The 72,089-nt window shown below is 28.9% G+C and overlaps 3 protein-coding genes across 4 annotated transcripts; 1 reads left to right on the top strand and 2 right to left on the bottom strand.

Annotated features, from left to right (window-relative positions):
* Positions 1-12,346: 12,346 nt before the first annotated feature.
* On the bottom strand, positions 12,347-14,032 carry LOC113862720 (abrin-a-like). Its single transcript, XM_027495869.1, has one exon. The coding sequence runs from the start codon at positions 14,027-14,029 to the stop codon at positions 12,347-12,349; it is 1,683 nt and encodes a 560-aa protein (XP_027351670.1). The 5' UTR covers positions 14,030-14,032.
* Positions 14,033-31,714: 17,682 nt separating this feature from the next.
* Positions 31,715-40,817, top strand: LOC113861233 (ubiquitin carboxyl-terminal hydrolase 5). 2 transcript variants are annotated; one of them, XM_027493921.1, is made up of 13 exons: positions 31,715-32,061; positions 33,088-33,342; positions 33,547-33,691; positions 33,817-33,876; positions 33,971-34,066; positions 34,163-34,570; positions 35,503-35,643; positions 35,737-35,907; positions 37,936-38,193; positions 38,290-38,438; positions 38,813-39,388; positions 39,907-40,180; positions 40,303-40,817. In XM_027493921.1, the coding sequence occupies exons 1-13, from the start codon at positions 31,925-31,927 to the stop codon at positions 40,444-40,446; spliced, it is 2,814 nt and encodes a 937-aa protein (XP_027349722.1). In that variant the 5' UTR covers positions 31,715-31,924; the 3' UTR covers positions 40,447-40,817. The 2 variants fall into 2 exon arrangements, with proteins under 2 accessions (XP_027349722.1, XP_027349721.1); XM_027493920.1 differs by having other exon boundaries at positions 31,790-32,061; positions 35,503-35,907; positions 40,303-40,666.
* A 2,241-nt stretch (positions 40,818-43,058) lies between these two features.
* Positions 43,059-45,584, bottom strand: LOC113862683 (cytochrome P450 94B3-like). The gene has a single exon (XM_027495806.1). The coding sequence runs from the start codon at positions 45,464-45,466 to the stop codon at positions 43,958-43,960; it is 1,509 nt and encodes a 502-aa protein (XP_027351607.1). The 5' UTR covers positions 45,467-45,584; the 3' UTR covers positions 43,059-43,957.
* Between the last annotated feature and the right edge of the window lie 26,505 nt (positions 45,585-72,089).

The raw sequence follows: 72,089 nt of genomic DNA on the forward strand, positions 1-72,089 counted from the left end.
GAGGGAGCTACGTAGTATAATTTTGGGTATTTTGAATATTATGAACTAAATGTAATATTGTGTTGTTTTATTAGATATTTGTTGTAAGAAACTCTGTTTTATTTTGAATGAGAAAAGAATTTCATACTTATATTCTCTATACTTTATTTATTTTAAATAAGTTTGTGATGTAGAAACAATGTTCTCAGTTCCTTATAAAAGGTGTCGTGACAGTGGAAGATAGAGACGACTAAAAAGTCTTGAGAAAATGAGGGTAGTGAATGCTCCCCTTGAATTGTGCAAAACAAATGAGAGTAGGAGCACCACAGGCCTCACACTCATTTCCTGACTAATACTTCTGCCTATGTTTTTGCTAAAAGGAGTCAGGTCGGCACACATTGTATCCATGTAGCTAGGGCTATCCAACAACCATCTATGTTAAGGAAGACCTCAAGGGATCCCAGGGCCAGTGAAAGAAAGAGAAATGAAAGTTTTAAGTAACAAGGAACCTAATTAGAATAAGTTAGATAATTAATAATCTTGTTATATGATGATTGGATGATTTCTTTATTTGTATCATTGAATTATTTGTGAATGTATGCTTAGTAATAAAAATAGAGACTCATCTTTATATAAATATTTTAGGGAACCAGGATGGCAATACTCATCGAGAGGATTAGACTAGTAGATAGTTATGTAATTAATAGACTTAATTATGTATTTAATGAGTATCAGAGATTATGTTATTTTAGAATTGTTGTACATGTTAATGATGTACCTAGTGATATTATTGTGATGGAAATGGAACTAGCCTATAGTATTCCTTTTGATTTCCCCGTAAGTAGAATACATCACATTATCTGCGTATACATATTTCCTGGAACCGTGGGGACTCCAGCAGCCTTAACCTACCTGTTTACGTACCATGATCATGATCATGATCACATTGGAAAACCATCTCGATTGGCGTTTAAGCAGATTAATGGTACCTAGGTTACTGTAAACCCTAGTAATTTGTATCTCGGATAAGATGATGATCTCGATTCTGACGATATCACGATGATAGAGGGATAGCATGGGCTGACTAGTGTCTCTTTGGTTATGATGGATAGACTGCTCGTTAGGACTTATTGTATTTTGTATCTTATAAATGTTGTAAAAGAGTCCTAATGCATCTTAATGTATATTTTGCAAATGTCAACAGCTTGTATGTTATGAGAATAATGTATGTTTATGTTATTTTAATACTTTCTCTTAAAAGTTGTTTAATTATTATTACTTTGTCATTTAAATTCTTATAAGTTTGAGCGAAATATTTCATAATTCTACTTGTTATATTCAACTGGTAAATAAATTTAACTAAATTTTCCTATTATTTTTGAAATTTTATTCTTATTGTTTTGAATGAAATAAGGATGTTACATAGTGTGGTCAACAGTTAGCCTTTTGATATATTTTGAAGTTATAGAGTGACATGCAACTGATCGTGTAATGCATTAATTTGAATATACTTAGCCTATTCCTCTTCAACCCCAACAACCTTTGTTTTGCAATTTTTTCATTATTTAGCAGGAACAAATGTTAACCATCAAGCCATCTTCAACAAAGTTAGGTTTTATTTTTTTCTTTTATCATGTTTTTTTTTTTTTTTTTGCAGAATATGTGTTTAGAATGTGAAGAATTTTTTGTTTATATTGTTAAAATACTATATTAATATTGCAGACTTTCATATATTTTTTTTATATTTTTAGTATAATTTCTTATGAACAGAACTTGCTTACATGAATATCAAAGGAAATTAGCAAGTAGGTATTAATATTTGATTTTAAAATATAATACTAGCATGTGTTGCGAAAAAGGAAAATCTCCTTTCAAAATGCATCACAATAATCATAAATATCATTTTACCTTCTACTTTTAAATATTAATTTTAATTTTAATTTACATATTATCTTACAACAAATAATTAACTCTTTCTCTAGTTTACATGGGAGAAAATCATGGAACGAGGCAATTAGGAATTCAGAAAGATAAGAATTCAACCAACTTTTAGTTTTTTAGAAAGTTTTTTATGGATACTTTTGTGAAATTTTGATCAAGATAAAAATTTTATTGTTTATTTTATGTAATTTCATGTATTATATTTTTTGCTCAGTTCTTTTATAGGCTATAAATATTTTTTTTTGAATAGGTAAATTTTCTATTTTAAGTAATCTTGTCTTTCAATTTATAATTCTTTATTTTTAAAAAAAATTTCTATGTAAAATAAGAGATTGAGAAATTTAATATAAATATTTACATTACTCAAAATAAAAGAATGCATATATAAAGATATAAAAATCTATCTAATCGAAAATAGATATTTACATCACATATAAATAATTGTTTTATAAGAGTAACATAAACACATATTCACTAATAAAGTAAATCATAAAAATTATTCTTTTCATATTTTTAATAAAAAATAATTTACTATTTTATATCATTTAACTAGGTTAATACAATTTCATTATTACATGGTTAATATGAGATTAATTTTTTAAAAATAATTTATTTATATATGACACACATACATATTTTTTACACAAATATTGTTTTAAAATAAAATTATATTAATATTTAAACCATCAAGTGAATGATAAATAATAAACATATAAATATTTTATAAATTTTACAGTTACTTACTATTACAATAAACTTATTATTTATTGATAATATTTAAATTTTTCATATTTAATTTAAAATAATATTTTCTATGTAATATGTACGTTACAAATATAACTATAACCTATTGAATTTGAATAATATTATTCTTACCATTTATTTAGATTTTTCAAAGAAATTTTTGAAAAGATATAAAATATAAAAATATTTTTAATTCTTATTTTTATTTGTTTTACAGAGTTTATTATATATTTTTATTATAATTTACCGGTTAAATATTTTTTTTTTTTTGGGATAGAAAAGTATAATTTGTTGATATACACATATATTCTTTTTATTACAAGATTTTATTTTCACCATTTATCTTTTGTTCAAATTTTCTTTTAAAAATTATATACATTATAAATATTTAATTCATTAAAATCTTTTTTCAAATAAAAATAATAGTATTAATATATATATATATATATATATTATTTTTTCAATTAAATTCATTATTTTTCTCTCAATTTCAGATTTAAAAATTAAAAAGAAAAGAATGTGTTATATGTCCACTTATTGTAATCGTTTAATACTTGAGCTTTTCTGCCTAACTCTACTATCATTCTCAATGTTTGTGTCATTCAAATTTATTGCAATAATTATGAATCATCAGAGCTAATTGTCAGAGCTACCACAAGAGGTCACCTAGAGATCTCATGCGAGAACACCCATTGTGCAAATCCATCTCATCATCACTTAGTTCTGTGTTGTCGTCGTTCAATCAGATCTCATGCAATAAAAGGTCATTACTAACAAATGACTTGTGTGTTTAATTCTTCTTATAGTTTCTAAGTACTTTAGTTTAGAAAGTTGTTATATTAAGATAGACTTAGCACTTATGATATTTTAATTTTTGTTTCCTATTTATGCGTGGACTTTGTTAGACAACTACATATTGAATTTTTGTATATTATGTTACTTATGTAAAATATATTTTTTTATAAGTATTTTTTTCTTGGATAAGTGTAGATAATAAGTACGAGTATTGGTATGCAAGTACCCAGAGGGTATGTCGAGGTGTCAATTTGAGCCTAGGCCCACAAGTCCCCTCATATAACCCACTCTATAGTTACAACTTTTTTAAGCTCTATATATAGTGGGCTTACTCTAACCCTAAGCCCTAATATATAAATAAAATGTAGGCTAGGGTTAGGGTAAAAGGTGGATTGTCCCACACTTTTTAAAAAGTAATTAATAAATATTATACTATTTTTTTAATAAAAGATACTTGTGTTTGTTTATCATTTTTAATAATAATTTTATTTAAAATTAATAAAAAAATATATTTTAGCAATAAAAAATTCTATCAATTTAAGATCAACCAAAATTTAAACTTGTAAATATTTATTAATTTTTTCTAAGTTTACAAGTTACTTTTCTTCATCAATGAATTTTGGAATATTAAATATTATATGTTTATGATTTTTATAATGAGAATATTGTATTTATATTTTTTAAATCATTAAATTTTAATTAAATAAATTATTTCAAGCATTTTCATAATATAGGACTTAATAAATTTAATTAACATTATTTTTTTATTGTCAATTTTTTATTTCTATTTTGACTTTAAAAATATTGATTGAACATGTGATCATCTTAAAATAATTTTATAAAAATAAATAAATAAAAATATTTTTTTATAGAATAATTAATAAATACTTTTTAATGAAAGACACATGTGTTTATTTATTATTTTTATTAAATTATTTTATTTAAAATTAATTTTAAATATAAAATGTATTTTAAAAAGTATTTTTTTATCGATTCTCTCTAATCAAATTATTTCTATAAAAATAAATTATATCAAATTAAGATAAGTAAGTCAAATTTTAAATTTTCAAACATTTATTAACTTTTGCTAAGTTTATAAATTACTTTTCTGTATTCATTAATTTAATAATATTAAGTATCATATGTGTATGATTTTCATGATGACAATATTATATTTATATTTTTTAACACATTAAATTTTATTTAAATGAATTATTTTGAATATTTTGATAATTTGATAACAAATGACTTAATAAATTTAACTAATATTATTTTTTGTGATTAGTTTTGTGTCTCTATTATAACTTTAAAAATATTTATTAAACATGTGATGTTCTTAAGATAATTTTATAAAAATAAAAAAAAATATAATAATATAAAAATTATTAAAACATGAAATATTTTATGATTAATACTCAAATAAAATTATAAAATAACATGTTAAAAAATTTTATATTTATAATATATATATTTTTAAAATTAGTTAGTCCATGGGTTAGCCCTAACCCATTTAATTCTATGGGCATTTTCTATTGTAGACTTTTTGGTCCAATGGACCTTTTGACCTTGACCCACACAGGTTAAGCCTAAATTAATTAGGGCTGACCAATTTGACACTTATGGGTACAAATATGAGGGGATAGGGTTAAGTATGTGTATTTTTTTAAAACACAGGTATAGGAATAGGTACAATAGTATCCTACCCCTACCCCTACCTATTGTCATTCCTACTTATAGACCCATTAAATTAACTACGTGGTTTGTAGAAAGTAGATTAAACTATGTATTTAAGGAATGACAGTGAGTTTGTCACTCTAAATTTGTAGTAGCAAGTGAGAATGATATTATTTTTACCTTAGAGATAACTGTATGGTATAACATTCCTTTTTATTACCCTATTACCAATAGGATTCATCTCACGCCCTCAGCCTCTACATATATAAAGGAATAATTTCAAACATCAAGCATTGTAAATTTTGTGTATACCTTCCATGATCATGACCTCCTTATAGGACCAATCAGTTTCACTATAGAGCAAATAACTGGTATAGAGGTTACTGTAAATGGCAGAGATTTTTATTATGAGGACTTGACATCGAAAGAGTTCAAAGAGATAGAGGATTGGTTTGGGGATGATGACTAGGATCATATATTTTGATTTTGTAATAATGGAAATATTAAACTTTTGTATCAAAATGAAAGGCAACATATGTATATTTTCTTACTGTTCAAATGTAAATTTATGTAGCAAGTTATAATATATTGGTAAATAATTATCTTATTTTGTTTGAATATCTTTGCAATTTCACAAATTGAATAATAAAGGTGAAAGTTTAAATTTTTTTTTTATCAATTTTCATGCTATAAGTATAAAGAAATTTATTTTATTTTTCATTTTTGTTATAAATTATTACAAAAATTGAACAATAAATTAAGGGCATCACACAATGTACTCTTACGATCATCTACATCTCTAACAAAATCACTATCTGAATAAGCTATTAGTTGCTTACAGTCTCATTTGTCGTAGAGAATCGCTAAATCAGTCGTTTTCTTCAAATATCTTAGCAATCTTTTTGCTGCCAACTTGTGTTGCTCTTTAGGACACAACATGAACATATGTGCATCAACCTTCGGTCCCTTTGATATAACATATTTTAAGTTTACATTTAATATTTTATTTTGATTAATAAACACTTTTCATATACTTTATTTTCATAGTTTTTACCATTTTCTACTATTTGAATAAATTGGGCCTATTACAAATAAATGCTTTAATTTCAAATTTTCTGTTTTTCTAACTTCTGACTACTCTTTTGGCTATAAATTTTTTTAAAGATATCATTTGTGTCTGATTTTAGTTGCATTGGATTCTACACATCTAGGGCTTCAAAATGCATATATGGATTGTTGGATTTGGAGTTATTTTCTATTTTTTATGATTTTTTGAAGTTGAGACAGATTTGCTGAACATTGTTGCTGGATTATATTTGGACCCTTGTTATTTAATAATTGTATTTGAACTTTTAGATATTATTGAGGCTTGGATTTTGGCCACTTAATTTACTCTAATCAAAACCTATAAAAAAAAAACTAATAAAGTTCTGAATTAGAGGGAGTGATTAGACACTTTGAGCTTTCGAGACTTGACTGAAATTAGAATAATTGTTTTTACTTTCTCTCAAACTCTCTCGTTCTTTTCTCATTCTTGTGTGGGTTAAACATTTTGATGGAAGGTTAAACCTTCATTCAATTCGCAGAATCCAAACGTTGTAGTTTTAACTTAAGTTTTGAGCTAATTACTCCAAGTTTGTTCTCTTTTTTTCTCTAACCTCAGAATTATTTATTGCAATCGTGATTGACTTTTCTGTTGTTAGATTTCAAATTAGGATTCGATTGATGCTCTAATTTGATAATTAATGCGAATTAGGTAAATAATTATTTGATTTATTTTGTAACTTTATTCAATTAGGTTACTCGATTTAATTAATAATTGAATTGGGTGATTATTCAAACATGGATTTAAATCTTTAGATACTATGATAGTCGGAGTTACACGCAATTGATATTTTATAAATTGATGTTTCTTAATTCATTTTTTTTACTCACTTTAATTTTGTTTGTAATTTAATTTGATTAATTGCAATTTTTAAAACCCCAAAAACCTTATTTGCATTTAAAAAAAACTAAAATTGAATTTGACTAAGAATGTGTCTCCATGAATCGACCTAGATTTGACTCTATACTACAAAATTTTTAAAAAACTTAGTTTTTTTAATAGTGACTCTGCAATTGTCTATCAAATTGGCGCCTTTGCGAGGGATACGTTGTCAATTTTGAGTCGTTTTAGGGTTTGGTATTGCGTTGTCACAATTTGATATTCTTATTTATTCATTTTATAGGGTGTGTTTAATTTCAATTTTCATCAGTTTATTTTTGTTTCGTTAAATTTTGTTGTTTTAGTGAATTTTGAATTTTGAATTTTAGATTCAAATTTTATTTTCTTTTAATATTGGATTAATAACCATATTGTTGCAAAATTGTGTGATTTGTAGAGACTTTGCATAGATCTTGTAGAGATAAGGAGCAGCAGATAAAGATCCCTCACATTTTGTTTAGATTCAATTTTTAAAAAAAAAAATTTAAATTTTCAATTATTTTTAAATTTGAATTTTAAATTATAGGTAAGATTCGATTAGATTTGATTTAGTTTGTTTTGAGTTTAAAGATAGGATTAACTTTTTTTTAGATAGATTAGTTTAAATTTAAATTTTGAAAAAAAAAAACTTTATCTAACCAATTTTTAAATTTAAATTTCAAATTTGTTATTTATTTAATTTTTTAAAAAAATAAAATTTAATTAATATTCTCAAAAAAAAAACTAAAATAATTTTAATTTCTATTTTTTTATCACATTTTTTATTATAATTTATTTGGTTGATTTTTATTTTTATTTTTATTTTTTTCCTTGTACATTTTTATTATTATTTGATTTGTATAAGGTTTGTTTGTTCCCTCACATACCACTAATCATGGATAACATGAGTGAGGTCCTATACCTGGGTCTGAATAAACTTTAGATTTAGAGGAGTTGTGTAGTGATAGCAATTTGGATGAACGTCATGTTTGTTTATCACGAGAACTTCAACTAGAGCTTATCTTATTTATATAAGTCCCTTCATCTAGTAGACTACCTACTGATTAAGGATGACTTTATGGAATGAATTTTAACTCTAGTGACCTTTTATCTTTAAGTTTACAAACTACCTAAGGTAAGAATGCATATCGTAAATCATTAGGTTAGAATTCTAGGAACCGTGATAGAATATTATGGGAGTATATTCTTTTATTATCTCTCTACATTTTTTATTATTATTTTGTGAGTTGCAGAATTCATTGATACTATATTATCCATTTTACGTGCAGTGCTGCTCAAAACCACAAATTTCATCGTTTAGATCACTTTTTTAAATTTATTTTTATTTTTTGATTTAGGACAAAAAAATTGCAATATATATATATATATATATAATTTTTTTTAAAAAATCTTAAAAATAAAAAATAGCTCAATTAGGTTGACTTTGACTTTGTTGATCTTGTTGACTTTGACCGATCTGCTTCTTGGTGCATGACAAGAACCAATTCTGGTCAATTACTCGCATTTAATTCTGAGATTGAACGCACTTGGAACAAGTTGAATAGACTTAAGTTGGAAGGTAGTATGCATAGTCATTATAGTGATACCCTTGATAGTGTTAGTGTGCACTCTAATTGTGATCATTCTAATAGTATATATGTGCATTGTGATATTATGGCTAATAATCAACACGAAAGAACCCTTAAAGAATTGGCTGCACTAGATGTCACATACAAACCATTAGGCATCCAATATCCTAATGTAGATGCTTTATTTGAGTTAAAATCTGTTCTAATCCATTTGTTACCTAAGTTTAATGGTAGTGCAGGTGAGGATCCTCATAAGCATCTAAAGGAGTTTCACATAGTCTGCTCAACAATAAAGTCTTAAGGAGTTTCAAAAGAGTCCAGCATGCCTACACTGATCCTTGGTAGACCTTTCCTGAAAATAGCAAGGACAAAGATTGATGTGCACTCAGGAATTCTATCCATGGAGTTTGGAGACGATATTGTGCAGTTCAACATCTTTGAGGCCATGAAGCATCCATTAGAGCTGCATAGTGCATTTCATATAGATATTATTGATGTTTTAACTGAGTAGTTTTGTACTGATTTTTCTGATATTCTAGTTGTACATGCGCTGTAGGAGATTTGTGTAAAATTTGTGCTGAAATATATGCATATTTAACAACTGATGATGTTTCATGTGATGCAGCAGCAGGTTTGGAAAGCTCTAGCTTGATGCATGCTGCAGAATTGAACTTCTCCACCAGGACACTTCCTTCTATTATGCAGCCACCTGCACTTGAACTGAAGCCTCTGCCCAAGCACTTGAAGTATGCATTTTTTTAGGCTGATAACATGCTGCCAGTGATCATTTTAGCAGATTTGGATGTTGCACAAGAAGAGAAGTTATTGCAAACTTTAGCAACCCACAATCAAGCAATTGGGTGGACTTTGGAAGACATTCCAGGAATTAGCCCATCCACTTGTATGCACAGAATTCTCTTGGATGAAGATACAAAACCTATTAGACAGCCCCAAAGAATGTTGAATCTCACCCTCCTAGAGGTAGTGAAGAAAAAAGTTGGTAAACTTTTAGCTGCTGGAATGATATACCCGATCTCCGATAGTGAGTGGGTGAGTCTGATCCATGTTGTGCCTAAGAAGAATAGGTGGCGAGTCTGTATTGATTATAGGAAGCTGAATCACGCCACTCACAAGGACCATTTTCCCTGCCTTTTATTGATCAGGTCTTGGAACGAATAGCAGGAAAATCTCATTACTGCTTTCTGAACGAATTTTCTGGTTACTTTTAAATACACATAGCCCTAGAGAATCAGCATAAAACTAACTTCACTTGTCCTTTTGGTACTTTTGCTTACGAACGGATGTCATTCAAACTATGTAATGTACCCGACACTTTTCAGAGGTATATGATAAGCATATTTGCGGACTTCTTAGAGACCTCACTTGAAGTATTCATGGACGACTTTACTATTTATGGGTCTTCATTTGATGCATGTTTAGATAGCTTGTCTAAAGTATTAGATAGGTGCATACAGTTCAATTTGGTTTTAAATTATGAGAAATGTCATTTTATGGTGACTGAAGGGACTGTACTAGGGCATGTAGTGTCAAGTAAGGGTATTGAGACTGATAGAGCTAAGATTGATGTAATTGTTTCTTTGTCTTACCTTACTTCTATGAAAGAAGTGCGCTCTTTTCTTGACCATGCAAGTTTCTATAAGCGTTTCATCAAGGATTTTAGCATAATCGCGCCCTCATTATCTACCCTTTTGTAGAAAGATGTCGATTTCATCTTTGATCAAACCTGTAAGGACGCTTTTCATGAGCTGAAGAGGCATTTCAAACTTTGCAGTTAGTGCTGTCCTTGGTCAAAAAGTGAAGAAGCAACCTCATATCACAGCCTATGCTTCTCGGACATTGGATAAAGCACAAGCAAACTGCACCACTACAGAAAAAGAACTTTTAGCCATTGTTTTTGCTTTAGATAAATTTTGTTCATATTTACTTGTTTTTAAAGTAATTATTTTCTCTAATCATGCAGCTCTGAGGTACTTGCTTAAAAAGTCAAATTCTAAATTGAGACTAATTCTCTAGATGTTTCTTCTGCAAGAGTTTGACATTGAGATCAAAGATAGATGTGATGCCAAAAACCTAGTAGCAGACCATTTGAGCAAAATTCAGCAACCACTGGAGGATTTTCCCATTAGAGACACCTTTCCAGATGAGCAGCTTTATCACATTGGAGGGCATGATCCTTTGTATGCAGACTTAGTGAATTATTTGGCTGCCAAGGAGATTCCTACATACTTTTCCAAAGCTCAAACTGACAAGTTGAAGAGTGATTCCAAATACTACATTTGGGATTATCCATACTTATGGAAGATGTGCAATGACAAGATTATTAGACGATGTGTGCCTGAACCTGAGTTCCAGTCTGTGCTTAGATTTTGCCATTCCTTGGCTTGTGGTGGATACTTTGGACCTCAACGTACAGCCCAGAAGATTTTAGATTCTGGACTATATTGGCCTACAATGTTCCGGGATGCATACAACTTTTGTAAGACATGCGGGCGATGTCAAAGGATTGGAAACATTTACCTCTCTTTTTCTGTGAGGTGTTTGATGTATGGGGCATAGATTTTATGGGTCCCTTTCCTGTTTCATTTGGCTATACCTATATTTTGTTAGCAGTGGACTATATCTCCAAGTGGGTGGAGGCAAAGGCCACTCATACTGATGATACTCGTGTTGTTGTAAATTTTGTAAAGTCACATATTTTCTGCAGGTTTAGATTTCTCAGAGCATTAATCAGTGACCAGGGATCACACTTTTGTAATCGCACAATGGCTGCCTTACTTTGAAAGTTTGGGGTTATGCATAAAGTTTCTACACCATACCACCCTCACACTAACGAACAAGCAGAGATATCCCATCAGAAAATAAAGCAAATCCTAGAGAAGACTGTCCAACTCAACATAAAGGATTGGAGTCTACGCTTGGAGGAAGCTCTGTGGACTTACAAAATTGCCTACAAAACACCCATAAGAATGTCTCCTTATCGGATTGTTTTTGGTAAGGCATGTCATCTACCAATAGAAGTGGAGCATAAGACATTCTGGGCGATCAAGCAATGTAACCTAGATATAGAGACAGTTGGCTCGCATACGAAGCTTTAATTACAAGAGCTGGAAGAGATTCCTAGAGAAGCATATGAGAACTCCAACATCTATAAAGAGCGCACCAAGGCTTTTCATGATAAGTTAATAAGGCGTAAAGAGTTTCACATTGGTGACAAAGTCCTTTTATATAATTATAGACTTAAGTTGATGCCCAGTAAATTGAGATCTAGGTGAGATGTGTGTAAGACCTCATAGAATGTGAGAGACAACGTTTGACTGTTACAGTACACGAGGATATGCGTATACAAGAAAGTGATATATTACATTACATAATTGATGTGCATGAGTTATGGTATTATTAATCTGTTACTTTATGTTTTAGTGGTAAAAAGAAAATCCATCCTTACTAATATTTTCATAAAATAAAGATAAAAACTACCCTCCTGCTTAGGTTATTGCTAAAACATAAATTTACCAGTTAAGCATGTTAGAAACATTTCAAGGCTGCATAAGATTATGACAGTTTTGGCACAACGATAGGTATAGTCATTTATTTAAACATTACAGAGGCAGATAGCATTAGCTCCTAAGGCGTGAAGCCCTTAAAACAAAGTAAGCCATATCTGGTTAGGGTTACCAGTGTAGGACCAAAGTATTATCTGTTTAAGACTTGGATCAGAGCGTTTCACATCCATCACCATGTCGTCATATAAACTATAAATGGTACCATCATTTTTAAACACCCATCGTTGGCTAGCCCATGCATTCCGACAACCCATCATGACAATGGTAGCTTCTCGTTTGTGTGCTTCAGAAGTTAAACAATTGTTTGTATTTTGCACTGGACGTATAGAACCATCTGGGTAAAGTGCCCATTGCTGCTCTTTCTTCTTGCTGTCACAGTCAGCCAGCCACATGTTACTTCCGTGAGCTTCCATGCAGAGATCCGAATACCCAACGATTGAAGTTACGAAAGGGCTTGTGTCATTGCCTGTACGCCAGCCCTGTCGCATTCGATAATCATTCTTTTGCACGGTGAGTTTCCCTCCCATGGCACTAGATTCAGCACTCAAGACCAAGCCTGACTTTGGATTGATAATGGTTCCATTGTCCCATATTTCCCAATAAGTGGCCTCTGTTACTGCCGAGGTGCAATCATATATCATGACATAATTCCCTGGAGCATAACCATAAGTGGTTAAACACTTCCCCTTGGATCTTATCGTCTTGTCAGATTTCAAGGTCCACAGCTGGTTCTCTTCAAGCTGGTCTTTGCATTTCCACAATATGATAGGATTGCCATTGTTATAGGCATTGTTCGAGACATCCACGCACATCCCATCTCGACCACCAATGCGCACGGTTGGTTCAATAGGAACGCACGTGTCTGATTTTTCCACAATTGATCTTATTAACAGAGGTGATTGGTTTGCATTTGGCGGATTGCAGACAAAAAGCATCAATGCTAGAACTGCAACTGTTGGGTGTGACAAGGAATTTACAATAACAGGTTCGTCGCGAATATTTCTTAAAGTGACGTCACTTGGAAAAGTATCTTGCGTTGCTTGTTGAACACCTCCTGACAGTCTACCCCAATTGTTCTCCAAACTTATCATGGCAGGATCAGGTTGAAATGCCGTACCCGTTCGGATGCTGACACCAACCCGGTTTGATATGTATCTAAATCGAGCTGCTTCTGAAACCATTTGGATTATCACGATCAGGCTACGAGCTTTTTCTTCATTGTCACTGCCCCCACTTCGTAGAAACGATATCGCATGTGTCAAGGCCTGTAACCCCAGGGGTATTTGCTGTCTAGACTGATGAGCCCATCTCTCAAGATCACCGTAAGTACCATTAAAAGGAAGTGAGTACTGGTCCGTGCCAGTGAAAAGGTAGTCAGATGCAGATGTTGGGGCATCACGGAGGAAATAGGACTGAGTTCCAGCTCGGTATGCTACAACATATGCATTAGTCACATCGATACCTACTTCGATAGATTCCGTGTCCGAGTTTGAGAGTTCGACTGTAATATATCGATCTCTTTCTTCCACTGTTGATGGATCTCGAAGCACAGCTATGCCATGTATCAGCCCACCTGTTAGTCTGTCTCGAAGCGCATCCATGAACTGCTTGTAGCTTTTTGAAGTGGCACCTTCAGTAGTAAATTTAATGGGGTCCCCATTTGTTGCTACTGGAGGATCGGCTCTTGCGGCACATCTCAGTGCAGAGAATGAACAAGCGCATGCAATACACAAAATCAGTAGCTTCAAAATTTCGTCCATTTGAAACTGCAAGAAGTTGCACCAAATTTTAGCAATATAAGATGTAATCAAAACTAAAATCAGTAATTCAAATTTAAAATCATCGTACTCCTAAAATCGTTAAGCTTACATACCTGGACCTAAACGTAGAGCGAACCTTGTTGATCACACTTCTAATCAAATAATTAAGGATGTTGTGCAATGATTGGTGTGGTTTGAAAGTAGCGGAGTCATTGTGCCTTTTATTAAGTGTGTGAATTTGTGTTGATCTTTGTAATAATAAGAATAATTAGGTTGCTCTTCGCTCACGTAAATGCCAGCTCAAAAGAAGTGTCCCTAAAGATGGCAAATTATCAAAAGAAGTGTGGCCGAAATATGCCAAATTACTATTACAGGAATCTTTTATGACGTACGACCACAAAGATTTTCAACGACGATTCTTGACTCAGGGAATTTCTGCGCGCAGTTATCGTATCGCTCCTAATTTCTTGGAGGGAAGTCTTGTCAGCTTGGAGTTATGAAAAATCGTCAATTACAAGTTCTTACATACACGTCAATCATGGGACATGAAATGTTGATGACGCAATTTTTACTCGGTATTTTAGAGTTGGAAACCTATCAGAAAGGCACGTCCAAAGGGGAGAGTTATTTAAGAGAGAAGTATGGAGAAGGTTGTTTTCGAAAAAGAAGAAAGCTTGAGAGAGAGAGAGAATAGAGTAAGAAAAAATAAGAAAAAAAATAGTAAATAAAAAAATAAATTTTGATAAAGAGAAGTTTTATTTTTCCTAAAAAAATTCAACTATTGTCTCAAAGAAATATATTTCTAAAAAGATTCAAAATTTAAATGTAAGTTTTTCTTTATTATACTTTTAACGCTAAATTTAATTATAGTTTAATTTTCATTAAATATAAAATAATTTTATTCATATATAGTAGTTTAGAAATATTTTTTAGTAATGGTTAATGCTGTACTAAATATAAATATTAATAATGTAAGTTTATTTAAAATTATAAATGTTATAGTTATTAAATTAGATAAGTTTTGAATATTTTAGAAAAAATTATATAATAATATATATTTTGGAATTATTGTTTTCGAAATATGTTATCATTTATCTAAAGATAAAATTTAAAATTATTGATATAATGCAAAGTATATATTATAATATAATTATGTTATGAAAATATTTAGGTTAATTTAGTAATATATTTTTGTAAATATTTTTATTATAATGGAATACAATTTTATAAATGTGTATTTAATATATATGTGTATGAGTAGTATAATATTTTTGTAATATATTTAACATCTTTTATAAATTTATAATTTAATATAAGCAGTGTATATATTAAAATTTTTAATTTATTTATTAATTATTAAATTACTAATTTGCATGAAGATTTTAAAAAAAAACTTATTTGCATTATTGTAAATTAATTAATAAGATAATTTTTAATTTTGTATGGAGGATAATATAATATTTTATATTTTATAATTAGTGTTTTTGAAAAATACTATCATTTATGAAAACAAAATATTTAAAACTATAGTATATAACATAAATTTATATATTATAATATAAATAGTTAAAAATTGAATGTACCCTAATTATTATTTATAGCAATTTAAATAAGTATACTCTGATTACTAGTTATTATAAACTTTTTCAACTTATTAAGTATGTTTATAAAATATTTTGGTTAATTTCATTTGTTTGTTAAATATGTTTTGAAAATAGTTAGGTTAATTTAGAAATATTTTTTTTATATTATTATTATAGTGAAATAAAATCATATAAATGTATATGATAATGGATGAATAAGTAGTATATCATACTTTTGTAATATATTTAACATATTTTATAAATTTATAATTTAATACAAGCAGTGGATATATTAAATTTTTTAATTTATTAACTGAATAATAATTACTAATTTGCATGAGGATTATTGTTTAAATTCTTTTAGCATTACTGCAAATTATTTAATTAGATAATTTTTTTAATTTTTAGTTTAAAAACTAATATAAGAAGTGTTTTTATACATTAATAAAAGAAGTGTTTTTTGTAATAATAAATTTAGTTAATTACTAATATAACATCTTTTTTGAATTTATAAATTAATATAAGAAGTATTTTTTGTATTTATTAATTAATTACTAATTACTATTTTGCATGAGCATTGTTGTTTAAAAAATTATTGACATTATTGTATATTATTCAAGGATATATTACTTATTTTTTAAATGATTTATAATAGATAATGAGATTATTATGATCTCGTCACTTATTAACAGTGCTATTTAGGACACAAATCTTGAAAATTTTACCACATGTTGACTTTGATCGAATTTCTCAACCTTGTCAAATGCAAATAAATGATTTTGCTTGTTAATGTACTAGTGGAATATTAAGAGCCTGAAACACACATATTTCACTTACTTTGTGAAAAATGCATAATTACATTAGATGTTTATATATTGCTTGGACTGCACCAGTGATTGATCTTACAAATCCATTTACTATAGTAGTACATAAAATGTGTGAACACTTAATAGACAGCTGACCTGAATCAAATGACATTGAAGGATAATAAATTAGATTAAAGTTGCTAATACAATACCTTAGTTGACTTCATGCTTATTCCGACATTAAGATACAACAACATGCTTGTGGGTATATTCTTTGTTTGTTGAAACATATTCTGATACTAAATAAAAGTAATTCAGTTGTACATACAAAATTCTTGTAATTGTTGATAGATGTGAATCAAATTGGCAATTATAGTTAAGATTCAACATGGTTGGCCTTTTCTTATAGAGGTTGAATTGTGGTTCCAAACATGATGTTAAAGAAATTTGTGACTGCTTGATACTTCTGCAGGTGCTGGTTGGCACTAACTACCATGGTTGACTCTACTCTCAGGTGAACCAATAATATTCTCACTTGTTCTTAGATGGAGACACTTGTGATATCCAACGAATTCTTTGTTCAAGAATCTTGGGAATATTAGATTAACATTGGATCAAAAGAGTGGTCATGAGGTAAAAACTTATACATTCTTATTATTATGTTAAATTAGTCTCTACAAAAATTCTTTATTATTGATTATAACACTAATAACATTTTATTCATTGCAGTTTTTGTGGACAACATACATGGATGATGAAATTGATGCAGTAATTTCAGATGATGTGAGACGTGAACAACTAGTATGGTCAACAGTTAGCCTTTTGATATATTTTGAAGTTATAAAATAACATGCAACTGATCGTGTAATGCATCAATTTGGATATACTCGTATTCCTCTTCAACCCCATCAACCTTTGTTTTGCATTTTTTTCATTAGTCATCTTCAACAAAATCAGGTTTTATTTCTTTCTTTTATCATATTTTTTGCTGAATATGTGTTTAGAATGTGAAGAATTTATTGTTTATATTGTTAAAATACTGTATTAATATTGTAGAGTTTCATATTTTTTTTAATATTTTCAGTATAATTTCTTATTAACAATTGCTTACATGAATATAAAAGAAAATTAGCAAATAGATACCAATATTTGATTTTAAAATATAATACTAACATGTGTTGCAAAAAAGAAAAATCTCCTTGCAAAATGCATCACAATAACCATAAATATCGTTCTACCTTCTACTTCTAAATATTAATTTTCATTTTAATTTATATATTATTTTATAACAAATAATTAATTCTTTCTCTAGTTTACAAGAGAGAGAATCATGGAGCGAAGCAATTAGAAATTCAGAAAAATAAGAACTCAACCTACTTTTAGTTTTTTAGAAAGTTTTTTGTGGATGCTTTTATAAAATTTTACAATTTATTTTATGTAATTTTATATTTTATGTTTTTTACTCAGTTTTTTTATAGGCCATAAATATTTTATTATTTTTTTGAATGAGTAAATTTTTTATTTTAAGTAATATTGTCTTTTAATTTATAATTTTTTATTTTAATTTTTTTTTCTATGTCAATAAGAGGTTGAGAAATTTAACACAAATATTTAAGTTACTCAAAATAAAAAAGAATGCATATATAAAAATATAATAATATATCTAATCAAAAATATATATTTACATCATATATAAATAATTATTTTATAAGATTAACATAAAAATATATTTACTAATAAAGTAAATCATAAAAATTATTTTTTCATATTTTTAATAGAAAATTTATTTACTATTTTATATCGTTTAACTAAGTTAATATAATTTAATTATTACATGGTTGATATGAGTTTAGTTTTTTTAAAATAATTTATTTATATATGACACACATACATATTTTTCACACAAATATTTTTTAAAATAAAATTATATTAATATTTAAATCATAAAGTGATTTATAAATAATAAATATATAAATATTTTATAAATTTTATAATTACCTACTGTTACAATGGACTTATTATTTATTGTTAATATTTAAAATTTTTTTTTAATTTAAAATAATATTTTTCTATGTAACGTGTATGTTACAAATATAACTATAACTTATTGAATCTAAATAATATTATTCTTATCATTTATTTACATTCAAAGAAGTTTTTGAAAAGATATAAAATATAAAAATATTTGTAATTCTTATTTTTGTTTATTTTACTGAGTTTATTATATATTTTTATTACAATTTACTAGTTAAATAATTTTTTCTTCGCATACAAAAGTATAATATATAGATATACACATATATTCTTTTTATTACAAGATTTTATTTTAAAAATTATATATATTATAAATATTTAATTCATTAAAATTATTTTTCAAATAAAAATAATAGTATATATATATATTATTTTTTTAATTAAATCCATTATTTTTCTCTCAATTTTAAATTCAAAAAAAGAAAAAAAGAATATGTTATATGTCCACGCATTGTAATCGTTTAGTACTTGAGTTTTTCTGCTTTAGCCTTACTATCATTCTCAATGTTTATGTCATTCAAACTTATTGAAATAATTATGAATCACCAGAGCTAGTTATTGAAACCACCACAATAGGTCACTTAGTGATCCCACACAAGACCATCCATTGTGCAAATCCATTTCATCATCACCTAGTTCAGCGCTGTCGTCTTCAATCAGATCTCATGCAATAAAAGATCATCACTGACAAATAACTTATATGTTTAATTCTTCTTATGATTTCTAAGTATTTAATTTCAAAAATTATATTAAGATAGACTTAGCACTTATGATATTTTAATATTTATTTTTTATTTATGCTTGAACTTTGTTTGACAATTACGTATTGAATTTTTGTATTATTATACTACTTATGTGAAATATAAGTATATTTTTCTTTATAATTTTTTTCTTAGATAAGTAAGGATAATAAGTACAAGTATGGGTAAGTAGGTACCTAGAGGATATGTCGAGATGTCAATTTGACCCAAGATCCACAAGCTTCCTCACAATCTATTCTATAGCCCTAGTTTTTTTAAGCTCTATACATAGTGGGCTTACTCTAGCCGTAAGTCCTAATATATAAACAAAATGTGGGTTAGGGTTAGGATCAAAGGTGGCTCAGTCCACACTTTTTAAAAAGTAATTAATAAATATTATATTATTTTCTTTAATAAAAGACACATGTGTTTGTTTATCATTTTTATTAATAATTTTATTTAAAATTAATACAAATATATTTTTAAAAAAATTATATTAATCTAAGATCAACCAAAATTTAAATTTGTAAATATTTATTAATTTTTGCTAAGTTTACAAGTTACTTTTTTTTACATCAATGAATTTGCAATATTACGTATCATATGTCTATAATTTTTATGATGAGAATATTATATTTATTTTTTTAACACATTAAATTTTATTTAAATAAATTTTCAAGCATTTTCATAATATGTTACTTAACAAATTTAGTTATTGTTATTTTTTTTTATTGTCAATTTTGTATTTTTATTGTAACTTTAAAAATATTAATTAAATATGTGATCTTAAAATAATTTTATAAAAATAAATAAATAAATAGATTTTTAATAGAATAATTAATGAATATTTTTTAATAAAAGACACATGTGTTTGTTTATAATTTTTATTAAATTATTTTATTTAAAATTGTATTTTAAATATAAAAATATATTTTAAAAATATTTTTTTATCGATTTTGTCTAATCAAATTATTTCACTTTAAAAATAAATCATATCAAATTAAGATAAGTCAAATTTTAAATGTTCAAATATTTATTAATTTTTGCTAAGTTTATAAATTACTTTCTGTATTCATGAATTTGGTAATATTAAGTATTATATGTCTATGATTTTCATGATAATAATATTATATTTATATTTTTTAAAATATTAAATTTTATTTAAATAAATCATTCAAATATTTTGATAATTTTATAATAAATAACTTAATAAATTTAACTAATATTATTTTTCGTGGTTAGTTTTGTACCTCTATTATGACTTTAAAAATATTTATTGAACATGTAATGTTCGTAAGATAATTTTATAAAAATATAATAATATAAAAATATTAAAACATGAAAAATTTTATGATTAATACTCAAATAAAATTATAAAATAACACGTTAAAAAATTTTATAATTATAATAATTTTTTTAAAATTAGTTTGTCCATGGGTTAGCCCTAACCCACTTAATTCTACGGGCTTTTGAATCCTATGGGCTTTTTCATATTGTGAGATTTTGGCCTAATAGGCCTTTTAGCCCTGACCCATATAGGTTAGGGCTAAATTAATTAGGGCTGACACATTTGACACCTATAGGTACAGATATGAGGGTTAAAGTTACTATCCATGTGGGTATAGGATTGAGTACGAATATTTTTTTAAAACACGAGTATAGAGATGGGTAATAATATAGTACCCTACCTATTGTCATTCCTACTTAGAAACCCATTAGATTAACTGAGTGACTTGTAGAAAGTAGATTAAACTATGTATTTAAGAAATGATAGTGAGTCTGTCACTGTAAATTTGTAGTAACTAGTGAGAATGATATTATTTTTACCTTAGAGATAACTATATGGTATAACATTCCTTTTGATTAACCTATTAACAATAGGATTCATCTCACACCTTCACCCTGTACATATATAGAGGAACAATTCAAAACACCAAGTGTTGTAAGTTTTGTGTATACCTTCCATAATCATGAACTCCTTGAAAGACTTATCAATTTCACTAGAGAGAAAATAACTTGTACAAAGATTACTGCAAATGGCAGAGATTTTTATGATGAGGACCTAACACCGAAAGTGTTCGAAGAGATAGAGAGTTGGTTGAAGGATGATGACAAAGATCATATATATTGATTTTGTAATTATGGAAATGAAGTTCTAATGTATTTTTGGATTATGGTTCGTAAATATTAAACTTTTGTATCAAAATGAAAGCCAACATATGTATATTTTCATATTGTTCAAATGTAAATTTATGTAGCAAGTTATAATATATTGGTAAATAATTATCTCATCTTGTTTGAATACCTTTGCTTCATCTGCTATTGGACTTTCCTTTGCATTCTTGAGACCACCTTTTTCTCTATCTTCTTCTCCATTTTCTTTGCCCACTTCTTCTTCCATGCACTTTCCTTGCTCTTTTACATCTCCTCATTCTGCTTCTGGAGTTCTTCATTGAGGGCATGGACCTAAGTGCAGACCATGTCCTCAACTTCTTCAAGTGCAAGAGAAGGGGCATTTCCAGTGACAGATGTAGGGGACATGGAGTCTGCAAAGCAGCCTCCCATGCCATAAATGCAACCTTTATAAAGGCCACCCACTGTCTGTGACCACATAGCATCCTCATCTACTGACTTTGGATCCTGAGAAGATGCCTCCTCGAGCCTTTGAACATAATCATCCTACAGTTCAGTTCAGATAATTAGATATTAGTTTGGAGAACTATTTAATAAATCACTAATAATAACATACAGTATCAATATATTAATGACTTACATATGTCGCCTGAGATCGTGTATCAACCCACAGGTTTTTGTCCTGCCTGCGAGTGTGTGTCTCCTTAAACAACTCTCCAGTCGTAGGTGGCCTCTTCAACGACTTCTCCTGCAATTCAAAATAAATCACAATATCAAATATGAAATTATAGATAGAGTAAACTGAATTTTAAAATCACATACCAAGTTCGCCTTAGTGCCAGCCAAAGTCATAGACCCATCAGTATATAGTGACCCCCCTTATTAGATACCCTGTTTGTCTTGTTCTTTACGGAGAGATTTTTGAACTCATCCGTACCCCAATACTCCTACAAGGCATGAAGAAAGTTGGGTGTTATCCAATCAGCGGTAGAAGGTATACATCAATTTTAGCCTTTGGATTTTCTGGACCAGGAATTATACAAGTCAAGAATAAATATGGATTTTTCATGCTCATTTCAGGAGGAAGATTAAAAGGTGTAACCACAGTAGGCCAACAAGAATATGGTTTATTAAATTGATTATTTGGAGCGAACCCATCAGCACATAACCCTAACCTTACATTTCTAGGATCGGATGCAAACTCAGGATACACTTGATCAAAATGTTGCCAAGTCTCATCATGAGATGGATGAGTCGTTCTCCCATCACTCCTTTTATTTTCAGCATGCCACATCATGTAAGGAGCTGAACTCATAGACGCATACAACCTTTTTAGCCTAGGAATCAAAGGCAAATAATGCATTCTAGTTTGCGGTACATCTTTATGTTTACCATTTTTACCACCTCTTCTTAGTTTAAACCTAGGCTCTCCACAGAATTTGCAATTAGTCAAAATAACATCATCTTTGTAATACAGCATGCAGCCTTTCAAACAATAATCAATTTTGACTTCTTTTAATCTAAGTTTGGAAACTAATTTTTTTGCTTGGTAAAAGTCCTTTGCGATAGAGTCAAGTTGGGGACTACGCTCACTAATTAATGTAGCCCATTGATCAAATGAACTCTGACTTTGATTGCCTTCTGACTTTATGCTTAACATTCTTACTGCTAAAGATAACTCTAAATGCACACACCCATCCCATAAAGGCTTGTTTGCTACTTCTAAAAAATTCCAAATTGAGGACCAACAACATCATAATCCATTTCTTGATAACGACTATTACTTTCTTCCCAACTTACATTACCTACATCCTCACCTGATTGCAATATATTTGAATTACTTACTTGATTTTCCAAATTAACTATTTTTCCATGCTCAGTCCATATCCAATAATCATGTTTAAATCCAAACTTATACAAATCATATCTAATTGAATCAATATCCAAAAACTTTCTACACTTGCACTTAGAACATGGACATCTAACTTTTTAGTTGGTGATGAATTGCTACGAATTACAACAGACACGTATGAATTCCTCTACACCCTCAAAGAATTCAGGTTTTATTTCCCCCTAACTTGGGTGCAACCTATCATACATCCACTGACGATTTCTGAGAAACATCTTCCTCAAGAACTATATAAACCTAATACAAATATACAATGTAGTATCAACCTTCTATTATACATTACACAAATTTTTACTATAAATTTTGGCAAAATCTCCCTTAATACATGTCAATTTCCTTACATTTGTTTACCACTTTTTTACAAAAATTAAAATTTCACCACACATAACTAATATATTATATAACAATATATTAATTGATACATCAAACACAAACACATCACAATCCTAAACTGTTTTAGAGCACATCCCCTTATAACTCCACAACATGCATATTCTACAAACTCCACAAACATAAACAATCCCACAACACACAATAATCAGGTTCGGAGAAGGACTTCTACGCCCTTCCCCCCAGTCATACAATCTCCAATCCTACAACTTTATCTTAGAAATTTTAAATCTCTAAAAAACATAAAAAATTAAAAAACTAAACCGATTAAAAATTAGAGTATCGTACCAGGAATACAATGATGTAAAAAATCTTTCAAATGGATGCTTCAATCACTCGTAAAGGCAAAAACACTGAGCTTCTAGAGAGAGTAAAAAAGAGAGGGGCAAGAGAGAGAGAGTTATGAAAAAAATGAGGAAGGGGAAGGGGGAGGCAGCATTTTATGAGTTTCTGTCATTACAGTCAGAAAAATTCATCTGTAAAGGGTTTAATGCAACGGTACGTTTTAGATTGCAAATTACAGACAGATTTTTTCGTCTGTAAATTCTTCAAGTCCATTTACAGACAGAAAAAATTGTCTATAATCTGCCACCTGAAAGGTCGGTTAAAAATGGCCATATTTACAGATGGATAAATCCGTCTATAATTCCTATCTATATGATTTCGCGCCAAATGGCGGGCAAACTATAGACGGATTTTATAGACGGATCAAAATTCTTTTGTATTACAGACGGATTTTTCAGAAAATAAAAAAAAAAAATCCACAAATCCATCTGTAATTTCGTTTGTATATACCGATTTTCTAGTAGTGTTTTATAACATATATAAGAGTTAATTATGTCTAAAGAATCAACTAACTCTTTTACACAAAGCACTAATATCATACAATGACATAATATTATAGTGCTCAATAGGTTACAACCCTTCTAAGTTTCTTCTTGTCATTCAATTAATTACATCATAAAAGAACCAAAGGTCTACATAGTGAACCTTAAAAATAAATCACTAAACATGTAATTAGTTGCAACAATCTTAAGTTACTCCCTAGTTAGCTCATCACCTACTCCTTTGGTCCATCTAGAGGAGAGTCATTATGTATCCATAACATTGTCCAAAGACACAAAACAAAGAAGAGGGGTGGGTACAAACATTCATAAACAATAATACAAGGCAATACATATGCTTAAATGAACAAAACAATATTGAAGTATCAAGCCACAATCATTCAATGTCTTTTGTTTGTGAATTCTCCATGGAGTAATTAATTAATTATCCAACATTTTATTTTCAACTTGAGATTGAGAGTTTTATGTCTGCAATTTAGCTAGTGTCATAGGTACATCTTCTCTCTTTACCGGAGACAAAACATAAGTGCACAATTCTCATTTTATGATCACTACTAGCAGCCCACACTCAAACCAATCTTAGTATGTTCTAGCGTTTGTCAAGATAGGTTAGCAAAGTTCCCACTGCCTACGACACAAGTTAGCTAGACTAGGTCCCCTATAAGTCTTGGGCACTCTCCTATCCCCTATGGTAAGACCAAACATTATTTGCTCCTCGCCTGTACCGTGGCATATTCAACCTCTTTCACAATCAAAAACACAAATAATATCATAACCATTAATTGTCCAACAGGTTCATTATAACATCTCTATTTCAAGAGAACAATCAATTACATGGACATGGCTAACAATCAAAATTTTTCAGATTTCATGAACTAACTTGTAAAATTCATAACTAATTCGATACAAGTTCAAACATCATGAAATCACCAAGGTTTTCTTCCTTTAAATGTATAATATAATATAAAATTACATTCAAAATACAAAAGCTTCCAAAGAATTAATCAAGTTTCAGTTTACCTCTGCTGTTCTCAGATCATTTTACTAAACAGCCAGCATATTGTAAAATTCATAATAAATTCAATTCTCATCCAAAACACACGAGACCAATGAAATTATTCTCATTAACATGTCTATTTTCATGTAAAAATACTTTAAAAATAAAAATATTCCCAGACATCAATTCATGCTTTAATTTTTCAGTTTATGTCACAGAATAGCACAATTTAACAACAACATATTGGAAAAATCATAAGTTATTCAATTCATCATCAAAACTCATGAAATCAATGACATTATTTCACTTTGGTTATCTAGTTTAATATAAAAATATAATTAAAAATTTATGGCTTCCAGATTCCAGAACAAGTCCTAAACATTTTTGTCACTCTTAGTAACATACTTCTCAGAATTAGTCAAATAGAAAAGTCATAACTATTTTATTTTAACTCCAAAATTTATCAAACCAGTGGGGATATTTCTCTTATAGAATCTACTTTCATAAAAAAATAATAAAATAATGTCACTCATAAATTTTAAAACTAAAATAGGTTTCTCAGTAGCGTGCACAAACATTACCCTAATACAACAGTATATTGAGAAAATCATATGTATTTAAATTTAACTTCAATTTCTGCAAACTTAATGAGCATAGTTTCCTTATGAAGTATAATTTTGTAAAAAAAATATAAATAAAATAATATTATGGATGGAATTTAAGACGAAGAGAGTTTATAGTGAGTTGTTCTTAGGAAATCATTCACACATATCATAATATTCAAAAATTCATATCTATTTTGTTTCAAATCCAAATCAAATGAAACCAGTGAGAAAAGTTCCATTAATAAGTCTATTTTTATAAAACAATATATATAAAATAAATCCACACAAAGGTATTAAAACGAAATTGAATCAAGGCATACTGCCCCTAAATACTATTTTCATGTAGCAGAACTTTAGAAAAATCATAACTAATTCAATTTAAATCCAAATAAAGTAAAACCAGTGGGAAAAGTTTCAAAATATAATTATCCACAAGAATAAAATACTAACAAATTTTTTTGCAAAGGTTTTCTCATATGTTACATTATTTGCATTTTAGTCCTTTTATTTTAAGTTAATTACAAAAATGTCCTTTTCTCAATTTTTGGTAATTCTTAGATTGTTCAGAACGTTTCTAATGAGTTTATGGGTCTTGAATCATGTCTCCACAAGTTCTAAAATATTCTCTTGGTTCTACCACACATGTGGTCAAGTGTCTTGCACTTTCAAGGTATATTTTAGTCCAAAATGATAGTTCATCATCATGTTAAGGTTCAATCTTTCAAATATAATCTTAGATAATTATTTTCATCATATTTCTCATATATTTCAGAGGTTCCAAATATGTTCAAGGTTTCATAGGTCCTCCTCATAGTCATTTTCTAATTTTAGTCCATTTCTTATTAAAGTTTTATATGAAAATTTTCAATAATGTCCCAAAAATACTTTTTAACTCCAATATAATCCAAACCACAGAGAAAATCATATATCTTACTTAATTATCCTTAAATAAAATCACAAAACATAGATCAAAGAGAAAATTTTCAGAATACACCCTTAGAAACAAATTTTATAGAAAACCCATATTTATCCATAACAGAAAATATGCAATTTCGTAGAAAATTTCCAAAGTCCATCTAATCAATTCCAAAGCATAAATCCACATGAATATATCATATATTCATGTAAATAACACATATCAAACAAATTCATTAACTAAAGTCCATTAAAATATTATTTTACAATTAATTTTGGTTTTTCTGCAAAACTTTACGTTTTTGCTATTTTAGTGGTTTTCTTGTGTATTCTTTTTACAATTAATTTTTCTTTCACATGTATACCAAAACCACGAAATTTTCATCATACAAAAGGGTTAAAGGCTCCCCTTTGACTTAAAAGTTCATTTAGCAAAGTATTCCCTTAATTTATGAAATAGTACTCCCCTTACTTGATTTTTTTTGTTGATTCTTGGCTTGATCTTTGGGAAGTCCTCTTTCTCTCCTTCTCTTAATTTTTTACTCCTTTTGAAATTGATCTTCCACCTCCTTTGGTCTCCTCTTCCACGTGATCAAGGCTTCCATCAAGAAAGTTGATTGCTCTGTGGATTTTGTGGGGTTTATTGTCTAATTTAGGATTTTTATGGTAAGTTGATGGATGATTCAACTTGGTGGAGTTCAAGTGATAAGTGTGGGAATGATTGTAAAAGTGTTTGAAGGTTGCTGAAGATTGTTAAGTTTGGAAACTCTCTCTCCCTTGCATGGTTGCTCCATTCTTATATGAAAGTAGTCTTCTTTCTATGCAAGGACTTTATAAAAACATTTGGCTTATTTCTCTCTCTCTCTCCCTTGGCCCCTCACGGTTATTCCCTCTTGTAGCAAGTGTGGAGATTTAATTTGGGGTCCAATTGAAGCTTCTCTCATAAGCCTACACATGGCCATCTTTCCTAATGCCAAAATTGTCCTCCATCATGACTCTTGTCCTTAGATTCCTTATCCAATTGTACTCAAATCCTCTTGGTTTCTTTCTAATTATTTTAGTTGCTTTAGAGTGTATCTTCTAGTCCCATTTGGCTGGATAGTCACCGTTCCTAAGTTCAAAATTGGATGGAAATTGAGTCTTGCACTTATTCAAAATCTTAATCATGAAACCTTGACTTGCTTGACTTGCCTTTCTTTCTTATTGGCTACTTCCTTCCAGCTTCTTCCATGCTTAATTTACTGGTCAATTGGCTTCTCTTTCAAGCCAATAAAATGTGCAAATTGAATTGGGTTGGATAGGTTACAAATTTTGCAAGTTTTTGGCACATAATAGGTCATTTTCCACAGATATGTGGACTATTTTTGAGGATTTTGGTTTGAATTTTGTACTTGGATTTTTGGCTTGCTTCTTGAATGTACATAACTCTATTTGGTCCAATAACTTACCATAAAAATTTCAGAATTTATCTCATTCATTTGCTTGCCTAAAAAGGGCCTCCATTCTAGGTGTTTTTAGGGATAGTTTGGTCATTTTGATCAAATTTTACAATTTTGTTTATTTTCCATTCCTGAATCTTTTTAACCCTCTTATAAATCATATAAAACTATTATAGATAGTCTAAAAAAATTATATATTTATTTTCTTTTTATATTACTCGATTCCTTACAAATCAGACTTATTTCTGTAAATTTTGTTAAAGAAAGTTTTAGTTCTAGAGTCTCTATATTCTACTTATATTTTATTCAATCAGGTTTATGTAATTCGACAATCATTTATAGAGTGAAGGAAATTTAGGGTATTACACTAGGTTCTTCTTCGATAAGTTCAACTAAGATATACATTGTTATGAGTTTATAATTGATTTTATATTTAAATTCATTTCATATTCTTTAAGCTTAAACAATTAAATTAAGAACTTTTTAGTAATTGAAAAATAATCCTTATAGAACGATATTTCGAAAACTTAATTTAATAACCTTTTATTACTTTTTGACACAGATATTCTTGCTTACTGAATATTACTTCAAACTTAATTAAAATCTTTCACATGAGTTGGACTAAAAAAAAAGTCTTAACTTAATTTGAACTTAAAATTTAGAGTTTAAGTTTTATAATTTAGTGGGGTTAAGCCATCTACATTAGCTTTAATTTAAGGGAAATAATTTTTTACAGTCTATTTTTTTTTTTACATTTTATTAATTTTTATGTAATTTTTTATTAAAATATCTTTAACAATAACCTTAATTATTTATTTTTATTTTAAATTTTGGAATAATTTTTCTCTCTTGGAACTTCATTTTTTATTTTTTACCACTATTTCATTTTTCCTTCTTCGTTGTTCCTTTATTACCAACTTCTTGAGCTTATTTTAAGTATCATTAGTTTCCAAGCACTTTAATTATTTTGAAAATACTATAAAAAATAAATTTATCATAAAAAAAATAGGATCGTCAACCTATCAATGCAAGTACACTTAAAAAAAAGTTTTTAGAATTAATATTTTACACTCTCATAAATTAATTTTTAGAATTATTAACGAGTTTCAAAATTAGAATTCTACACTTTTAAAAATTAATTTTTGACATTAAATTTTTGCACTTTCAAAAATTAATTTATAAAATTATTAATCATCGGCAAAAATAAGTTTTCAAAATTAGGATTCTACACTTTCAGAAAATAATTTTTAGAAGTAAAGTTTTATACTTCTAATTTTTTTTTTAAATTATTAACCATTTCCAAATTATTTTTCAAAATTATAATTATACATTTTTAGAAATTAATTTTCAGAATTATTAACCATTTCTAAAATAAGTTTTTAAAATTAGAATTCTATAATTTTAAAATTTAATTTCCAAAATTCAATTTTTACACTTTTGATAATTAATTTCTGGAATTATTAACCACTTCTAATAATGAGTTTTTAAAATTAGAATTCTACACCTCCAAAAATAAGTTTTTAGATTTAAAATTTTACACTTCTAAAACTAATTTTTAAAATTATTAATTATTTCTAGAAATAAAATTTCAAAATTGAGATTTTACATAAAGGGTATTTTAGTGAAAAAAGTTACATTTTTTTAAAATAAGGATGTAAAAAAAAAAAAAAATAAACTCCCTAATTAAAGTCAAAAGTGAACTTAAAATGTTCTATTTAATTTAATTTCATGAATTTGAAACTACTTATGTAAGTTGGATATTGTACATAAAGGATCTTTTAGAGAATAAAGTTACAATTTTTTTTTTTAATAAGGATGTAAAAAGAAAAAATAAATAAAAAAACAAATCCCTAATTAAAGTCAAAAGTGAACTTAAAATGTTCTATTTAATTGAATTGCATGAATTTGAAACTACTTATGTAAGTTATTTTTGGGTGGCATACACGTGAATATCCAAAATAATTTTTTTATATGAATTTTAAATGTTGGTGAAATTTTATATGTAACTCCATTGTTGAAAGCAAAGCTCACATTAACATGAGAAAAAGAAAAATAATAAATTAACGTAGGACACGTGACTTTTAGAGTTTTATTTTTTATATATAATATTTAAAAATTATGTATACTAAAATATATTAATTTTTTTAATTATAGAAATATGAACTTTAAAATTCACTAATAATAATTTTTAGTATAAATACAAAAAATTAGAAATAAAACAATAAAATTTGAAAACTTGCAAAAAATTTAAAAAAAATTGAAAAATTCAAATCTCATCAATGCTGAATTTTCAAAAAATAATGATAAAAATTTAAAGTACAACAAATGCTAATAATAATTTTTGAAAATTATTATTAACAAGTTTTTAAAATTTCTTATATTTTTAATTTTTCTTAAATATCATATTTTAATAATTTTTATTTTTTTCATTATTAAAAATTAATTTCTAGTAAAATAAATAATTACACATGTAATGTCATTTTTCATATTATATAAGAAACAAATACAACGAAGATATATAATTATTATATAAAATATTAAAATAAAAAGAAACAATGAATTTATTTGAAAGAACTTATCGATAATTTATGTTATTTTAATAAATTTTTATAACTTATTAATAATTTTTTAAAATAAATTATTTTAAATTTATCGTAATTAATTTTATTGTTAAATTTATGACACAAGCTATTATTTAGAAAAAATTAATAAATAAGCGCGTACACCTAACATGTCTCACTAAGATTACTAATTTTTTTTAACAAGTTAACCTTCTTAAATATTAATTTTAAATTTGACAATTTTATGTTAAATTTAAAACATTTAATAAATATTTAATAATAATAAAAATAAATATATTTTTTACCCCTTAAAATATATTATTTTTTATTTTATAAATTATGATTTTAATATTCATATTTTTTCATAATCATTAATTTAAGTTCGATGATGTAATTAATTTAAATTATATCATGTGTCACTTTTTCTTTTATAAAGCAATGAAAGATATCGAAATCAATAAATTTTCAATTAAAAGAATTAAAATAATTTTTTTATAAAAACTAAAAAAAATTATATTCAAAGGGTAATAGATATTTAAGTCATAATTTTAATAATAAAAAAATATTAACATAAAATTTCATATAAGAATTTCATATAATATTTGTATGATAAAAATATCATTTAATAAAAAATTATTAATACTTAAACTCAATAAAAAAAAACTCTTAATAATATCATCCTTTTATGCTAGTATTCTTAATATAAATGGTTAAAACTTAAAATAAATGGTGAAGACTGAGGACTGATATGGATATTTTCTTAAATCCTAAATTTAAACCAACGCAGCGATGAATCATGAATAAAGACGGTGCTAGGAGCGAGCTACTCCAAGAGAAAGAGAGAGAGTCGCAGTTGTCGTTGTTTTTGTCTTTTTGCTCTGAAACTCTAATTTTTGAAACAGAAAAAGAGAGGGGAAATTGAATTAAGAGAGAGGAAGATGGCAGAGGTGTCGTTGTGTAGCAGCAACTCCTCTGAGCTCAGTCCAGACGAAGAGAGGATCATGATCAGAGACATTGCTCTTGCTTCCCAAGCTAACAGCAAAGAAGGCGACACCTTCTTCTTGATCACCCAGAGGTTTTTCCTTCCTTCAAATTCCTCACTTTTCCATCTGGGTATTCCTAATCACACCCAAAGTTCACACCTTTTCTCTTCTTTTGTTCCATTTTCCCAAAGTTTTATGCCCAGATCCTTCTTTTTACCCCTATTTTGGTTTTAATTTAACTCATTTGATATTTATTTTTTATTTTGTTTGGAGACGGTTGATGAATTTTAGATGGAATCTTATACTGGTTTAATCTGATAGATACTGATGATGTTTTGATTATGACTGCGCATAACCCTCAATCCTTTTTTGTTTTTTTTTTTTTTTTTGGGGCAAGTTGGCTTCGTTGTTATGGCAGAATCGGTGTGGGGCATGTTCTTTTGTTTGGGGGTTGTTGAGCTTGAATGTTATGCATATGCACTATGAAATTAGAATGTATAGGGTCCAAAGGAGTTGTTTGCTGCTGATTATGCAGGCTTATTTAAGATCCCTGGGAGCATTGTCGCCTTTACTTGCATTTTGTCTGGGTGATTTAGTTCAAACTTCAAAGTTTATGTCTTCATCCAGTTCAGTTGGTTGTTTAAGTTTTTTGCATTTGTTTCCCAAGGGTGCTCAAGGGCCCCCTGTTCTGTTGTTTTGTCTTTTACTCCACAAAGGATAAGTACTTCACAATTCCACAAAAAATATTGGCGTTAAACGCTTATGACCTATGGACCAAATCATATGAAACTGCTTCAATGTTATGCCTCTCCTCCCAATTTTTAAAAGCAATTAAATTTGAACCTCCATTTCTAAAGTAGAATGGGTCATTACACACGTAATAGGAAAAGAACCGTGTGTAAAAGTATTCCCTTCGTGTTGGTGAGAAGTCCTAAGCAATAAATTTTTTCAGTAACAATAACCTGGCTTAATCTTGATATACAGTGCAGACATACTTCCTACTTTTTAATCTTTGTTTTGAGGCTATAGAATAAATGCCCTGGTCTAGCTTGCAAACCTTCATACACATTTAATTGCACAGGATTAGAAGGAAATTGTTTCTGATAATTTTCATGCAGGTGGTGGCAACATTGGATTGAATATGTGAACCAAGACCAGACAAACACTTCATATGACGGATCTTCCTTATCAGAACATTGTGATTTGGCTAATTCAAGTGCTTTAAAGAAGCCAGCTGGCATTGATAATTCTGATTTGATAGATGATGCTGTGTCGGAGGACTCTGGCACGGGTATTGAGATTCATGATACTCTTTTAGAAGGCCGTGATTATGTATTACTTCCCCAAGAAGTTTGGAATCAATTATTTAGATGGTGAGATTGTTTACTTGTTACACAGACCATCTATGGTTCATCTAAAATGTGAAAATTGCCACATTATATTTATGATTTACATAAATATTTCCTAACTTTCTTTGTTTTTGAAGAAGTCTACAAATTAATACAAGCTTATAGATTACTAAACCCTTAACTGGGCTTTATTGAGCTGCCTGACCTCTTTTTTTCCTTCTCTACTAGGTATGGTGGTGGACCTACGTTGGCAAGGAAAGTTATTAGTTCAGGTCTGTCCCAAACTGAATTGACAGTAGAGGTGTATCCTTTACGGCTTCAATTACTTGTGTTGCCAAAAAATGATCGTTCTGCTATAAGAATAAGCAAGAAGGTATAATGTGAGAGAAAGTAATGAGTCATGATAAATATATCCTTGATATCTTTTGTCATTTTTTTGCAAGTATAATTCAGTTTATACATGCTATATTTACCTTAGAGTTGAGATGTTTTGGGCAGGAAACCATTGGACAGCTTCACAAAAAAGCTTGCGAAATATTTGATCTCCAGCCAGACCAAGTAAAACCTTCATAATTCCCTCTTGAAATTCTAATTTTTTAATTTTTTTTTCTTTTTTATTCATCATGTAGTAAAATAGCTGTCTCTATTGTAGGTGTGTATTTGGGATTATTATGCCCGTCGGAAGCACGCCTTGATGAATGACATGGACAAGACCCTTGATGATGCTAATTTACAAATGGACCAAGATGTGAGTCTTCATTTAATTTTGTGTAGGAATTTTTCTATTGCTTACACATTACATTTTTAATGCTCTTGTTTTTCTTGTGATTAATGATAAATACAGATTCTTGTTGAGGTCATCAGCAATACAAATAACACAAGTTCTGCTCAAGAAAATGGGTCTGCACAGAAGGAAGCAAGTTCTGTTCTTGTGGAGCCTTCCAAATCTAGCTTATCAATTGCTGGTGGCTTGTCTGCTAGCAGTAGCAAGGGTGCATCTAGAGGCTACAACATGGAGCCTTCTTCATCTCAGAACCTAAATTCTCCGGTCAGAGATGTGGAAAACCCATATGGAAGCAGTGGTGTCACCACAAGAGGTTCATTTGGTGGTCTCACTGGGTTGCTGAATCTTGGCAATACTTGTTTCATGAATAGCGCAATTCAGTGCCTTGTTCATACACCAGAATTTGCTAGGTACTTCAGGGAAGACTATCATAGAGAGATAAATTGGCAAAATCCATTGGGCATGGTTGTAAGTATCATCTAAAAACCTGTAAGCATGAACTTGTTTCCTTTTCTCTCCATATTTTTTGTTGGGGATAATGAAGTAGAGCAAGAACTTGGTTTAGGGATAAATGTTTATTAGTAGAATTCATTAAATATATGATGTGTAATATTAGGGTTTAGGGTGAAATTAATGGTTTGATACTTAATATGCCCCTTTAGGCAAGAGTCCTTTGGGTTCCAAGTGTCAATAATGCATAGGCTCATTTACCTTATAGAGTTATACTTAATTTCAACTTATTTATGTAGCAGAATGGGGTTGATATGGATCCAACTCTAGAGCACTTGGTCATAAATGCTTTAATACTCTGTCATGAATAAACTATTTCAAAGGCTTAAGCTTTAGGGTGAAGGCAGGTCTTATATTTAACAAGGCTTAAGTTCGCTTCTGATCTTTTTGATTGGTTTAAATCTGAATAGTATTATCCTCTATTTGTTCAAATTGAAATCACGAGGGAAAGGATATATTTGCCCCCCTTAAATGGGTCCATAAATGCAATTAAGCCTATGTTTTAATAATTTAATCTATGGGTTCGGACATTCCTTTTTAATACCTCGTTCCCATCATGGAAGTGACAAGAAAATAATGTCTTTTTATTCATTGTAGTTATTATCTTGGCTTATGTTCCATTTTAAAATAAAGAATATATGAGTTGTAGTCATAGGCTTGGTAACATTTGTATGAAAAAAATTGTCTCCATTAAGATTTATACCATTTGTAAGAGTTATTATCTTGGGTCTTAAGAAGATCAAATTGTCTTCATATTGCTCGAATGCCTTTGTGCAATATTATACCTTCCTTCAGTGACTTGATTTGGTTGGGCCATGATTTTTAGTCAACCATATGATAATTGTTATCATTACAAAGTATTGTTGTAAATGGAAGTTTCCACTATGTAGGGTGAGTTAGCCCTAGCATTTGGTGAATTGCTTCGAAAACTATGGGCACCTGGGCGAACACCCATTGCTCCTCGGCCATTTAAATCAAAGCTTTCTCGCTTTGCACCTCAGTTCAGTGGGCACAATCAACATGATTCTCAGGTTTGCCTGTTGACTGGAAATTTTACCATCTCTTCAATTTCCATGGTGCAGTCTGTTACCACTTACCACATTTGTTCCATTATTTTTTTACAGGAGCTTTTAGCATTTCTGCTGGATGGTCTCCATGAAGACTTGAACCGTGTAAAGCACAAACCATATATAAGGTCTCGAGATGCTGATGGCCGACCTGATGAAGAAGTGGCTGATGAGTATTGGGCAAATCATATTGCTCGTAATGATTCCATAATTGTTGATGTATGCCAGGTGAGTCATGAATAATTAGTTAGTTTTTGTAATGTGTCATAGTTAATAGTTTAATATCAGGTTGTCAGAAACAACTTTAACTTCCATGGAACGCTGCATAGAAGAATGTCACATGAATAAATATTAGTATAAATGATTTAATTTGTCTAAATATGATTTTTAACTGAATTATTTTGTTTCTTGTTCTCAAGATAATTCAATATGTGTGTGTATGGCATTACAATCATAATTTGTTGCTTATATTTTCATTCAGTTGGTAAATTTCTTGTGTCTGAAGACTGCATTACACTATTGCTCTCATATATTGCATTGTATGCTTCAACTGAGTCTTGATCACAAAAATTGGATGTGGGGCTGCTTATGGATATTCCAAATCCTGCATATCCCACTTAATCCTATGTTCCATTAACCCTTTTGTAACTGTATCTTTGCTTGTTTCTTCTAGATATGATTTCATCAGTCAGATACTATCCATTGAGATAATCCTGAATATTCTGACTATTCTGTGCTTAAGTGTCTACATATCTTGGAAGCCTTCTTTCGTGATTCTCAGTCAAGTAGCTTTTAATGAAATATAATCTTACCCTTAAGAGCATACTTCCTTTTGCATTTCAAAATTTTGCTATTGAACAAGAAGAAGCTCTGTAGTTTTTTCTTGTGTTTTACTTAATGCAAAGTTATAACCATCTTGCACTTGCTATTAGAAATCACATATAGCAAAAGCCATATCTTCTCCAAATTACAAAGTCTTAGTATTTCCTTGAGTGCTGATTCTGCTGAACCAGTAAACCTCTAGCACATACAAAATTAGAAAGAAATTGCATTACTTCAATAGCTAAAATGATTTTTCCTTGAAGACTTCATCCTAATTTCTTAATATTTCAAGTTCTGTTATAAGGTGGAGGATTGTAAAAGATCAGGAAACCTGCATATGTTGTGAGAGCAGTGGGGAACTTGATGATCCTAAATTTGGCTGGTTAAAGGGTTTTGGATTTATGGATTATTTTGTTTGAAATGATAAAAATGAATCTGAGGGATGTGTTTGCTGGGAAAAAATGTGGGATTATGATGAATTTTGATAAATGTTGGATCTCAGTAAAAAGTGCCTTGGCCCAAATAGATGAAATGTGCTAGTTACAATTGGAGATTGTGTGTTTAGCATGCAGAGGGAAATGTATGGAGAGAATGGGGATAGTGGGTGGGCAATATTGTATTAGTTTGTTTTGAAGCAGTTTCTGCTTGGCAGATAATGTATAGAGCACTCTCTGTGTCTGAAGTAACCATAGGCTCTGGGCTGATTAGAGGTCACTGGAATATTTGTTGTGTAATCCTTCATTTTAGTCAATAGACTCAATACAATTTCCTCTACTTTTTAGTCTAAACTCTACATTTCGATGTAATGGGAAAAATGTGCCGGGTTACATAATTATTATGACATCAATCATTCTTATTCTTAGGAGCATAGTGAGTTTCTTCAAGAAAAGAATTGTAGTTTATCCTGAGGGTGGGACAACTATATGATAAGAGACAAATGGTATTTTCTTAATAATGTAATTTTTATTTTTATACTCTATATTTGACTTATGGCTTATCCAGTCTTACACAGAAACTACAATCTCAGAGGGATGAATTTACATGCAAAACATAAATAAATTCTGTGATATTACATTATTATTATGATCATGATCATTCTTCTTGGGAGCATAATGAGCTTCTTCACCATAAGAACTGTAGTTTAGCCAAAGGGAGGGGAGATTATATGATAAGAGATGAATGATAATTTCTTACTAGTATAATTTTTATGACATATTTGACTTATGGCTTAGCCAGTACTCTCATACATGCAGAAACTTCAATTAAGAAAATGTTCAATGATCCTACTGTTGTGCATAATTTAAACTTTGGTATCTTGATTATCCGTTAGTAGTTGTAGGTGTATCTTAAGTGTCTACATATCTATTCACATTTTATTTGTTCTAAACAAGTTCACCAGCTCATATATGTTTTTGATAATTTTTCATTTCATAGGGGCAATACAAGTCAACTTTGGTTTGTCCAGTTTGCAATAAAGTCTCGGTCACATTTGATCCTTTTATGTACCTTTCCCTGCCACTCCAGTCCACCACCAGCAGGACAATGACCGTGACAGTTTTTACTTGTGATGGAACTGCCCTTCCATCTTCTTGTACAGTAACTGTGCCTAAGCAGGGACGATGCAGGGATCTTATCCAGGCACTTAGCAACGCTTGCTCGTTGAAACATAATGAGAGGCTATTGCTTGTGGAGGTGTATACCATACTAGAACAAAATTTAAATATATGTTGGAGTCACGTCATATAGTTTATTCTAATTGGGTGCATTACATTGTTGTGCTATTCACAGATAAGAAACCATTTGATCCATAGATTTTTTGAAGATCCTCTTCTATTGTTGTCTACAATCAAAGATGATGACCGTCTTGCTGTTTACAAGGTTCCAAAGCTAGACAAGAACACAAAATATCTCCAGTTGATACATCGCCGGAGAGAGCAGTATGTATTTTTCACATTTATATGATGTACTTCCGTCTTCCAGTAGTTATATAACTTATATTTGCCAAGGAATTGAATTTGCTTTGTCTTATTACTACACATAATGATGTTTACACTTCTCCCTTGTTATAACATTCTTTTCTTTTACTGTAATGGGGATCCAGGGAAAAGTCTGTCATGGTTGATCTATAGTGCAATATTTTCAAGTGTGGGTTCGATTTGATCTTTGTTTGGTCTGGACCCATTAAAATTTAAATGGCTGAGTCACTTGGTTTTGGTATAAAATGTCCTCTGGGCCTTAAAACATCACATTGAGCATAATTTTGTGTGTTGTTTGCTAAACTCCTCTCTGATATATTGTAATTTTCTATTAGGAGTAGTGACTCGCAGACCATATCAGGATGGAAACCATATGGAACCCCTATAGTTTCATTGATCTCATGCGATGAAACAGTCACAAGAGGTGATATACAAGTAATAGTTAATCGTATGCTCTTTCCTCTGCTAAGGAAAGGTAGCAATGTGGAACAAACTTTTGCTTCTGAAACCAGCATCCCAAAAGAAACATCTGATCAATGCAATTTTATATCTGGTGATGCAAGTGCTACCAACATGGTGTCAAATTCAGTAAATAAGGATTCTACTGATTCCAAGACACCACCAATGCCAACATTACCTCTTCTCTTGGTAGATGAAAGCAATGCTTGCATTGATCTTTCAATGGGAGAGGAGAAAGCAGTTAAATTATCACCATCATCACCAACAATTCTAGTGTATATTGATTGGTCTCAGAAGCTGTTGGAGAAGTATGATACTCATTCACTTGAGACTTTGCCCGAAGTTTTAAAATATGGGCCTGTAACCAAGAAGGCTCGTACTGAACCTCTCTCCTTATACACCTGCTTGGAAGCTTTTCTGCGTGAAGAACCTCTGGTGCCTGAAGATATGTGGTTAGTTCATCCTGCAGTTCACTCATCCTATTTTTTTCTCTTCATTTCTTTCTTTATCTTGATTAGCAAACATTCCAATGGAATATGCATTAATAATTGTGAGCTTGATCTGTTAGTGACTCGTTTAAACTATGTTTTTATGTATTTCCTAAAATGTTTACTACTTTGTACAATAAAAGAATCTAACAAGAGAATGAAACTGTAGTTGTCTGCATGCATTCTTTATTTGCAATCTATGTTAAATCTTTCAAGCTATTTGATATTAACATTGTAAAATGGTGTCTTTATACCAATTTCAACCTTAGAATAAAAGATTTACATACCTTTTACCTTGCATTTCAATCATTTACATGTTTTTCTTCTTAGATGATGTATTTAAAAATCTCATGACAAGCAAAAATGGGTAACTGCTGCGAAATAGATCTTAAAACCCTGCTCCATTTACATATAGAAAAGAGGGGAATTGGTAGCACTTGAGTGTCAATTGCTAATATTATATGTGCCTAAATCTGAAATAGGTACTGTCCTAAGTGCGAGGAGAGGCGACAAGCCAGCAAAAAGCTTGATTTGTGGAGGCTCCCTGAGGTTTTGGTCATTCATTTGAAGAGGTTCTCATACAGCAGGTCAATGAAGCATAAACTAGAGACTTTTGTTAACTTTCCCATTCATGATTTTGATTTAACAAATTACATAGCCAACAAAAACAACTCTCGGCGTCAACTGTACGAACTGTATGCTCTTACAAACCATTATGGTAGCATGGGTAGCGGTCATTACACTGCACATATTAAGGTAAGATGAGAAATTTTAACATCCTTTGAAGTTGCTTTCATTTTTTGGCCAAGGCTCAGAACCAAGAATGTTCTTCCTTTTAGAAATGTTGCAGCCTAATTCATATTTTTCCAAATGTGCAGCTTTTAGATGAGAACAGGTGGTACAATTTTGATGACAGCCACATATCACCCATAAGTGAAGATGAGGTTAACACTGCTGCTGCCTATGTTCTATTTTACCGGAGGGTAAAGACCGATGCTGCCACTGTTAGCAACGGGGCTTAGTGTTTCTTGTTGCCATTTTATACATAAAAGTAGATGTCAAGAACATATCTGGTTATTCCAGAAAAGATCTAGAAAAGGCTAGGTGAGCAACTTCAAGTGTATGTCTAAATTTAGGGATTTTTATTTGATGGATGGAAAAGCACAAGCTTGTTGATATGAGTGTAGTGAATGAAAATATTATTTATGTACTTCGTTTCCTTTCCCTATTTACTCTGTTTTTGGAGTTTCTTTTGGGGGATGGGATGTTGAATTTGACATCCTTTGTTTCAAGATATCAGTAGCAACTCACTTGTTTAAACCTGTTCAAAACATTTGCAGCTGTTGGTATAATGCTTTACTATTTAAAAGCAACTTTGCACTACCATGCAGATTTTATCTATCTATTTGAAACTTAGATGAAATTATTATTATTATTATTTTTTTATTAATCATATTTTTAAAAATTAAGTGGTTGACTGAGTTTAATACATTGCATGATCTATGTAATTGGTTTTATTTAGTGAGATAAAATTTGGTTGTTGTTGTATGTATGTATCTATTTATTTATAAAACAAGATTTATTAACATTAAATATCAAACTTAGATATTTAAATCATTTAGTAATTTTTTATAATGATATTTATCAGTTTATTAATTAAATATTGTAATATTATCTTTATGATTATGTATAATAAATTTTACATATATAAATATTTATAGATATGTTATTCAATAATAAATATTTATTTATATTTTAATATTATATTATATGTTAAAGTAAAATAATATGATAAAATAATTCTTAATTTATTTGTGTATGAGATTTTAGAAAATTAATCTACTTAATAAAAGATTTTAAACTAATGATGAAATTGATTAGTTTCATATTATATAAAAAGTTAAGTGTCTAGGGTTAAACCACCCAGCATTCTACTTGCTTGTATTGCAGATGAAAGTGATGGTATGAGGATTGGCGTTTAGAAGGTGCATTTAGGTCCAGCGATGATTGTGCGTCCCTCATACCTTCAAGATTTGGGAGTTATCTGAGGTTTAAACACGCTGTGGGATGTTACCCGCAGATCATAATCTTGCGGGTAAAATATGAAATTATATTATAAAATAAAATATTTGATCTTTTAGCAAATGTTATAAATGTTGTTAATTTATATTGTAAAATTTTGATGTATTTATTTTGTATGTTTAACTTGTTATTTTTGCATTATTTTCTTAAATGTTCTATGTTTCGCGTAAATCTTTTCACAAAAATTAATAAATATTAATCTCTTTTTATTTTTCACTTAAAACAAATTAAAAGTGCTTAAATAACTTTAAATTCGTTTAAAGTATTTATCATTCGCCTAAGTTATTTTAATAGTCTAAGATAATATGATATTTATCTAATTTTTACTTAGCTAAAATACATATGTTTAAGTTAATTTAAATATGTTTAAGCGAATGTAAAAATAAAGAATGATATGATATCTATCCATTTTTTGTTTAAATTATATGTGTATCACTTAAGCAAATACTCATCTCATTTAAGTGAAAAATATATGCTTAAATTAAAAAAAATTATCTTTAGCCGTCTCTTTTTTTACAAAACTTACTCTATACTTGCATCACTCACTTAAAATCACTTAAGCGTGCAAAAAGCATTCAAGAAAAAATAATCACAAACACTTAACCGAGCCAAAATTGAGCTAAACAAATAAACAACCGGAGTTGCAGTCAGCGTATACGTATTCATTGTTATATATACAAGAGAAGCATGTGATTATGGCATTTCGTATGATGTAATCTTCCAACACCTTATCTTCTCTTCTGTATAAATTTGTTCTGCCTGTTAACTAAACATGTTACTTGAAGTGAACTTTTTTCTTGTATAAGGTTAAAGTAATTTATTTTTTTTATTTTTATTTAAGTAGTTTTTACTTTTGTATCTTTAGTGGGACTAAGGTCAATCTTCAGCATGATTTCTCACTTGTTATATCATGACGACTTTTTACATGAACCATCATATACAAATATTTATCGGTTTCTTACTTGTTCAATAGACTAAATACAAGATGTGACAAACGATCTAACAAATTCCAAACCAGTTATTGTTTTTGTACTTTAAGATATCAGTAATATTTTTTTTGTACCAAGCAAATATTTCGATAATTTGGATTAACTACCAACCTGAAGATAGATTTGTATCCTGTAAGAATGTGAGTTCAAATTCTATTATCTATGAGAATTTTGTTGGTAAATAATCTATAAATACCTCTGTAAGTGTGGTGAGCCCTCAAAATTCTATTCATCTAAACTCATTGTGAAAAAATAAAGGTTTGTGTAGCGATATCCTAAATTTTTTTACAAGTCTATACCTAAAAAATTATATCAAATAATAAAGAAATATGTGGTAAGTTATAAAAAATATATATATATATATATATATATATTATATAATTTATTATTAAATAAAATTATCACTTAAACATGTGTTATGTATTATTAGTTAAAAAAATTTCTTGTAAGATATCTTAAAAATTTTTTAGGGTACCACTGAATTTATCAAAAACAAAATCTTAAAAGATTAAAAAAAAAAAAAAGAAGTTTGGCAAGAGTCATACATCTTCAAAGTAGGAAACCATGCGCTGCTGCTCTCTATCAGTTCATTCCCTTTAAACAAAATGAAGAGATAATCCCTTGGCCTTAATAAATAAAATTACTTATAAGAAATTAAATGCTATAGAAAAGTATTCTATTTCATGCCATTTTCTCACCATTTTACTTTTGTAAAATTTCAAATCATTCAATACATATAGGAGCAAAAGTGAACAACAAAAAAGTCCTTCCTTAGAGATATAAAATGAATATAAAAAATAATAATGTGAAATAATAAGATTCGTATACTAATACTTTCAACTGGGTTTTGAAATGGATGCACCTCAATTCTAAAATGAAAAGCATACACTCAGTACGCGGTCTTGAAATATTGCATTGGAACACCATCTATTGCTAAATCAGAAGAGTATACTGCATTTCATTATCCATGCAAAATTTACTAGTGACAGATATATCGGTCCATAAGAATATAACAATTAAATTGATTGTTTCTATATAATCACAAATTAATGTTAGTCACACCACTCTTTAGAAACCAACGTGCATGTTCAGTGCGTAAAATCTAATACGACTAATACTTGTAATCTTCAATGAATAGCTAATCTACCTGATGTGAGATATACTGAATGTGAGTTTACTCCGCGAAAGCATTTTATATCCATCCACCTTATATATATTTGCAACCATGTGATATTTTAGAGAAAGAAAAATACATGATACATGAACATTTATTTAATCATAACCTGTTAACGTGTTACATTTAAACATTTTTTAATTATAAAATTATTTCCTTAAAATAGGTGATATTATATGAAAAGTATTTGCAGAACGGTAATGAAAGTCCCATGAAGCATGCAATGGTGGATGGAAAGGAGAGAATGGAAATGAAGGTGGTAGCTCACTTAAGTACGGACACTAAACACTAGCATCCGTGGATCACCCTTATTCTCACCGGCAACCCTCCTTTAATCCTCAACGTCAAAGACAAGAGAGGCTCAGGACACGTGTCCTGATCCAAAGTTTCAATCTCAAACTTGTCCAAAACGGAAGCAGCGATGGACTTCATCTGAATATAGGCCATTTCTTTGCCCAAACACATTCGGGGACCAGCATGAAACACCGGAAACCGAAACGCACTCTCGGGTCGGTACGCGCCATTCTCCAGCCACCTTTCGGGCTTAAATTCCTCACAGTCTTTACCCCACACGCTCTCCATCCTCCCCATCGCATAGGTGAGGTACGATATGAACCAACCCTTCCCAATCCTCGTTCCATCCGGCAAAACGTCGTCTTTCAGACACGCCTTCGTGTCAACAGGCACCGGCGGGTACAACCTCATCGTCTCCGAAATCGCCGCGTGTAAATAATGCATCTCCTTCAACTCCTCATACCCGAACGCGCCAACGCGCGTCACGGCCCTCACCGTTCCAATTTCACGGCGGATTTTTTTCTTCACATCCGGTCTAGAAGACAGAATCCAGAAGAACCAGCTAAGCGCAGACGACGTCGTATCGCGTCCTGCGAGAATGAAACTTATGACGATATCGCGGAGAAACTCGGGCGAGTTATCCCCTGTTTCAATGAAACGCGAGAGTAAATCCTCGTTGCAAGTGGGGCCCCTGGATTCCAATCTGGACCGTATGATGTCATCAGCGAACTTATGAACGGTGGATATCGATTCTCTCAACCTCCGTTCACTTCCGACGTTTAAAAGCCTTTTGATTTTCCATAACAGTGGAAACGCACTCAAGAACCTTCCGGAACTCAGCATGGCGGCGTCCTCGAACGCGAGCATGAACTCCGCCCCGGCGGTGGCGTCGCCGCCGAGACAGCCGGGGTCGACGTTGAACGCTAACTTGCACACGTTATCGAACGCGAAGCGTTCCAACAGGTCCTGCAAGTCGAGGACTCTGTTTGATTGGGCGGCTGAGGAGAGAATCGGAAGAAGTCTGGTTTGGGTTTCGACGGTGACGTTGTGGATGATGAAGGCTCGGAGAGAGTTGGTGTTGAATTCGTAGCTGGCGGTTTTTCGCTGAACTCTCCAGAGGTTGCCGTCGGAGTTGAAGATTCCGTTGCCGAGGAAGTCTTGTAGGAGGTAGATGAAGCGTTCTCCCTTAGGGTAGTTGTGGAAATTGGTCTTGAGCATGTGTTCCACGTTGCGAGGGTTTGCTGTTATGATGCCTCGGAGATTTATCGGGCGAGAGAATACGGCTGTGTTGGTGGGGCATTCGCGGAGCACTTGCGTGGCCCATTGGAGGAAGCGGTGGCGGTTTTTGAGGAATTCCGGTAAGACTCCAAGTAGAGGGTAGTTTTTGAAGCCTTTGTTTTTGTTTTGTTGTGTATTGTGGAATAATTGAAGATAGAGATAGAGATAGAGAAAGAGAAGGGAGAGAAGAATGAAGGTTTGGGGTGAGAAGAGTTGGAGTTCCATCTTGAAGACGAAGATAGATAAGGTGTGATAATTCTCATCAAACTTTGTGCATTCACTGTTATATATAGTCTTTGAGAATAGTCAATACAACACTCTATCTATAGCATACATCAATCAAGTGTATTGCTAACACAACACTCTGTTAGCATTATTCATACTCTTAATTCATCCTTCATCGATACACATACAAACTAGAGTTACGCGCCCCCTCAGCCACAGAAAAACAAGGAGCTGGAAAGAAAATCATATACATAAGATAAGGCAAATAAATAAATAAATAAATGTGATACATGTCATCAAGTGTTAAAAATTAAAATAATATATAAAATATTAAAGAAAAATGATACAAGACGAATAAAATTAACCCCCACAAAATAATATAATATCATATGAACTAGAAAACAAAATATAACAAATGCGAAAGTTCATCCCTTCCTCTTTTTGGTTCTTAAAGGTCACAAATAAGATCCAGTATTATATAACGTATATATTTGCTATTTAATTCTTTTTTTTATTTCTCTCTTTACGTCATTAATTATATATTTTATTTCTCCATTCTCTCTATCTGTATTAATTACCCTAAAAAATGAGTGTGGATCCTAGCAAACAAAGTTGGAATCCGTAGTTATATTAAGTGTGTTTATTTAAAAGGAGTCGTTGAAGAGGTAATCAAGGTTGACGTCAACTATTCATGATGTAAAGGTTTGAGTATCAGCATTGATGTAAACATTAGCCTAAATTTTATATAGTTCATTATTTTATTTATTAAAAAATAATATTTTATTATTATTATTTTCTATATACACACATTTTAAAAATATATTTTAACTATAAAAAATAGATAAAACATTTCCATTCATATAAAAGTATTAATGAAATATGGATTAAAACAAAATTGATTAAAATACTATCACGAACTTAAAAAAAAAATTATAATTTTTTGCAAAAAATTATAATTAATAATAATACTTTTACATCTAATTTTTCTAGATTCTGTTTTTATTCGCTCTCTCCGTGTGTCTCTTATTAAATTTTTATTTTATTTTATTTTTCTTTCTTACACGCAAACCACCACACTCCTTCAATACATATGAAGATATCATATCTTTTTATTTTTATTTTTCTATTACCTCTATCCATATTAATTACACCCAAAAAATAAGTGTGAATGCATAATTATTCTTTGTTGTGTGTTCATCAAAAGCAGTCGAAGTGGTAATGAGATTGACATCAACTACTCATGATGTAAATTTAAGGTTTGGGTATCAGCATTGATGTAAACATTTGCCTAAATTTTATATAGTTCGTTTATTTAATTATTAAACATTATCATTATCATTACATACATTTATTTTAAAAATACATTTTAAGTATAAAAATTACTTCAAAATATTTATTTATGAACTTTTAAAGAATGCAATTATAAATTTTAAAAAAAATTAGAACTATAATAATAATAATAATAAATTTTGTCCAATTTCTCTTACATTTTATTTTTATCTACTCTCGCTCACACTCTCTTTTATTATATTATCCATTGTATTATTTCATTTTATTTAATTATTTTTTCCTCACCCAAAGAGAACCCATTGAATACATAAAATATAATATATATGAATATAGCATTGCCCTTAAAAAATGTAATAATAAAAAGGAAGGGTCCACTAAAATGAAAATGGGTGTGAATGAATGATAAGACGAGGTTGTTTGTTTCTTGAACAGGGGACCAGTAAAGATACGTTGACTGACGTCACGCCAAACGCACTCATAATCTCAAATTCCAATCAATCCACTTCATAATTTATTATTTTTGTTATATAAGGACTTTTACAATTACTGTTTTTCTTTTAAACCATAATTTTATTATTTTAATCAATAATTATAATTTCTTACGCTTTCTATTAAAATACATGGTTTAAAATCCAAATTACTTAAACCTCACACTAAAATCCTATTATAGCATAATATAAGTTCTTTTTTGGCACTTATTATAAACTTGTTTTATGCTTTACAGTTATAAAGTTTCACATAAACTTGAAGGATGACAATTAAAATGGGCTTGGGTTTGGGCTTTACTGAAATTGATATAGCTCTCTTAACTTCTTTTGATGAAGGGCTTGTGTATTTTCCCATTTTCGAAGTATATTAGGCAGCATTAATTTTTTTTTTCGATTTAATCCAGATTAATTCTGTGACTTTTTCAAATTAAGATTAGTCGTAATAGGCTAACAAGTAAACATAGTTTAGGGTAGTTTGGGATTACATTTTATTAGCTTTTCTTTTCTCTACAAGTAGAAATTGTTTCAGGGACAAAAAAAAGTTTGAAATTATTTCAATTAAATTATGTAGAAACTCTCTCTCTCTCTCTCTCTCTCTCTCTCTCTCTCTCTTATCGGCTTTTCCTTCATAAAAAAAGTTGCCCTTCAATTTTAGAACTTTCCACGAACTGTGTTTAGCTCGTTTTTTCTTGTTAACAAGAAGTTTATATATATTTTATTAGTAAAAAAAGTACTTAAAGAGAATGCAGGAGGCATTTCAATTCTCACACATCAAGTCAATACTAACGATACTTATGAGCGATAAACTAAGAGAAATGTTAAAAACATCTTAAATTTTTTTAAAATACATTATTTATGGTTCATTAAAGATTAAAAATCATTTAAGTCCAATTATAAATTCAATAATTTCAATTGTAATAATATATATGCAACAGGATTAACGCATCATTAAGAAAAAAGTTCAAACCACGTTAATTTTATATATCCAGCTCTGAAAAGTAAATTTAACAAGGTCTAAAATGTAAAATACATCAAAACTCCCATTGTTAAAACAATATGGTGGAAGGAAAAGAAATATAGTGGAGACTGCAAATAACTTAAAATGGGTTTTGAGTGTATAGAAAAGAAAATGGAACGTGCAAGAAATCTGTTAGGTTCTTTCTTGGATTGGCAAAGGTGGGAAAAAGATCAGAGAAAGTGTATGAACTGGATTAGTAATTCAGAGATAATTGATCAATTGCTGTCTTGCAGATTGACACTCAATCTCCAAATAGTTTTGCATTAATTGTCTCTATACATATGTAGACCATGGATGAATGTCTTCTTGTCGTTATTTGAAGGAAAACAATTGGAATTCTCAAAGTGTTGGATGTGAATTGTAATAAGTGCAATGGAATTGAGGAAATTGAATTTATTCACATCTTTAGCCACAAACCTGAATTGCGTAAAGTACAAGTAACTTATGAATGCATGTTTGCGTCTTGGTTAAATTTTGATTGTTATGCATTTAATGAATTGGAGAAACGAAATTTGTAATCAATAATAGTCTTGGTTACTAGGGGACCAATCGTAGATTAATTTAACATGAAGAATGGCATTTGAAGAATTGTAAGGGATGACGTAATTGCTTTAGTGACTAAGAGCTTTTGGTTGAGAATTACTGTCCATACCCAATTGAATCTAAGTTAATACATTTCATGAATTGGAAACAATTTATTGGACTAAACCGATAGTTGGTTCTTTAAAAAAATGGATTATGATAATCTGAGTTATTGAAAAATTATCTATTATAGCCAATCTCTGGTCGAGAATTCATGAATAAAAAACAGTAACAATTAATGTTTTTGTTGGCACTATCCAAGACTCATGTATGTTAAGATGTAATTATCAAAAAATAAATGTACGTTTTAGTCATTTAAATTAAAAGCACCGGTATTTAAGTCTCAGATTTTATAAAAATTTATTTTAATCTTTGATTTTACGAGTTAATATTTAGAGAATGAAAATAAAGCAGAAAAAAAGGTTAAAATGAATAATTTTTAAAAATGAAAAACTAAAATAATTTTTTTATAAAGTTAAAAGTTAAAGTCATTGATACTTATAATTTAAGAAGGAGAAAAATAGAAGTTAAATCATGCTAAATCATTCTAGTTGTAGTTTATTGATGTGAATACCCAATTTTATCCGAGTCCCCTTCAAAAATAAATTTTAAAATAAAAATTAAATATAATTCTATTTTTTAAAAGGTTAAGAAGATAAAAAAAACTAATTTAAAATTTAAATTCAAATTTTCAATTTTTAAATTTAAAATTAGATTTAGAAATGGTCAAAGTAGTTTGTAGATTTTTTACTGGTCATCAGAAAATAAGGGAGCTTTTATTAAAGATAAATAAATAAATAAATAGGATTTAGGGTTTTAAAAAAATGCCTATAAATAGGAAGTTTAGGTCTTTAGAGAGGGGACTTTTTAGAAGGAAAACACATTTTATCTTCATGAGACCTCTTTGAGAGAGAGTTCTAGAGAGAGCTTTGGAAACAAAGAGCAAAAGGAGAAGAGAGGATCAAAGAAAACCATCTGACAGTGCCAAAAATCCTAAAACATATCTTGAGATCGATTACAGAGAACAAATAGAAAGAGAGATCCAAAGATAAGGCAAAAAAGAAAAACTCTCATCAAGTAAGTGTTCTCCATTTTATTCTTTGGTTTGTTTCTCATCCCCCTTTATCTAATAAAGATTTTTTCTCTTTGTTTATTTTCCATCCTCCCTTTATTTAATAAGAATTTCCTTTTTTTGTTCATTTTCTATCCTCCATTTATTTAATAAAAATTCTCTTTCTTTATTCATTTCTTATCCTTTATATATTATTAAGGATTCTTCCTCTTTGTTTAAAAATTCAATAAATTTTCTTTTTATAAATTCTAATAATTTTTCTAACCCTAAATTACTTCTCCCTCAGTCAAACCCTAAAAAATAAAATCCAAATCCATGAAAATTAATTTTTTTTAACTCCGAGTATTACCTTCTTTGCAAACCCTATAAATAAACTATTTTTTTTCTAACCCTAAATTACTCTTTTTTTTTTTGCAAACCCTAAAAATAATATTATATTTATTTTTCTAACCCAAAATCATTCAATTTTTTGCAAGTTCTCAAACAAACTATTTTTTTTTAACCCTAACAATTTTACAAATTATAAAAATTTAATTTTTCTAAATCTTAAAAATTCTTTCTTTTCATAAATTCTAAAAACCCTAATTTCTTTGCATATCCTAACCTTAAAAAAGAAAAACTTATTTCCTAAATTGAATAAGAGTTATTTACTCATCATTTTTGTTTGCTCTTGTATTTGTTTATTTATTCTGTATGTCTCTCGTTTGTTCCTTTTTTTTTGTGCAAAAATCTTATATTAAAAGGTATATCAATTTTGCATTATTATAAAAAATGAGTCTTTTGAATCCACGCAACGCCCAAGTAATTTTGATAGAGTGGAGGATCCGCCTTCAACGTTGCTTGGATCGTAAGGGTTTATTGAGTAGCCGTGTGCTAACTTACACCCTGTGTAGGAGTGGATTTACTTAAAAATGATAATAATAAAGAAAAATCAAGTTTTTTTTTCACAAAAAAAAAAGAAAGAAAATCTTTGAAACTTATTCGAAACATAATTTTTGAAAAAGAACTACGTGTAGCTTTGATTCCTACGTTACACACGGAGGATACGTAGGAGCGGGAACCTGACCTGTCAAGTCCAATTTTTTTTAAAAATTTTTTCAGGTTCAAAATATTTTTAAAATTGTTTTAAACTAAGATTAATTTCTAGCACACATTTTTTAGAAAAATTAAAAAACGAAAATTTTATTTTATTTTAAAATATAGAAAATAAAAAATAAAAAATAAAGTGTTAAGCTATGTTGTTTTACTATAATATTTCTTTAATACAAAAAATAAAAAAAAAGAATAATACTTTTACAAATAACTCATTCCTTTAATTCAAATAATTTTTATTGTGTTTCCTTATTTTAAAAAAATGAAATTAAAATCTCTTAAAAAATTGGTAAAAATTAGAAATAAATCTAAAAATAATAATAATAACAAATTTGAAAATAGTAAAAAAAAAGATATTAATTAGTTTCTCTTAGAGTGAAATAAATATTTTTTAAAGTTAAAGTAAAATTTTGCACAATTAATTAGAAGGTAACCATTTTAACCAACGGACGTCGTAAGGTGCTAATACTTTCCTTACACGTAAACGACTCCCGAGCCCAAATTTCGTTTCGAAGATTTTTTTTTTAATTAAAAGTTTTTCCAATGTTTTCTTTAATAAACTTTGGTGGCGACTTCTTGTCATCGTCGTCCCGTTGTGACCCCGGTTGCGACAGATGGCGACTCCACTGAGGATTTTTTTGAGAGTTAAACCTAATCTAATTAAGTGTGCAAAAGTTTTAATCTTTTTTTTTTCACTCATCATTTTGTTTGTGTATTCATTTTATTTTATTTATTGTTCAGTTTATTTTTGTAAATATCTTGTTACTATTACTTCTCTTGCTATATTGTGAATCTTAGGGTAGATGACTTTTGTACATTTTTCGGTATTTGTTAGTATGTGTTAGATGGGTAGTTAATAGGATAAAGACTTGTATGCTTTATGCACACACATCACTAACACTTACCTCACACACATTCGGGCTTTATACCCAAGCCTATGCGAGCCTAGGAGTAGAAGGTGCCTTAACAACTACTATTGAGGAGCTTTATGCTCACTTGATAATTGTTGAGCTACCACTCATATTGTTACTAGTACATTGACTTACTCATATTGAGAGAGCACGTTCCTACTTATGACTAAGTCATGAGCTAGGTCCTTATTATTTAATAGGGGCAATCTGGGAGCCATACAAGACCATAGGAATCTAGATCTATCCATAAAATCATGCACCAACAAAGGACATAGTGAACTCCAAAAATTAGAGTTTTTACCATAGAAATGTAAAAAAAAAATAAAATAAATAAAAAATATATATTTTCTTTATAAAATTTATCCTGTTCCTTCATTTGTTTAAAATCATTCATAATTATTCATCCTACACATTTTGTACAAAAATATATTTATCCATTCGCATATACAAAAAAATTGATTCATACAAAAATAAAATATTCATGAATTCGTATATACAAAAAAAAATATATTCATTCATTCACATATGAAAATGATTCATGCATTCGTATATAAAAAAATAATAATTAATGCATTCACATATAAAAAAATGATTCATGCATATACAAAAAAAAAATGATTTATGAATTCGCATAAAAAAAGTGATCTAGACATTCGCATATACAAAAAAATGCATTCACATTTAAAAATGATTCATGCATTCGCATATAAAAATAATAATTTCATCATTCGTATATAAAAAAAAAATGATTCATGCATTCACTTGTAAAACAAAAAAATGATTCCATCATTCACATATACTAAAAATTTTATTTATGCATTCACTTGTAAAACAAAAAAAATGATGATCCTTCCATTCACATATTCCAAAGTCATTATTGCATTCACTTTTTTAAAAATAATTCATCCATTTATCCATATGTTCATTTTTCAAAATAATGTATATTTATATAACATTTTAGAAGCATACTAAGTTGCATTTTTCTTATTTCTAATTATTTTTGAAAAATTTTACTTTTAGAGTACAAATATTTAAAGTTGTTCAATGTTATACTAGCAAATGAGAAATATCAAGATTATGTTTGTTCGTTATTGAGTTTGATTTAAACAATATTCATTGATAAACAATAGTTTTTTGATTGAAAATATATGATGTTCTACACATTGCTAGTAGATAGACCTCATCTATTGAGGAGTGAATGCTCCTTTAGAATAAGAGTCAACCATTTTCGGACCTAAGAGAAAGCATACTTCTAGTGTTACATCCTTACGTTGAACGTTCCTAATTGGATATGATCAATAAGTTAGAATACTATAACTGAGAAATGAAGAGGGATATCAACCAACCAAAAGTAAAAATGATCAGAATTTTAAAGCCACAACAATCTCTAAAGAAAGAGATTAAATTGGTTATTTTTAAATATCTCTCCAATGTCTATTCAACTTTATTTCATTAATTTGAGCTGAGTCCCAAAATGGAATGTCTATACTCCACGGAAGACATTTTTTTTATGCTTGTTTGCCAAATAAAAATTTAACAATTGAGAAATCATCAATCTTCCTCTGATTTTTAATTCTTCAAAATAATTTTGCAATAATTCTAATGCTTTACCTAAGGCTTTAGGGTATCCTTTTTTTTTTTTAGAATTTGAACTAACATGTTTCCTTTTTGTACATTTTAAACTTTATTTTCTTACCTATTATCTTTCGTTTTAAGTTCACTATCCATAATTTTTATCCCAAATAATGCAATAATGGTAGTATCATATCAAGTAACTTTGACTGTCTCATTATTCAAGCAAATGAGAAAAATGCATGTATTTGGAAGCTTTATCTTGATATATGAATATCGTTGTAATGAACGGTCACAAAGATTGGATTGCAATTGGGGCAATATTTTGGGAGAAAAAAAGGTTTTGGTCAAAGAAAAATAAGTGCAATGGGGCAACTTTTTGTGGAATTAAAAAATTTTTCCTTACGAAAGATGATAAAAGCTTCTTTTTAAGAATACAAATGGAAACAAGTTTGAAAATAAAAAATGTGATCATACTTATAAATTAGACCCCACTTGGACATCAAAAGATTGAATACATTATGCCACAAGAATTTCCTGATTAGACTTTACTTCTCCCAGATATGATAGTTGGGATCTCTTTAAAAAGAAAAACAAAGATGCAAAAAAAAAACAAAAGAAAAAAGGATGGAAAAAAAAAAGAGAAAGATTCGATTCTTAGATTTGAAAAATATCAAAAAGGAAAAAGAAAAAAAGTTTCATGAAATAAAAACAAAAAAAGGTTACCAAAAAGGATCTTAAATGCAAATTAAAAAAAAAAGATGTCCGCTAGGTTGAAAACTCAAAAGAGCAACCTAGGCAAAAATCAGTGCAAAAGAAAAAAAAGAGACTTGACTGCTAGATTTACCAAAAAGAAAAAAAAATTTAAAAAAAGGGTTTCATGAAATAAAAAAAAAATTACTGAAAGGGATCATAAATAAAAAGCATGATAAAAGCTTAAATTGGATCAATGGTTGTGTTGAAATCCTTAATCTGGGACATTGGCATGATATATTCAAATAGGGGCAATCGATAAGTGTCAAACCCTAAATTGGGATAAATGATGTTCCAAGCTTTTCAAAATGAGGTAATTAATAATTTTGAGATGAAAAGAATGAAATGATATGAATGCAAACTAAGGTAAAAGAGAGCCAATTGAAGTGCTTTACTTCAAACTGGATAATTAACAAGGCTTCAAGCTTGGTTAACCTACTTCTAAGCTGGTTAATGAGTGGTCAATATTATTAACATGTGCAACTAGCATTTTTCAAAAATACTACTCCTGTATCATTGTAATCATTCATGTTACATTTTGATTTCATTCACTTTAAATTATATGCATTTCATTCTCACCCGCTATACATGACCCTCTTTGTAATGTGTTTCATCTCTCTCTTAAATAAATTGTTGATTTTCTTTGTTTTACTATTAATTTATTTTACATTTTGATAAACATATATTAAAGGGAAACATGTGTCCACAAAAAAAAAGAAGAGAACATTGCAATTATTTTGATTTGTCTTGAGTCATAGAAAGTTCATTGGGTTCTCAATAAATACAACATAAGCATATTATCATTTTAGCTCACAGAATATTAGCAGAAGCTAATCCGAAAGCACATTGGCCAATCATCTAGTCACAAGTCAAGCAAAAAAAAAAAAAAAAAACCATGAGTCCTTCCTCATATTTGATTCATAAGGAACGTGACTCTGTAAGGATGATGGGCTTCAAAGTATTTGAAAATGGAAATAATTTATTTTGCATCACTTTGAACATCATCATAACTATTCATATTTGATTCATATGGTGCATGACTTTGTAAAGATGATAGGTTTCAAACTATTTCAAAATAAAAATAATTTGTTAATATTCATTTTACATTATTTACGTTTTACATCATCTTGACATCTTGCATCATTGACATTATCATGCATCAATTAATTCAATTAGAATTGTCTTTCATAGTGCTTCGATAATCTTGATCTCTCAGCCATTCATAATTTTATCTTCATTATGCTTGTTGCATATGATAAACGTTTATGTCAATTTCATTTCATAAACACACTCGTTGCATTATAAGATTTCTTGTCTTTCAAGTCCTTGTGCCTACTTCCTATCAAGCACACTAATGACTCTTAATTCAAAGATCGTCTTACTAGTCACATCTCATAAGCCTTTGTTCATGTGGTTCAACTTTGTTCATGTGGTTCAAGTCCTTGTGCCCACTTCCTATTAAGGCCACCATTTACTCTTAGTTCAAAGATCGTCTTATTGGTTCCATCTCATAACTCTTTTTCTGTTGAAAAGTCTTTGTGTCTACTTCGTTCCATAGCACCTTGTGCTTATTACTTTTTAATGGCTCATGCATTTGCCACACCTCAAGCCTCGCACCTATCATCTCATAGGCTTTTATACATGTTATCTTTCATAACTTGTCATGCTTTCCTAATCTTATAGGTCTTTGTGTTTGTTATTGCATGTCATAAGCTTTAGTTGTTACTCACCTCAAAGCCTCATAAGCTTGGTATGCCTATATTTGTTCACCACGAAGGACCATTTGCCTCCTCCATTCCATAAGTCCCATGACTATCTCATTTTAAGGGTCTATGAGTCTATCTTATCTTACAAGCTCTGATGTTAACTAATCTTAAAACTCTAGTTCTTGCTTCTTCTCATAAATTCTTATGCTTTCTTTATATCACAGACTTCAGTACATACCCATCTCATAAGTCCCAAGCCTATCTCATTTCATAGGTCTATGTGCCTATCTTATCTTGTTAGCTCTGATATTAACTAATCTCAAACTTCAGTACTTGCTTCTTCTATTAGGTTCCTATACACTTTTCTTCTCATACACTTTTGTACATACCTATTTCATAGATTCCATGACTATCTCACTTCACAAGTCTATGTATCTATCTCATCTTCTCATACACTTTCTTCTTAAAATTTCTTGTACATTCTTCATTTTTCACGCTTATATACATACCAATCTCATAGGTCCCAAGGCTATCTCATTGCATTGGCCCATATGCCTTGATGTCCATTAATATTAAGCTTTTGTACTTGCTTCTTCTCATAGGTTCTTACGCATTCTTCATCACAAACACTTCTATACATATCCATTTCATAGATCCCATGATTATATCACTTCACGAGCCTATGAGCCTATGAGCCTATCTCATCTCATGAGCTACGATGTCAACTAATCTCAAGCTCTTGTGATTGCTTCTTCTAATGGATTCTCATGTATTATTCATTTCACATACTTTTATACCTACTCATCTCATAGGTCTCATGCCTATCTCATTTCACAGGCTTATAAGCTTATCTCATTTTATGAGCTTTAATGTCAGCTAATCTCAAGCTCTTATGCATGCTTCTTTGCATAAATTTTGGTACCTTGAATAGGTTCCATGTGCCTATCTTATCTTATGAGCTCTGATATTAATTAATCTCAAGCTCTTGTACTTGCTTCTTCTTATAGGTTCTTGTACGTTCTTCATCTCACATACTTCTATACCCACCTATGTTCATAGGTCTTATGGCTATCTTATTCCACAGGCCCATGAGCCTATCTCCTCTTGCATACTCTGAAGTCAATTAATTTTAAAGCTCTTGTACTTGCTTTATCTCATAGGTTCCCATGCCTTCTTCATCTTACAAGCTTTTGCACTTACACACTTTATAGGCTTTCATACTTTCTACTTTCATAAGTCCATACCTTCTCTTATAGGCCCTTTTGCACATACCTAGGACCTATTCCTAATTAGGTTTCTGTGCATATGCACTCCTAAGATTGTACACATCATAGGTTAGCGTGCTTGTTCTAATAGTTTTGGTGTTTACACCACTTAATATGTCTCACATCTACTCACCTCATAGGCCTTTATACTTATTATACCTCATAAGATGTCATGTTTTCTCCATAGATCTTCATGCTCGCTACAACTCATAAGCTTCCACACGTACTTACCTCATAGCTTCATGCTTGTTGTACCATATAAGCCATCATACCTGCACTTGTTCACCTAAGAAGACTGCATATCTATATCATCTTACAAGCTCTAACGTCAAGTCATCATGCTTACTTTAATCAATAGGACTATAGACCTTCTCCATCTTACAAACTTTATGCTTCTACATAGACCTCATAGGTTCTTGTGCTTTCTTAATCTAATAGGTCTCTATGCTCGTGGCATCTAATAGACTCTTACCTACCCACCTTATAGGCTTTCATGCTTATTACTTTCTAAAATCTATTTCTTGTCTATCGTGTAAGCCTTCGTGCCTACATAGGTTCTATGCTTATTACATTCCTTTGACCTTTATGTTTATGAACGCGTAAGCTTATTGTACCTCATAGGTTAGCATGCTTGTTCTTACAGGCCTCACTCACTTACCAACTAATCCCTCACGTAATTCCATCTCATAGGTTTCTACGTATTTTCTTAATCTTATAGGTCTCTATGCTCATGGCCTTCGATAGACTTCTACCTACCCACTTTGTAGGCTTTCATACTTGTTGCTTTCAAAAATCTATCTCTTACCTATTGTGCAAGCCTTCGTGCCTACATAGGTTTATGCTTATGAACTCCTAAGCTCGTTATACCTCATAGGTTATCGCGTCTATTCTTACTCACTTACCAACTAAGCCCTCATGCAAGTTTATCTCATAAATCTCTATGTGCGTTTCATCTCCAAGGACTTAGTGCCTATTGTAATCTTAGGCCTAATGCCTATTTTACCTTATAGGCTTTTATGTTAGCTTATTTTAAAAGCTGTAGTGCCCATCCATCTTACAAGTACTCATGTTCATACATCCCTGAGGCCTAAGCCAATACATGTGCTTAATCATAAGTTTCATATATTTTATGCATCAAAGAATGTTGTGCTTGTTGCAATTCACAAGTCTCATGCTTCACATTTCAGAGGCACTCATACCAAATTTTCTTAAAGGTCCACATGCTCATTCCACCACTCATGCACTTATATCTCAAACTTTACTCTCATTCTAGTTGGATCCTGCAAGGCTTCTTGTTATCTCACATGCCTATGTTTTATTCTCTTCTTATACCTTTGCATGTTTAAATCATCTTATGAGCCTCATACATACCTCATTTTGTAGGCCTTGTGCTTATTCATTTCATACGCTCACATGCCTAGTATGCCTAATGGACCTTTTTGTTCCTACTCCTTTTCCAAAAGCTCTCATGCCTTTCCTCATACCAAAAGTCAAGACTTGACTAACTTCTTTATTATTCTACGAAAGCTTAGTAGCTAACTGTATCTTTAATTTTTTGTTAAAGCTTGAAATCTTATCGATTGCTTTACTTCTTATCAATGTCCGAAATCAAAAATCTGACACTCAAACACAAGACCAGGAACAGGACCAGACCTCCTTCCTCTTCCTAACCTATCATCAAATGAAAGACAGAACAGGCAAAACAAGTCTCTCCTCTCCCCTCTTTACTTTTCTCAAAGTCCAAAATCTGACTAGCACCTTTTACATTTTCATAATGTCTAGAAACTGACGGGTTCTCCTTCATAGAACCTGATTGACACCTTTACATTTTTTTAAAGTCCAGAATTTGACTGGCGCGTTCACTTTTATTGAAAGTCCAGGACCTGACTGGCATATTTACTTTCTCAAAAGTCCAGAACCTGACTGGCATCTTTACATTTTTCAAAGTCCAGAACCTGACTGGCACCTTCACATTTTTCAAAGTCCAGAATCTGACTGGCACCTTTACATTTTTCAAAGTCTAGAATCTGACTGGCACCTAACTGGCACCTATACATTTTTCTAAAGTCCAGAACCTGACTGACACCTTTACATTTATCAAAGTCCAAAATCTGACTGGCACCTTTACATATTTCAAAAGTCTAGAATCTGACTAGCACCTTCACTTTTAAAGTTTCCAAAGTCCAGAATCTGACTGGCACCTTTACATTTCTCAAAGTCCAGAATCTGACTGGCACTTTTTACATTTTCAAAATGTCTAGAACCTGACTGGTTCTCCTTCATAAAACCTAGCTTGTATATAATGCTTGTGTTACATAGGACCACAGATAAAATTAATTCACTTCTTTACTTATTTCTTACAATAATAATATGAAAATTTTATTATTCATATTATTTAGTAAAAAATAATTAAAGAGGGGCAACTGTGAATACTCAATTTTATCCGGATCCCCTTCAAAAATAAATTTTAAAATAAAAATTAAATATAATTCTATTTTTTAAAAGGTTAAGAAGATAAAAAAAACTAATTTAAAATTTAAATTCAAATTTTCAAGTTTTAAATTTAAAATTAGATTTAGAAATGGTCAAAGTAGTTTGTAGATTTTTTACTGGTCATCAGAAAATAAGGGAGCTTTTATTAAAGATAAATAAATAAATAAACAGGATTTAGGGTTTTAAAAAAATGCCTATAAATAGGAAGTTTAGGTCTTTAGAGAGGGGACTTTTTAGAAGGAAAACACATTTTATCTTCATGAGACCTCTTTGAGAGAGAGTTCTAGAGAGAGCTTAGGAAACAAAGAGCAAAAGGAGAAGAGAGGATCAAAGAAAACCATCTGACAGTGCCAAAAATCCTAAAACATATCTTGAGATCGATTACAGAAAACAAATAGAAGGAGAGATCCAAAGATAAGGCAAAAAAGAAAAACTCTCGTCAAGTAAGTGTTCTCCATTTTATTCTTTGGTTTGTTTCTCATCCCCCTTTATCTAATAAAGATTTTTTCTCTTTGTTTATTTTCCATCCTCCCTTTATTTAATAAGAATTTCCTTTCTTTGTTCATTTTCTATCCTCCATTTATTTAATAAAAATTCTCTTTCTTTATTCATTTCTTATCCTCCATATATTATTAAGGATTCTTCCTTTTTGTTTAAAAATTCATTAAATTTTCTTTTTATAAATTCTAATAATTTTTCTAACCCTAAATTACTTCTCCCTCAGTCAAACCCTAAAAAATAAAATCCAAATCCATGAAAATTAATTTTTTTTTAACTCCGAGTATTACCTTCTTTGCAAACCCTATAAACAAACTATTTTTTTTCTAACCCTAAATTACTTTTTTTTTTTTGCAAACCCTAAAAAATAATATTTGTTTTTCTAACCCAAAATCATTCAATTTTTTGCAAGTTCTCAAACAAACTATTTTTTTTGAACCCTAACAATTTTACAAATTATAAAAATTTAATTTTTCTAAATCTTAAAAATTCTTTCTTTTCATAAATTCTAAAAACCCTAATTTCTTTGCATATCCTAACCTTAAAAAAGAAAAACTTATTTCCTAAATTGAATAAGAGTTATTTACTCATCATTTTTGTTTACTCTTGTATTTGTTTATTTGTTCTGTATGTCTCTCGTTTGTTTTTTTTTTTTTTTGTGTGCAAAAATCTTATATTAAAAGGTATATCAATTTTACATTATTATAAAAAATGAGTCTTTTGAATCCACGCAACGCCCAAGTAATTTTGATAGAGTGGAGGATCCACCTTCAACGTTGCTTGGATCGTAAGGGTTTATTGAGTAGCCGTGTGCTAACTTAAATCCTGTGCAGGAGTGGATTTACTTAAAAATGATAATAATAAAGAAAAATCAAGTTTTTTTTTCACAAAAAAAAAAGAAAGAAAATCTTTGAAACTTATTCAAAACATAATTTTTGAAAAAGAACTACGTGTAGCTTTGATTCCTACGTTACACACGGAGGATACGTAGGAGCGGGAACCTGACCTGTCAAGTCCAATTTTTTTTTTTAAATTTTTTCAGGTTCAAAATATTTTTAAAATTGTTTTAAACTAAGATTAATTTCTAGCACACATTTTTAAGAAAAATTAAAAAACGAAAATTTTATTTTATTTTAAAATATAGAAAATAAAAAATAAAAAATAAAGTGTTAAGATATGTTGTTTTACTATAATATTTCTTTAATACAAAATATAAAAAAAAAGAATAATATTTTTACAAATAACTCATTCCTTTAATTCAAATAATTTTTATTGTGTTTCCTTATTTTAAAAAAATGAAATTAAAATCTCTTAAAAAATTGGTAAAAATTAGAAATAAATCTAAAAATAATAATAATAACAAATTTGAAAATAGTAAAAAAAAGATATTAATTAGTTTCTCTTAGAGTGAAATAAATGTTTTTTAAAGTTAAAGTAAAATTTTACACAATTAATTAGAAGGTAACCGTTTTAACCAACGGACGTTGTAAGGTGCTAATATTTTCCTTACACGTAAACGACTCCCGAGCCCAAATTTAGTTTCGAAGATTTTTTTTTTAATTAAAAGTTTTTCCAATGTTTTCTTTAATAAACTTTGGTGGCGACTCCTTGTCATCGTCGTCCCGTTGTGACCCCAGTTGCGACAATTGATAACTTGAGTTTCTAAAGTTTTACTTCCCTTATATTTAATTAAGTATTAATTATATTTTTTTATAAAAATCAAAGGTTAATTAAACTTAAGCTTAAGTGTTAAAATAATATGAAAATTAAAGTAAGTTATCATAATTTTTTTTACAAACACCTATAACAATGTTTTTAAGGTTAGTTTTCTACTACTTACTATAGTAGTTACGTTAAAATGACCAAAGTTATACATTAGATTTTTATAAAAATTTAAAATGTTATACTAAAAATCAATGTGATGGTAATTGAAGCAACAGTAATGATAAAGTTAAAAGTAATATTGATAGTGTAATTTTAGTAGCCACGATGACAATCAATAATAGTGGTAATGACAATAAAAACAGTAGTTTGTGATATAATGATAGAGATTGTAATAGTAATAATGGTAGAAACATGTAGTTAAGGTAGTAAAAAATAAAATATGTATGTAGTAATTTATGACGTTAACTATAATGGTATTGACAAGAATAATAATAACAATTAATTATAGTGTTAATTGTGATAATGACAAAATAAGAGATAACAATGACAGCCAAACTATGATAGGTTGATTGTGGTGACAATATTTATCATATGGTAGTTAACCGTGATAATTTTGAATTAAAATTCAAAAATTAAAATCAATAATTTTTGTTTTTGAAACTAAATTAAAAATTAACTCAAATTTAATTTAGCTAAATGCATTTTATTTTAAATTTATATTTAAAAATTTAAAACGTACTGCCATTCCAAAGTAAATCTTAATTACTCACTATTTGTAAGGAGAGCATAATTGATTATCTTTAATTAAAAATATTCGTCAATTACGAACATCAAACAATAAGATATTAAATATTAACAACACGCACAATAAATAAACAATCAAATATCAAACATGCATGCTCAATTTTAAACACAATCTTGTAATTTTTTAAATACTAAACACAATAAAATTAAAAACAAATATTTCACTTTTTAGTAGAATAAACCTAACCACAAGAAACAAGCTTACATTTTCTTTTTTTTTTTCCTTTGAAATTAATACAAACTTGAAAATGATTTTATTGATTTTTTTTTTTATCTCTCTAGATTAGGACACCTTCAAAGGTAACTCCAACAAATTTGAAAGTAAGAAATAAATAAGTCAAATATAATAAAATTTGTTTGAAAATAAGATAAATGACGAAAAAGAAAGATATTCAATGAAAGAAAACTATTAAAAAAATAGATAAAATTTCACTGTACATAAATAAAAAGTTTTACAAAAAGGAAAAAAAAGAGCATCATTAAAAATAAAAGATAAGCATCACAGGAACGAAAAAAGCCCATGTAAGGAGGCAAGGGGGTAAAGAGAAGCCCTGAATATGCAGTGGGAACAAAGCATAATTGATTGAACAAATGCAGTATATACCAATTAGCTCTCTTCACTTCTTTCATGGGCCTCATCCTCACATACCTCCTTTACATGCCCAGCTTGATGGCTAATGAGGCCCAAAACTGGAGAATGACCAAAACCCAAGACTAAAATGAACTGATAGTTGGCCCAAGAAAGATAAAGAAAGCCAACTGAGATATATTTTTCTTTGATCGACCAAAAAGAAGAAAATATATTTTCCTTTTTAAAAAACAGAGGGATTTACTGGTTTTGGTCAAGAAAACATAATTGATTATTTTACGTAAAATAAGTATCAATATTTAATTCTTAGTAGATCCCTTCCCACACCAGAATATGATTATTTTCCGATCTTGTTCTTGTTCACAGTTTTAGCGAACAATTGGTTGATTCTTGCTAAAATTATCGGATCTCTAATTAGGACCAAGAAGCACTATATTTTATTTGAAAATAAAAGCTAGATTAAAAAAAAAGAAGGAAGAAGACTATTTCTTTAAAACTTTCAATTCAAAATATTTTTTAAAAAGAAAGAGTCATTGGATTTTTTTTATGACAGTTATCGATTACAGAGAAGAAATGAACGGTAATTAACAACTGTTTCTCACATTGCGCTATGTTTGTAAATTATAATAAAATTTTTACATATAAACACAAAATATTTAAGATTATAAAGATGATATGTATAATTAATTTTTAAAATGATAAATTTAACTATTTAAAGAAAAAGTAAGAATGAGACATTATTATTTAAAAAATAAATAAACTTGAGGTTTAAGTCCCACTCAAGAAAATATACACTAATAAAATTTGGTTCAAGCAGTATATACTTAATTTTTCCTTTAATAAAGTCTTTGAGTTTGAATGTTGTATATTAAAAAAAAAAAGTCTTCAATAATACCTATAATGTTAGATAGAAAAAGTCAAGAACCCAATTCAATATGTAAAACATAAAAGTAAATTAACAAATTACATGCTACGACTGTAAAATATTTATCAAATTGAAAGAAAATTTTTATCATACAATTATAAGACTACATGTGGTAGTAAATGCTGAACTTTAAAGAAATAAGAAAAAAAAAGTGAAAATAACAAAAATAAGAATATTAAAATGAATAAATGATTACAAGAAAAGATATAAAAAAAATGATTCTATGCATAAATATATTAGAGTAATATTTATTGTGAAAATTAATAAAAGATTACTTAAAATTGTTTGGTCACATGTAAAAAAATAATCATTGGAAGCACTAGTGAAAAAAAATAGATGACTTAACTTTTTCGTAGAGAGAAATTCAAAAAGAATATTAGAGAAAATTATTAAAAATGATTTAATGATAAATAATATTTTTAAGAATTAATCAATTTTTAATCAAACTTAATGACATTGTATAATTTATATAATTGATCTCACTTAGAAGTTTTGTTGTTTTAAATTTTTTCATTATTTCTTATACTTAAGAAATTATACTAACTTAGTTTAATTTTGAATTTTAAGAAAGGTCATAAAAGATAGTGGAATATAAAAAAAAAATAGATGTAGAGTAAAAAAAATTTTTAAAGAAAATTATTATAAGAGATTAAGTGATTAGCAATTTTTTTAAGGATTAATTATTAATAGAATTCAATAGTATTGTATAATTGATATAATTGATCTCATTTAGTGAGATAAATTTTAGTTGTTGTTGTGTAAGTTTTTACATTACTTATTATACCTAAATAATTATACTAACTTAACTTTCGATTTTAAATTTTTATTTTTAAAAAAGGTCGTGAAAATTAGTGAAATGTAAAATTTTTCAGAAAAAGAATAATATTTTAATGAAATTTAGAATAGAAGAATCAGTGCAATTTCTTATAATAGCTAATTTACATTCTCCCACTTTATAGATTTATAATTTTAATTACCACATATGCATTTGCACGATCAGTGTTAAGACTGTCTCTAATTATTTAGAGGGTATCAGTGTGATTTCTTGAAAAGACAATAAGCTACCTCCTCCCCAATACGACTAGAAAGATAGTGAGTTGCTTAGTTTAATTGAGCCATGATTGATCTCATTTGGGGATAACATCCAAATAATTATCAGTATAATGTAATATTTGGAATAAGTTGGTAAACCTTTCAAAACTCAAATGGAGGCACTATATATATAAAACAGCTATGACGATTACTTTACATGCATGAGGATATGATAGGGAATATGCCAGAAGCTAATGGATTTCTTAAATGAAAAACGACAACCCCATCACATATTGTTTTTCGCCGACGGATAGAATGATCTCGATAGTGGGACGTGGAAAAACGCTGCTGCTGAATGTTAATGATGTGGTCATTATTGGTTTGTGGGTTAGGTGGTGATACCCTTTTCTGCTAAGTTGAAGAAAATCAAAATGCAGAAAAACAATTAGTTAAGTGTCCTTTTGGTCCACGAAAGGGAAGGGCACTTCTAAGTTGTAATCTTGTACGTGTCTTAGAAAATGGTCGGTTTTGGTAAAAAAAAGACTATTTCATTTTTGCTTGAATTAGTTTGAGCCTCTTCCATCTCCAAAAAGTGTCAATATCGTTATTTGATGCAATTTTAAAGCCATTGTTCTGTGACAGCATAAGCCAATTTCTTTTGCAAATGACTAAATGGAATCGTGGATTCTAGAATACATCACAATGCATACAATTGGGGGGCTGCTTTTCTTTTCCTCAAAATTTCCCCTCTTATTTTAGAAAATTAAGGTTAATTTTTCTGCAATTAATTTGTCAATATATGTTTTTGAGAGAGAGAGATGCTGACACCGAACCAGATGTAATTACGGTCAGATGCTAGCAACTGGAAATATACATGTATAGCATGACGTCAAGTAGAGAGTGAGTTAGGTTTAGTGTAGATATAAAATTTTCAATGCATACTTATAAAGAAAATATAGGAAAAATAATTAAACTTTCTAAAAAGTAAAACTAAGTTAAATATTTTATATTTTAGGGTAAATGAGATAACTATAAAAAATAAGCACATGTCTTAGTTTTAATTTATGTAATTTATTTTAAGTGAGTTTTATTGAATCTGACCTTTTCAATTATTTGTTTATTTATTTTTGCCAATAATATAAGTATTATTCTCTAACACATTAAGCTTGTACACTTTCATAAAAATTCTAATTAATTTAAGAGTAAAAATACTTACATAAATATCCATTGCTTCGCATATCATTTATAAACACTACCACTGGAGCAACATCCACCACACAAAACGAGTGTCCCAATTCGTACAAAAAATATAGGGATTGAGACCAATTGATTCTCTTTTAAAGAAAATGTCAATATTTAGTTTTAAAATTGATTTTAAGAATTAAAAATAATAAATTTTTATTTAAAAATTATTTATTTTGTTGAGAATATAAAGAATAATGAATATTTTGTTTAGTAAAAAATTATTATTTTTAAATCTTAAAAATTATTCTTAACAAAATTATTTTTTAAAAAATAAAACAATATTTATTAAACTGATCATTACAAAGGATATATATGTATTTCTGGACGTAGATTACAAAGGATATTGAAACCCTATGCATCAAAGCTAGTTATTAGAAAACAAATGAAACCATGCACACATCAAGCTCGATCAATACGTAAAGATTTATGAATATGGCTTCCATTGTAAGGCTTATGAATATGTGTTCAATACGTAAGGACATATCTATACGTAATTTAGCATCGCCTAATAGTAGGCATTCATTAGCCCACGCTGTCATGCTATTTAAAATGTTAGATAGTGATTTAAGATTAAGACCATGCATACGTGTGGTTATAAGGATGGATGAAAAAAATTCAATTGAGACGTATTGAAATGGCACTATCGTAAATTCGTAGGCAAAATAGCTTTTATTATTAATTTCACTTTTAATTATTTATGCTTTATTAAATAGGTACAAGTATTAAATGTTGTTCATTGCATATTAAAACTTGATTTAAACTTCTTATAAAAGAGTCCACAATTTATTGAAAAAATATATATCTAAAATAATACAGTTAAAGATTAATTGGAAAAAAAATAAAAGGATGACTTATTGATTCATTAAGCACGTATAATTTTTTTTATTAAGATTATATATTTTATTTAATGAATTGAATCTTCTTTAGTAAACAAATCGCATAAAATAAAGACTATCGATTGTTTTAATATACATGAATGAAAAATATCTGGCTGAAAAACTGTCCATTTATTAATTAAATCGAATTTAGGTGTTCCCATTATCTATTAAAATTGTATTTTTCTATATTTTCTTCAATACAATGATTTGAGCCTATTCTACAGATGAATGGAAAATATCTGGATATGTTTATCACGATATATATGCGTATGCTCATTTAAGTAACTCCATATATTTGCTGAAAGTGCTAGGTACCCTCGATCCACACCTACCCACGTCAACAGTCAATGTCAAGCACAAACACACTACGTGCTGTTGTATTTTTCATCTGAAATGGTTCTCTTGGGTATCATCTTTCAACACGAAACCGCTTAATAAGGCATATTGATTTGAACGAACACAACTTTTCATTTCAATTATTGCATGCATGCATGCATTATCCTTATCGATGTTATGCGCGTAATAAATGCTAATACTTTACATGAAAATGATCCATGTTTCCAATCACACATTCCACGTACCTTTAGATGCACTTGGACATAATAGCCTCTTCAATTCTCCCCGTCTCATCTCGATCACTTTTCTATTACACTGTACGCATTGCCTTGTGAATTCTAAACACCACTATCTTCGATTCCCTTCCTCATCTCTAAATGATAAAGGCACCAGTTAGGTTAAACAAATTGATCAAGTTGCTCAATCACAGACACACACTCACACACACTATTAGTCTGCGTGATCTAAATATTTTCATGCTGCATCATCATCCCTTTCATTCGTGTCATAATGTAACAAGTATTGTGTGTATGCTTGCTTTCATACTCTTTTCCTGTTAAAAAGTAAAGAAGCTATCTCTCATGAATGGAAATATATAGAAATGTGTATCATCCAAAGTATTTGCCTAACGGTTCTTTTATCGTAAGAAAAACTAAATCTTAAAACTAAAGTCATGAACTTTGAACATTTTTCTGTGATAAAGATTTAAAGTATGTGTATAACTTAATTAAATGCTTATTTGATATCCTTTTTTATTATGTCATAAATTTCATAAAAAAAATAATATTAGTACATTAAGTTATTTGTTAAAAATAAAATAAAGTTCATTTTACCGTAAGGTCAAGGTCACAACGTTCTTATTTTTAAACATAGGCAAAAGCTAATTAATTAACTCATATTAAGAATATATATATATATATATATATATATATATATATATTAAATGTTATTAATGCACTTTATTTTGTGATTTTAATACAGCCTAACATGTTTAATTTTTTTTTTCACTCACTGCATGAAGGTTTTTCACAATAACATTGTCATTTAAAAAACTTTAAAGTCTTTGAGAAAATCGTTTATTAAAAAAATATACCATTTCATATTTTAAGTGACAATGAGTGTTGCAATAATAGATATTAAAACAGCAATAAATGTTATTACTCCCTTCCTTTCATATGTTTTGTTGTTTAAGATTTTTACACACATATTAAGGAAACATCAACTATACAATACAAAATCATTTTTTTTTTTACTAAAATACTCTCATTTATATTTTAACTATTTCATTTATTTTTCTCTAACATCTCCAGTAGTCACTTACAATAATAATTTTTTTTCCCTAAAATGTAAGTTGCACAATCGTATTAGAACATTGACATCTTTTTTTGTTATTAATGTTTATTAAAATTTAAGAGTCACGTAAAATTAGAAGAAAGAAAAAATAAAATTAATAAATAAAAGTTGTGATAAGTAAGATATAAAGTTATTAATTAAATTAAATTAAATTATATATTATAATCATTAAATAAAAAAATTAAATAAATAATTAAATAAATCTTAAGGTTAAAACAATAAAACATATAATAGACAGGAAGTATATTTTTAATATTTAGACAACAACATTTATTACTTTCATTATACAAATTTTCACAACAATAATTATTATCATTATAACTAATTTAATCACTTTCGTAATTTACATACGTAACATGTCAATTAAAGTCATTGCTATTTTTTTAAAACAATATTATCATTGTTATATTTTAATTTTTTAACAATAAAAATTGTAGCAAATGATTATCATTTTATAACTTCAAGGGTTAGGATATAAGTATTTAAGTATATGTTACTTCTTTTTATTATTATTTTCTTTGAAAAAACTTTTATATATATATATATATATATATATAGTATAAATTATATATTTCTATAGTTAATAATAATAATATCTATTAATTTGATTGATATATTTATTAAAAACCAAAATATATAATACATTGACTTAAACATATATTTAAAAATATAAACATAAGATCATACTACAATGATATCAATGTTAAAATGTCAATAATACAAATATAAAAGTTCTTGTCTCGGAAAAAAGGTAAAAAAACAAACAAACTTGGTAATCATATGAAATCACTAATTTAAAAAGTACAATTAAACATTAATTATTTTATCTAACTCGATCCACTTTGATCTCCATACAAAGTACCTGAAATCACAAAAGTAATTGAACTGCAAAATTTTAATATAAATTCAAGTTTCATTATTTTAATACATTTTTTATCATCCAATTAATAGACAAAAGATAAATGTGTTAGGTTAACTATTAAATTTAATAATATAATTAAGAATGAAAACTCTAATAACATATTTACAATAAATTTCACTTTTCAGTTATATAAGAAATAAAAGAAAAAAAAATAAAAATTTACTAGTGTGTGACCATTATTTTAGAAGTTTTAACTCTAATAATGTATAGATTACATGTTTATTCCAATAATAAATCCTTTTATTTATATAAATGTTTACAATACATAGTGAAAAATTCATGTTAGTATACTAGTAGAATTTTACAATAGATTAATTGTAAAAAGGTTAAGATAATAAACTTTTTACCCTCTTCAACTTTTGCATAAATGTCATTATTTCTTCAATCTGCTTCAATATTATTTCTTCAACTTATCTTTGACCCTCTTAAAAAAATATAGTCATTTCTTCCTTTGTATTAATCCATTCTAAATGTTGACTCTCAACCTAACTTTATTTCATTTTTACGTATACTTTTTCATTTTTCACATTTATTGGTTAATTGCTAATGTATATTAGTAAAATATTTTTCCTTAAAAAAACGATTCTCTCCATTTCCTACAAGATATTGATACGTCCATTGAAATTTTTTAGTGTTAATGATTTTAAAATAAAATGTTAATGATTTTAAAATAAAATTTGTACCATAATAATGTTAATGGTTGAATAAAGAAATGGAGATAAAGAAACAAAGAGGATATATGAACTGATATCCAAATATTTTTTAATTGAAAAGTTGCTTTGATTATAGAATTTTTATGTCTTCTCACCTATGCTGCTTTGAAACATTAATTTTTATAGAAATTTCTTGAATATTTTTAATTCCATTCACGCGTCGCCATCGCCATGTATATAAATATATATAAGGAATACACTATGATTATATATAAAAATGTATTTACGTAAGACATGAACTGAAAATAAACATGTTTTGGTACAGAAGTTAATTAAATCTTTTCTTTTAAATAATAATTTGATTTATGAGGTTAGATTTTTTTAAATTAAGATTTAAAATGATAAAGGGTATAAATGTGTAGATACCACATTATTACCTGCATCAAATTTATGTCATATTATATGTAAATCAAAGATAAATATATTTTGTTGGTATAAATGTAAATATATGTAAATAATAGCTAAGGACTACAGTGAGTTAGCTGTTCAGAGATATATATAGACACACCATATAAAATTGAGATTTATCTATAAACATTTAATATTTATTGAAAATTAAATGTCTTTTCAATGCTTCTTTTGGCAAGTGTGCAGATAAATTATTTTATATTTCTTTTTTTATTTATTTTGTACTAACAATGTCAAGCTTCAATTTTTCCTCAAATATTGGACTTGTAATTCTAATGTATGAGAGTACATGTGACCCGATAGATAAAACTTCAATATCATACCACTAAATAATTAGGCATTACCAAAAAAATAATAAAAATAAGGGTTTGTTTGGTTTCTGAAAATGTTTTTTTTTAATTATAAAATTATTACTTTATTTTATTTTATTTTCTCTTTTTTAAGATTTATACATAAAACAATGAAGATAAAAAAAGAGTTATTTTTGAGTATTTTCTACACAAATCTTTGAAAACAAATAATAAAATAGAAAACATTTCTTAAAAAACCAAATGACTCTTAAAATAAAATAAAAATAAAGAGGCATGCATGAAAAACGATAACTTTTTTTTCTTGCGGAATCAAAACACTGGTATGGTCCTCGCTAGTTATCAACACTTTTTCAAGAAAAAGCAGAATATTTGACGAAGAACAGGACTGCTTTTGAATATCCTGTTATAATGAGAAAGCCTTGCACTAGAAATTACTGCATCAAACCTTTCTGAAAAGTAAATGCATTCGTGTAGTGAACACATAAAAAGAAAAGGAGAAAGCTATATTCTTATGATCAACAATTAATATTCATGTACAATTTTGTTCGCAATTAAATATCTAATAAGATGTTTAATTTCAATTTTAGTTTTAAAAATAAAAAAGATATTAAATATCATATTTTCAATTTTATTCTTATCGATCTCAAAGTTTGTTCTTAACAATTTTGAGTTAATCACACAAAGGACCTTGGGTCTATTGCT

Source organism: Abrus precatorius, unplaced genomic scaffold (assembly GCF_003935025.1).
Source record: "Abrus precatorius isolate BTA unplaced genomic scaffold, Abrus_2018 Scaffold3, whole genome shotgun sequence".
NCBI classification, from domain to species: domain Eukaryota; kingdom Viridiplantae; phylum Streptophyta; class Magnoliopsida; order Fabales; family Fabaceae; genus Abrus; species Abrus precatorius.

What these genes read in the sequence shown, in the direction of transcription:
- LOC113861233 (XM_027493920.1), top strand. Translation starts at nt 31,925, where the DNA reads ATGGCAGAGGTGTCGTTGTGTAGCAGCAACTCCTCTGAGCTCAGTCCA. An exon ending in ATTTACAAATGGACCAAGAT is followed by an intron (nt 34,067 to 34,162) that starts GTGAGTCTTCAT and finishes TGATAAATACAG; the next exon opens with ATTCTTGTTGAGGTCATCAG. An exon ending in AAAATCCATTGGGCATGGTT is followed by an intron (nt 34,571 to 35,502) that starts GTAAGTATCATC and finishes TCCACTATGTAG; the next exon opens with GGTGAGTTAGCCCTAGCATT.
- LOC113862683 (XM_027495806.1), bottom strand. Translation starts at nt 45,466, where the DNA reads ATGGAACTCCAACTCTTCTCACCCCAAACCTTCATTCTTCTCTCCCTT.
- LOC113862720 (XM_027495869.1), bottom strand. Translation starts at nt 14,029, where the DNA reads ATGGACGAAATTTTGAAGCTACTGATTTTGTGTATTGCATGCGCTTGT.